This window comes from Trachurus trachurus, assembly GCF_905171665.1.
Source record: "Trachurus trachurus genome assembly, chromosome: 14".
NCBI classification, from domain to species: Eukaryota; Metazoa; Chordata; class Actinopteri; order Carangiformes; family Carangidae; genus Trachurus; species Trachurus trachurus.
Genome location: NC_139903.1, coordinates 28521617 through 28591249, shown reverse-complemented (window position 1 = coordinate 28591249; position 69633 = coordinate 28521617). Strand labels below are relative to the sequence as shown.

Below are 69633 nucleotides of genomic sequence, written 5' to 3'. Positions count from 1 at the left end.
GTCTCCGCACTCTTCAAATCTTGTGCTTCTTTCAGCCTCTATAGCTTCTGCATACTTTCAGCTACAGACTTCATTCAACTTTTAAACTGTTCACAAACTTTTAAACTATTCAGCTATATCTCAGCTTATTGATATCTTCAACAGTTACAGATATATATATAGTTTTAAAATCATTAAAATTTCTGACAAAATTCAAATTTAACATGGGAGTCAATGGCACGGAATGTTCAGGGTTTGAGTGGGTGACATCATCAGCTTGAGTGACAGAAGGTCTAAAAATCCTCTGACATTTTTCTCTCTAACCTGTCAGCACGGCCACAAATTACACTCTACACACATCATTTTCGCCACGTTTGTAGACAAGCTTATCCTCGCTCTCACCATGTGCTCAAAAAACCAGAGAGACTAACACAATTTGATCTCGGAGCCTCCGAGTGCATCCAGTTCCCTCTCTTCCTCTCATATACAGCGGGGAAAATAAGTATTGAACACGTCACCATTTTTCTCAGAAAACATATTTCTAATAGAGCTATTGACATGAAATTTTCACCAGATGTCGGCATCAACCCAAGTAATGCACACATACAAAGAAATCCGAACATTAATGTCCATAACTTAAGTTATGTGTAATAAAGTGAAATGACACAGGGAATAAGTATTGAACACATGAAGAAAAGGAGGGGCAAAAAGGTATGGAAAGCCAAGAAAGCAGCTGGAGTTTGTCAGTATTTAGAATGTAATCCTGTCTCCTATCAGTGCAAAGTAATATCTGCTGGTTTAGTCCTGATTGATGCCTTTTAAAAAGGTTTCTCACCACCAAGGTGTCAGACAATAAGTATTGCATGATGGGCAATGGCAAAGAGCTGTCTAAGAGCTGTCTAAAGACCTATGCAACCAAAGATTTCAGACAGAAGAGTCAAAACAATAATCAGAAGGGTTCCCTAACAGTCCAGGACACTGGTGGAGAGCTTCAGAAAGACCTGGGATCAGCAGGTACAGTTGTTTCATAGAAAACAATAAGTAATGCACTCAACCGCCATGGCCTCTATGCACACACACCATGCAAGACATGGAGGCCATGGCGGTTGAGTGCATTACTTATTGTTTTCTATGAAACAACTGTACCTGCTGATCCCAGGTCTTTCTGAAGCTCTCCACCAGTGTCCTGGACTGTTAGGGAACCCTTCTGATTATTGTTTTGACTCCTGTTTTGCAATAGTAAGGTTGTGTAGGTCTTTAGACAGCTCTTAGACAGCTCTTTGCCATTGCCCACCATGCAATACTTATTGTCTGACACCTTGGTGGTGAGAAACCTTTTTAAAAGGCATCAATCAGGACTAAACCAGCAGATATTACTTTGCACTGATAGGAGACAGGATTACATTCTAAATACTGACAAACTCCAGCTGCTTTCTTGGCTTTCCATACCTTTTTGCCCCTCCTTTTCTTCATGTGTTCAATACTTATTCCCTGTGTCATTTCACTTTATTACACATAACTTAATTCATGGACATTAATGTTCGGATTTCTTTGTATGTGTGCATTACTTGGGTTGATGCCGACATCTGGTGAAAATTTCATGTCAATAGCTCTATTAGAAATATATTTTCTGAGAAAAATGTTGACGTGTTCAATACTTATTTTCCCCGCTGTATATCAACATATACACAAATTTTTTCACTGTGCTTCTGTGAACACCAAACTGGTTAGCAACCAGTCGATATTCGCCACAACTGCCAAGTTTGTACAACACTATGGCCACTCGCATTGGTAACGGAACTGGTGCTCGGACTGCGGTTTCCTCCGGTCTCATGAACGGGTCAACGACACCACACAGTCGGTTGAAGGATGCCCTACTCATCCGAAAGTTTTCTCGCCATTCAGAATCAGAAAACTCTGTGAGGACGACCCTATCCCACCAATCGCGGCTACGCACTCTCACCCACAGCTCCCTTGTCCTACGCGATGGCAGTGACAGCCAGATACCTGTCAGAGGTGAGGACATGTTGAGTATTTGCTGTCGCTCTCTCCTCCCATTGCTGATAATGAGATGTATGAGCCACATCTGCAGCTGGATGTTGGCATTTAGTAATACTAAGGCCGCTATCTGCCAGAGAGGTCTCATTTTTAATTGGTTAGTAGCCTATAGCAACGCAACTAAGTAACGGTAGTGAAGCAACTTAGTAACAGTTACGGGAAGTGTAGTAACTGTGGAGACGGGAGTTGGACATGTAAATGAAACCGGACATGTAAATAAAACCACTCTGATGAACTGAAACTTGTTTTGAAGTCATTACAGCCGCATTTTCCTGTACATGCGCACGTAAGACGTAATCAGAAACCGGGATACTGTATTTATTATGTATACAGGGATACTGAATAACCGGGTTTCTCTAAGTCCATGTAAACACCATACCCCGAATTTGATCAATAATCGGGGTACTTAAAAAACCCGATTAAAACCGGGGTACTGAAGTGCATGTAAACGCAGTCATTGACTCCCATTCAAAAGTAGGCGCTGATTTTCTAAACGTCCCAAAGTTTCCAACCTGCGACACAATTAACAATTTTTACCCTAGAAACACCAAAGTGACATGGACGCGTTCAGCAAGGTCTTATGGTTCGGAAAATGTAAACCTTTTGCTTGTACTAAGTACAGATTTGTCTTATATTAGATCTGTTTGAGGGTGTCACAGAGCAGTTAAAGCCTATGGTTAAAGCCGCCACCATGCCATAAAGCCACCAGCCACCAGTTAAAGCCACCATGGTAACCTCGACATGGCAACGCACACACATTCTCTCTCTCTCTCTGTCTGTCCGTCCGTCTGTCCGTCCGTCTGTCTGTCCGTCTGTCTGTCCGTCCGTCCGCCCGTCCGTCCGTCCGTCTGTCTGTCTGTCTGTCTGTCTGTCTGTCGGTCACACATACACACAAATGGACACAAATACCCTCTCATGATTTTATACTTTTGATGTAAACATCTCCAACAATTTATCTTTTTCTCATGAATTTCAGTTTGTTCTCCTAATGGAGATGTCAGGATTTGGAGCTTCTTCATGACCTGACGTTTAGCCTTTCCACCTCTATAAATAGTACAGGTGGAGCCTAGGACATAGGACGCAGCTTTTAACATGTGTCAAGTCTGTCTGTCTGTCTGTCTCCCCCTCTCTATGTCTTTCTTTCGAACCATCTGTCTCTTTTTTCTCCCTTTTTCTTCTTTCTTTCTTTCTTTCTTTCTTTCTTTCTTTCTTCTACACCCTTTATCTGTATTTTAACTTCTTTCTTTCTTTCTTTCTTTCTTAACCTCTCTATCTTCCTGTTGTAGTTAATTGACTTCTTCTCTCCACTCCTCCACTCCAACTGATCAAAGCTCTGTGCTTGACTTACGTAATACCAGCTGCTTTTAGAAGCATTGTAGCATTGCTACAGACTCCTTCAGCAGATTTACAAGAACATAAGTTGCTGTTGCTGTTGTTCTTTAGCTATTTAAACTGAAAATACACATTTCCCCAATTTTGTTCATGTTGAACACATTGTTTTACACTTATCCTAAACTACTAAGGCTCTTCTCAACCATTTCACACCATTAAACCCCCTGTTTACTAATTTTACTCCTCAGCTAAATGCTCAATCTATATGCTTCAACAATGTTCTTCTGCTGTCAGTTTACAATGTATTTCAGTAGGTATTATTTAATTCAGGAATTCACCGGGCGGCATGGTGGTGCAGTGATTAGCACTGTCGCCTCACAGCAAGAGGGTTCTGGGTTCAAACCCGCCGGCCGGCTGGGGCCCTTCTGTGTGGAGTTTGCATGTTCTCCCCGTGCATGCATGGGTTCTCTCTGGGTACTCTGGCTTCCTCCCACAGTCCAATGACACGCAGGTTAGGTTAATTGGTGACTCTAAATTGCCCATAGGTGTGAATGAGTGTGAATGGTTGTCTGTCTATATGTTGGCCCTGCGATAGACTGGTGACCTGTCCAGGGTGAACCCCGCCTCTCGCCCAAAGTCAGCTGTGGCTCCAGCTCACCCATGACCCTAGTGCAGGATAAGCGGTATAGAAAAGGAATCAATGAATTCAGGAATTTTTCAAAATGTTCATGTCTTCATTATCCTCTTCAACAATTCAAGTAATTTCCAGCCATTTCATTCAAAATCTTACATGTTCTACTTTTTAATTTATTCTCAGCCATTGCTTCGGCTATGTTAGCGGTGGTTCATTAGTTTTCCTTCCTGTCAGGTTAGCTGCAGATTTCAACTATTTAACCATTACATTTAAACATGTTTTCTTCTCCCTTTAGCATTTCTACTGCTTTTTACCTTTAAAAAGGCATTCATCTCATACTACAAGTTAGATGTTTCAGCTTTAGCATTAGCCTTTTCAACATTGCTTTAGCAGTTTCTTCAACTAATTTAGCATTGATTCAACAATTTCTTCAGCTCATTCAGCATTGCTTCAGCAACAGCTTTCAGCTGCTTTCAGCATTCACATGCATTTTCTGCATTTTCTAGTTTGTATTTAGTCTTGGTCTTAGTTGTAGTTTTTATTTAGTCTTAGTTGTAGTTTTTATTTAGTCTTTCTCTTAATCGTAGTTGTTCAGGTTTTAGAAGAAAGCCTCGGTCAGACCTCTGAAAATGAACTTGTTCCCTTTTAGTTGCATCCATCCCATAATGTTCCCATCAGTCCTCATCAGGTTCCATTCACTCTTATCTACCTGTGGGTCGTACTCCAAGTCGTCCCATATTGAGCTGTGGCGTTTTCTTCCTGCAGCTTTAGACATCGACAAGAAAACTACAACTAAACTGATGTTATCTGACTCTACTTTACTTTACTGCAGTTTAGCATCAAACCTGGAGGTTGGAGTTAGTTCTCCTTTTTAGAGAAATTGTCATTTTTATTTTTATTTCAGTTTACTAGATTATTTTTTCACTGCTAGTTTTAGTTTTAGTGAACTGTGATAGCCTACAGTGACCCTGTTCTGCTCTTGTGAACAACTGCAGTCAATGTAAAAGTGGCATTTTTAAACATCAGTGTTTCTCTTATGGATCAAACACTTATCGAAAACAAATCACCAACATCTCCATGCTGTCGAAATGCAATATATGTATTATCAGACGTTTGTCTTGATAACAGAATTTTTGAGATTTTGACAATTTTTGAAATCTGCCTTGACAGCTGCTGTCACCATGGTGACCGGCTTAGTCCATTTGTGAAGCCACACCAGGTTGAGGGATGGTTGTTGGTGTCAGAAGTTGTGAGTTCAAACCTCAGCTGAGGCAGAATGGATGTTGTAAAGCTGATGTTCTTGTTGTCTTCCTATTTTGTCTCTTGTTGCTCAGAATTTCCTAAATTTGTCCAAAATGGCTCCGACCACTGCTGCAAAGCTGCTTCAATCTGATGATGTGATTTGTTTCTTGTTTGATGCTCCTCGGCTGTTTTATTTACTTGTATTTACTGACATCACACGTCTGACCTCAGACTTTGAAAAAACTTTGACTTTTCCTGTCTGATCCCTGAGTTTGAGTCAATCACCAGCTGCTTTATGACAGCAGGCTCCATGTGTAAAGACTATTCCAGCTCACTGCTCCTGTTTTTACTGTCACTTTATTGCGCTACTTTGACCCGAGTAACAAATTTCATTGTCTCCATGTGAGAGCATGTTTATGAATGTCAATAAATGAACCTTGAACCTCATAATTGGAAACAGGTGACGTGTCAGAGCTGATGTGGCTCAGAGAACAACTTGGTAATCCAGAGTGAAACGTCTTGACTTTGGAGACGGTCGTAGAGGAGAAATGGCGCAGCGAAAAATTCAGTTGGATGAGGACAAATTGAGCTGTTCGATCTGTCTGGATCTTCTAAAGGAGCCGGTGACTATTCCCTGTGGACACAGCTACTGTATGAGCTGTATTAAAAACTACTGGGGTGGGGCGGTGCGTGGCGCAGTGGGTAGAGCGGCCGTCCCATGTAGAGGCTACAGTCCTCGCCGCAGGCGTCCCCGGTTCGAATCCCGCGTCGGGCAGACCTTTCCTGCGTGTCATTCCCCCTCTCTCTGCCTCCCCATTTCCTGTCTATCTCTACTGTCATCACTATCAAATAAAAAAAAAGCAAAAAAAAAAAAATAAAAAAAAAACTACTGGGGTGAAGATGATCAGAAGAAAAGCTGCCCTCAGTGCAGACAGAGCTTCACACCAAGGCCAGCCCTGGTGAAAAACACCCTGGTAGCAGAGTTCGTGGAGGAACTGAAGAAGGTAGGACTGAAAGCTGCTTCAGCTGATCACTCCTACGCTGGACCTGGAGACGTGGCCTGTGACTTCTGCACTGGGAGGAAGCTGAAAGCCTTCAAGTCCTGTCTCATGTGTACGGCCTCTTACTGTGAGCAGCACCTTCAGCCTCACTATGACGTAGCTCCACTGAAGAAACACACGCTGGTCGAAGCCTCTACAAAACTTCTGGAGAACATCTGCCCTCGCCATAATGAGGTAATGAGGATTTTCTGCCGCACTGATCAGCAGTGTATCTGTTCTCTCTGCTCTGTGGAAGAACACAAAGGCCACGACACAGTCACAGCTGTAGCAGAAAGGGCTGAGAAACAGAAGGAGCTCGGGCTGAGTCGTCAAAAGATCCAACAGAGAATCCAGGACAGAGAGAAAGATGTGAAGGTGCTTCAACAGGAGGCGGAGGCCATCAACCTCTCTTCTGATGAAGCTGTTAGTAACAGTGAGAAGACCTTCACCCACTTGATCCAACTCATTGAGAAGAGAAGGTCTGAGGTGAAGCAGCAGATCAGATCTCAACAGGAAACTGAAGTGAGTCGAGTCAAAGAGCTGGAGGAGAAGCTGCAGCAGGAGATCACTGAGCTGAGGAGGAAAGACTCTGGTCTGGAGCAGCTGTCAATCACAGAGGACTACCTCCATTTCCTAAACAACTACCCCTCTCTGTCACCTCTGGGTGAGGAAACAGGTTTACTCAGCATCCCTCAACAACCTCTGACGTATTTTAAAGAAGTGACAGCAGCAGTGTCAGAGGCCAGAGACAAAGTGGAGGCTGTTCTCAATGAGGAGGGGTCAAAGGTCTCATGGTCAGTGACTCAAGTAGTTCTGCTACTGCACAGAGAACCTCAGACCAGAGATGAGTTCTTGAGATTTTCAAAACAAATAATTTGGGATTCAAACACAGCATACACACGTTTTTTACTGAGTGACAAGAACAGAAAAGTAACTCAGATGAGTGTGGACCAGCCATATCCAAGTCATCCAGACAGATTCACTGGATGTTGTCAGGTCCTGAGTACAGAGGGTCTGACAGGACGTTGTTACTGGGAGGTGAAGTGGAGTGGTAACGTTTTTATAGCAGTTGTCTACAAGAACATCAAGAGAACAGGGACAGGGTATGAATCTGGATTTGGATTCAATGACAAATCCTGGTCATTAAACTGCAACAGTGGTTACACATTCAGACATAACAGTAATGAGACCTCCGTCTCAGGCCCTCGGTCGTCCAGAATAGGAGTGTACCTGGATCACAGGGCAGGTACTCTGTCTTTCTACAGTGTCATGGAAACCATGACTCTCCTCCACAGAGTCCAGACCACCTTCACTCAGCCTCTACATCTTGGATTCTGGATTCCACTTTCTCCTGGAGGTTCAGCTGAGTTGTGTGTGCTCAAGTAAACACACACACACACACACACACACACACACACACACACACACACACACACACACACACACACACACACACACACACACACACACACACACACACACACACACACCGGTTATGTAAAAAAGTCATTGGAGTATTGGGCAGTGTCAATTTCTCTGTTTTAATATAACTGGGTTGACCTCTCCACCAATGCAGTGGATCTGGTGTGCTGCCCATGGGATCATCCCTATGTTCCCCACTTTGTATGGGACCGGGGAACATAGAACCCTTTTTCTAAAAAAAGGTTCTATGTTCCCCGCTTTCCCCCAAAAGGACCCGGGAAACATGCAATTTTTGTACCCATACCTGGAAGTGGAGTTGTGACTTTGCAGATTTTTGCCTATTTTTGAGTGAGAAGTGTAATTGTCCCATTGGTTGGGTTCAGGTAATGAAGAAAGGAGTTGGTTAAATTTAGTACAGTAGGTAGAGGCTAGACAGGCCAGATAGATAGAGAGAGTCCATCGACCAGCAATAGCGGGGAACATAGGGCCCTTATTTTTTTTAAAGTTCCCATGTTTCCCAGAAACAGTGGGGAACATAGGTCCCTTTTTCAGAAAAAGGGTCCTATGTTCCCCAGTATGTATTGTGACCGGGGAACATAGGATCCTTTTTGGTAAAAACGGGGAACATAGGTCCCTTTTTCAGAAAAAGGGTCCTATGTTCCCCAGTATGTATTGTGACTGGGGAACATAGGACCCTTTTTTTAAAAAAAAAAACGGGAACATCATAGGACCCTTTTTGGTAAAAACTGGGAACATAGATCATTTTTTGGTAAAAACGGGGAACATAGGACCCTCGGGGGTGTGGTCATGTGACTTTGGTTTCACCTGAAACCAAACATAGGACCACCCACTCTGGGTTTAAATACCTGGGTTACCTGGGTCCTTGCATTAGTCTCAGAACTGAAGAAGCCTCTTGGATGAGGGGTGAAACGTCTTCAATCAAGAGAAGAAGTCCAGTTGCTATTTTACTAAAACTCCACAAGAATAGATCCTTTTTGGTAAAAACGGGGAACATAGGACCCTTTTTGGGTAAAAACGGGGAACATAGGACCTGGGGAATACGCTCCCCTGCCCGCGATGGATGGAGAGCTCCATCCAAAGAGCAGGAAACAGAACACCTCCATCAGTGTCAGCTGTGACCCTCTTTTCCCCCTCGGCACACCTGCACACAGTTGTTGAGGAATTTGGCAGCTCTGGTGGTTCAGCATCTCGGACCAACTGCCAGCTCCTCTGTTTCTGCATGAGATCTCAGACTGACTCTTACAACTCTGCAGAACTTCACAAATAGCTTTCTCTCCATCTGTTGTCTCCCTCCCGTCTGCTGTCAGACTCTACAATCAGGTCTGTTCCAGGAGAGCAAACAACAGACGTGCAATACTTGTCTAGAAGCACAATTTATTTTTAAAAAAAAGAAACAGATTTTTCTATGTTGCATATTTGTATTTGCACCTTTTTCTTGTATGTACATTTTTACATTTATATATATTTTCTATACTGCAATGTTTTTGAAATCTCCATATTCTGGCATAAATAAAGGCATAATCTTATCTTATCTTATCTTTTTCACATGGAATCAGAGTGAGCCTGTTCACACTTCATAATGTGATGGCATCATCCAATAAGACACATGGATTACAAATTGTACTTGAACTGTAACTGCTTTATTAATGATGGATGAATCATTAGGTAATGCACTGTGCCATGCTTTGGGTTACCAGGTTAGGAAAGATCCCGTCGACTGGTGTTTATCTTTTCTCTCAGGGAACTATGCAGTTATATAAACATCCCAGAAAAGGAAGGAGATTTGTGTTTGGAAGAGAAGATTTGGCAAGTTTTTCATGGGTGCAACCCACATACTCAGCTCTGCTCATCCCACAAGCATAAATGTGGAAATTTAAAAGGGAAATAAACAGGCTTTCCAACTTTATAAGATTTACTTCCACGAAGCACTGTTACAACAAAGATATAATCTACCAAACATAAATGTCCTTACTTTTTGTGCGATGTTTATGCTGTTTATGAAGGAATGTTTAACAGTATTTGACTTTCTAATAAGCCACCAAGTTTATAAATGCAAACAAATCGTTGGTTAATAAGGTCTGAAGTTTGAATGAAGTGATAGAATAGATTAAAGGGATAGTTCAACATTTTGGCAAATTGCCATAATCCCTATGGTTTTGAGTAGGTTTGTTACCTTTAATTGTCGGTGCAAGCTGTTTTTAGAACGGCGGAGCAGAGCCGCGAGCTGCTCAGAGCTACGCTACGAAGGCTAATGGGATTTTTTGGTTTCCCTCATCAAACTCATCAAATACACAAACCAACAACTCCAAAACGCTCTCGTGGACAAGTTGTGACCTGCACATTCACCACGTTGTTCTGTCTCGTAACGTTATGAGATGGAGTTGTTTTCGAGGTAAATTCATGCAAAACCGCTGATGCACGTTCCTGTCGGGGCAGTTTTTCGTCAAGCAGTCTCTGCATTTACCTTGAAAACAACTCAGTCTTGTAACCTTCTGTTATTATCTCATAGCATGGTGAATGTGCAGGTCACAACTTGTCCACCAGAGCGTTCTGGAGTTGTTGGATTGTGTATTTGATGAAGAAATCCCATTAGCCTCCGTAGCGCAGCTCTGCTCCGCCGTTCTAAAAATAGCTTGCACCGACAATTTAAAGTAACAAACCTACTCCTAAAACTTTAGGGATTATGGCAATGGGCCAATTTGCCAAAAATGTTGAACTATCCCTTTAATAAATTGTTAGTGAATGATTTATCAAGCATTAATTAAGTCTAAGAAAGGGTTTATCAGTTAGACAGTGAATGAAATAGTGTTCATTCACTTTCTTGTGTTTAAATGTAACTAAATGAGAAAACAAATCAATGGATGGGATAAGCAGCTGTAGACTTGATAGACTTAATGTGGTTTTATGGTTTAATCCGATTGAAGGGAGGAATTTCACTGAAACCAGATCCCTATGTGTTATTACTGTCAAAGAAAGCAGGGGTCTTCTCTGTTGATTTGCATACTGGACATGTTCACCATTAGACTAAATGCACCAGAAGTGATTGCTGCTCAGTGTTTTTCAGACAATAACCCTGTCTTAAAAGAATGAATCCACTGAATTTTATTATGAAATCCGCTTTAATTATGTGGCACACCTAAAACAACCAGATCAACCAAAGTGCGGTGAACATTTTGGTGAAAGGCACATTAGCATGATTATACACCAGTATATCATCTCTAATCTCTCTAAAACAAATGTAAAATTTCTCATTCTTAACACTCAGCATAAAAAAATGTAAATCAAGTAAGTGCACTTAAATCAAACCAATAAGAACCGGTTTGACGCATCGTTTGTCTTCAGGTTTGATTACATGTAGTTTGGTTTGGTTTAGTTAGAGTGTGACAGCAGATGAGCCTGGATCCAGTCCAGGACTCAGGAGCTGGTTTTGACCGGTCTGACGGTCACCGAGCTGCCAGTGAAGCGTGTTTGCCAGAAGCCGTTCAGGAAGCTGTTCTTCACGCGGTGCAGGAAGTGGACGTATCTCACCCCGGGTCCGTAGCCAGAGAACACGTGCGCCACCTGCAGGCCGACACAGAGACATGCAGTCAGAGAGCTGGATGGAAGCAGTTCCACCACCGTAACCACCGTCACCTGTCAGTGGTGGACCGGCTCCCTCACCTCCTTCCAGTTGTGTGAGTAGGTGCTGAGGTCCTCGGTGGGGCTGGCTGAGTGCTCTGAGATGACTGTGCTCTTGTCTGCAGCCAGCAGCTTCACATGCAGCTGGTAGATGGACTCATGCAGCTGACTCTCCTCATACCTGAGTCACAGTCAGACGGAGTTCAGCAGTTTTATACAACCATGTTCATGAGTTGACAGATTGTTGACACTAATCCACTTAGGTTACTGGTTGACAGTTTAGTTTACAAGTGAGTAATTTCCTGTTAACTTCATTAATAACAGGCTGCAACTAGTCTGGGTTCTAACGAAGCTCAGGTTTATTGAGATAGAAAGATGGATCTCAGCCAGGTGACTGAAGAGGCTGTGCATCAGGTTTCTAAAAAGTATGAGCCACGTCGGTCAGAAGCTGGTGCTGTTATAAAGGCTCCAAAATGCACTGCTTGATTTGAAATCTGGCACACAACTCCAGCTTAAAGTGCTCTACAAAAAGACAACTGGATCATTATATTCTGCCTACAGTAAAACAATAGAACTTAATCATTTTTGAAAATAGCTAAACCAAATGTGGTAAACCCCTGCTGCTGAGAGCGCTACAAAAAACCCATTCATACCCAGCACAATACAACTGTACAATGACTGCCTCTGATTAATTTATACGCACTCTCCAGAAAATGTGCAAGGAGTTACAACAGACACACTTTCTTACATGGAATTTATAGTGTTTTTAAACACTACGTGTTTTATGTATTTTTTGTGTTTCTGTGATTTATTTTGTGCCATGCTTTCCCCTAAAAATCTATCTATCTATCTATCTATCTATCTATCTATCTATCTATCTATCTATCTATCTATCTATCTATCTATCTATCTATCTATCTATCTATCTATCTATCTATCTATCTATCTATCTATCTATGACTAAAATACAGATTCTAATTCCATTCAATCTAAGATTGGTTGAAAAGCAATCAGCGAAAATATCTTTGTTAAAGCAGATATCAGCTTCACGGCCGTTTCGGCTAATGCTGCGTTCAAGGCAGGCTTTTGAAACCGTAAGTTACAGCTTCAAGTCACAACTACGACTTGGTAGCGTTCCAGGTAACCCGTAGCTCGTGTTTTTACCATCCTGTTGTCTGTGAAAGTTCCCTATAACGGCCACTCGTAACTTCCGACCCGTGAACTCGTACCAGATCGAACTGGTATGACTTCACAGGAAGGAAAAACACAAAGTACGAGTTTCTTTGAACGCACCATGAGTTAGCAGCCCCCGCCCTTGTCAGGCATCAATTGGTCCTCGTGCTACGTCACCACATTCACGCGCATCCCTTGGCTGCACACACAGCCCTTCATGCCGTTCTCTCTCCTCATTGGATAACACTTGTATCCCACAAGGAAAATTTTCTCCTCGGGTTACAGCAGAGCAGAGTGACGGAGAGACTCGTGTTTAGGCTGAAATACTTCATGTAAGTGATTGCTGACGGAAAATAGGACTATTTAGGACTTATATTAACAAAAACATTCCACTGATATCTGCTTTAAGTCTGATCCATACAGGGGTCGCCACAAATACCAAAAAACGTCTACCTCAAAATCTAAAGGGCAAATTTTCACCAGCTTATATGATCTGAGTGCAAGTATCAACGTCTATATTGATAGATGAAAGTGGGTGTGGCCTATTCATCAATATCTACCAACTCTATTTGCAGAGATGTGGAATGAGCCAGAGACCCGAGAAATTGATGACATTTCTCCAAATAATGTGAAAAAGGCTTCACAAATATATGATCACATGGTAGTGCAATAATGAACTGACCAATCATATAAAAATATTGAATATTAGATGTCAATTTATTTGAAGTTCCTTTATGTTTTAGTTTCTTTGTGCTGTCAAAGAGGATTAGCACTTCGATGCTAAGCTAATACAGTTCCATTAGTCGAAGGCAGGTCAAATCATATCACCACTGTCTGGACATTATTGTTACACCCAGGCAACCTGAACACCACACGTCATCCATACAATCACTGACAAACCCACACTCCACCTACACAGACATACACTGTAAAACTTGTACTATATACAGTACAGTACGTATATGTGCACCAAACGAGCTGATAAGGCTGCAGTGATAACGAATCATGCATGGAGGTGGGAGGTGGGAGGCGCTAACCGACTCACCAGTCTTGAACAGCGATTTCAGGCTGAAACTGATCCAGCAGCTCCTCCCACAGTCCCTCTGCCTTCAGGTCCACCACCTGCTCCATGGAGAACCAGCTGAGGACAACAGGACACGTTCAGGACAGGTCCACCACACCACGCTCATCGTATGGGACAGACCCTTCATAATCTGTATATGTCTGTCCCTCAGCAGCAACTTACCTGAACTGAGGCAGACCACAGATCACAGCACCGGCTGGGACACCACTCGAGTCATACGGGAGGACTTCTACGCTGGTGGTCCAGCCGCTGAAGTCACCTGTGAATTCAGAGCTTAGCTTGATTGTAACTGTAGTATAAAGTTCACAAACCCGGTTGTCATTTCGATTTAAAGCAGTATAGCAGCTATTTCCCAGTAGCAGATAACCACCTTTTTTCTTCCATCTGGGTTCGACAATGCATTTCATTGTTGGTATAGAAATGGGTTGATGTTCTTCTGTGATTTGTAACCTGATAACGTTTTTATTTCATTTGAAACACTCGAGAATGACCACAATAAAGCCAGATCGCATTATTTTAGATTTCTTCAGAGAAAAGTTTCCCTCATTTCCCTTCCCACCACCTAAGAATCATTTAAAATACAATTCTAGGACTGGAGCCTTATAGGAAGAAACGTGTATCTGTGATCTACAGTATGATAGGAGACTTAATGTGTACACCATGGGGAGGGGGTACGTTTCTTTTCGTGTAAATTGTATGTTTGTTAATTAAAAACTGCAAAATAAAGTTAAAACAAAGACAAACAAACAAACAAACAAAAACCCAGGTTTGATTATGTCTCTCACCATCAGGCTGGGAACGTGGAGGTCCACGATCCGGCACCTCGGGCAGGTCGGCCTCGGGTGGGGGGGTGTCTTTACTCAGCCCTGTGGAAGAGGAAGACACAGTGGTGATTGTTAAACGGAGCCACACCTACTGAGTCACAAAGACAGAGAATCTGACAAATCGGGTGTGTCTCTGTGTGAAAAACACACATTTCAGTCAGTCAGCTTATTTCTCACCATTCTGCAGCTTGACACAGACATCAGCAGAGTAAACAGCAGGATTACTTCACAACAGTGTCACAGTCCAGTCATCATGTTTATAGAGCTCCTTGGCATTAGTGACATTAGTTTAGCTCTTAAAGTATGAATGAATGAATCTAGTTGTATCTTGTTCTATGGGACAAAAGTAGCCACATACTGTATATTGTCCTATGCAAATTGGAGAAAAGTTAATTTATTATGATGTCATACAGTGAATAAATCATCCAAAAGTAGAGTTTTTTCTATTGCAAATTGTTCAATTCTTCTTGTCTCACACTAAGCTATTGAGTTTCAATACCACGGTAACTTCTGCACATCAAGGCCTATGTTCTACGCAAAACAAAACTCCAACTGTTCTCTGATAAATATTACTAAATAACTAAATACTACTAGTATTATTGTAAGACAATGCACATTTTTAGGAATACTATGCTTATTGAGACAAAAATAAAAAGTTAATCAGTGAAATTGAATGTGTTTTTAATATGTTGCAACCAACCGTCCCTGATCTGTGATGCAACTGTCCCCAGGTTTGGGATCAGTTGCAACGCTGAATATTACTTTGGCCCATCCCATATGGGATTAAAAGACACATTTACTAAGAACATCAAAAACTAGACACACAAATGAAACATACATAAACAACTGAAGACTGACCTTCTTCTCATTGCCCAGGCCTTTTCGAGATACGAAGAAAATGTAAATATTGTTTATCAAACTGAAAAAGATGCTTTAGCTTCTCCACTCGTCTTCCAGCCACACTAATTCATTTTTTGTGTCGATACCTTACTAAACATTCTTTGTCTGACAGAGTAAAGTAATGATAATAATAATATTCGCTTTCACGTGCAAAATTATTATACAGAACATTGTCAGCAATGTCAATGTCAAAAGAAATAAAATGATATACAAAACTTGAAAATATAAGAACAGAAATTACTGACTTAAATACACATCAGAAGCCAGATTAAAAAGGTGAGTTTTTAGAAAGGATTTGCAGGTTTGGAGGTCTGTACAGTCTCTGATTAAAGTACTTTCCCTCTTCCTGTCATATGAAATAGGAATAAAGAGATATAAATAGGCTATAACAGACCTACAATGATCCTTCACCACTTTCTCATGACTGGTCAACACATCATCATCATCATCATCATTATTTATTTCCCATCTCACTTGTCACTATTGACCTTTTCACTCTTGGACAAATTAAAACTTTCAGATGCTTCTGATTTTCTGTCAGGAGTCAGAGTGGTGGAGATAAACACAGATGTGTAGTGTTCCAGAGGGTTTACAGCAGCATAATTACATAACTGACATGACAAACAGTGGAAGTCTGTTGTATATAGCTAGAGGTGAGTTAATGCTTCTCTGCATTAGAGACAAGAGACTGCATGAAGCCACAGGTGTGTGGACACACTGAACTTCCTGAGGATTCGGGTCTAAAGTCCGTGATTAGTCAGATTCTAGGTGTGTTCAGTTTACAGTCCAGATCCTCAGGATGAAACCGCTCCAGGATCAGTCCATTGCAGGTTCAACAGGAGACCGACTCACATCTGCTGCAGATGTGGATCCGTCCACCTGCAATCTAATCCCTCGTCTAAGACTACCGCCGTCCAGCTGTCACAACAGGAAAAACAACAACAGAAGTGTTACCGTGAGGCGCGGGGTTCTTCAGGAAGTTCCTCCGGAGCGGCTTGGCCTCGTAGACCTGCTTCCAGTCCAGACCGGCAGGCATGGGGGCGCCCTGCAGACCCCACTCCGCCTCACACTTAGCCCGAAACTCTGAGGCAGACATGGTGCTTTCTCACACTGATTCATCCCGGAAATTTAGGAAGACCTTTAATGCAGCACGTAGATGGAGCCACACCCCGGCGTTGCAACGCACGCGCCTCTCCGGCCTCTTAAAGCGACAGGAGCAGAGTGGTTTACAACAGGAGAGGCAGTGGAGTGGAGCTGAGGGATTTAGTACATGTAGCCTATGACAATCATCAATGTAGGGACATGTGTGAAGAAAGTCTCAAATGTCACTTTAATTTTAGGATTCTGACTTTGTGCTCAGTAATTTGTTGACTAATTTGTTGGTTTAATTTATCTTTTTTAATTATTTATTTTAGTAGAACATTTAGGCTACCTTTTCTGTATTATTATTATTTTCATTAAATTGTTGGTTGTTGTTGTTGTATGAATACAAAAACCAATAAAGATATGTTTAAAAAAAAAGAAAGAAAGAAAAGAATTCCGACTTTGTGCTCAAAAAACCTCCCCAGTCTTCTTCTCCATATCAATTTTGGATCATTGTCATACATTATATGTTTTGAAATAGATTTTCAGTTAGACAGGAAATTAAATTTGCAAGAGAACATTTAACATTTTTTTTCCTCTTCTTGTTTTTCTTCTTCCCCTTTTCCTTCTACTAGCCTACATTGTTATTCATCTAACCACATAAGGATAATACTGCTGGATAACGAGAGGTTAAAACAAAGAAAGACATTTTGACCTCTAATTAGTTGGTTTAAAAGTTTTCTCTGGTTCCAACTCAACTCAAATCAAAAAGTCATGTGTCACTCACTCACTCACTCACTCACTCACTCACTCACTCACTCACTCACTCACTCACTCACTCACTGGCACTATGTTTTCACTTTCTTCTAAATCATTGCTTCTGTTCAGTTTTGTTAACCACGTCAGTAGTTCAGTTCTACTGTATGCTACTGTAGCTCATTATCAATGTATTATTTATCTGTATTATCTACTTCAAAACGGAGGTTTCACTGTATATACAATGGACAATAAACGTCCTTGAATCCTTGACTGAATCCCTGAAGGAGCTTATAAATAGTCCAGTTAGTCAGACTCCACAGAGCAGCACACCCACACCCTGGCAGATAACTCACCTGTCTGTCAGCTCATGTTGTGTCTTTCTGAAGCTCTTTGCCTCTGTACTACAATATAGGAACAATAACGGCCTGACCTTTAGACTGTGTCGGTTCTTGTAGGTTTGAGTTGAGGCTTGTCGTCTGAAAAGCAGCTTTATGTCTGAACGTAAACATTTGAAATTTATAAAGAAAACCTTAGTACAGTACTTTTTCTGCAGGTTGCAATATCTTGAAGGTGGGTGGGTAGATAGATAGATAGATAGATAGATAGATAGATAGATAGACAGACAGACAGACAGACAGACAGACAGACAGACAGACAGACAGACAGACAGACAGACAGACGGAGCAGTCAGGACTATTGCACCTTTGTGATGTCAGAACGATGCAGTCATCCAGCACCACTCACCTGGATCCATCATGCAAAAGTCCAAAAAAACATGAAAACAAAAAAAAAACAATCTTTCTGTTGTTAAGTTAAGAAGACAGAAATATACTGAGGATGCTGCACCAATATTGGATGACATATCGCTGCATTGATTTCTTAGGGACAATTTACCTTCTTAGGGAATTTGATGTCTGTATGGTTCATTATCACCATGTGCATGTAGTGGTGTAGCCCTGACTCTGCATCACTTCCAAAACTGTCTGATTGGGCAAACAACACAAGATGCCCTGTGGTATAGAGCTCCAGAGAGAGGCCCGAGACAGCAGATATACATTAACTACACTGAGATGGGCACTGATCTTATTCTATTCCCTGTTTCATGGGAAATTTCTAAACTGTTAACAATCAATAATAATAAGGTCCAACATAGTGTTGCTATAGGTCTTGACATGTAGCTAAACCAGCCCTTTTGCAATAAAAATATGCAATAAAAAAGTAGTAGGCTATAGCTATTGCTCTTTTGGATAATCAATGATAAATTAAGTGAAACAATTCAACGTATGATCCATCAGTCCATCATGAGTATGATTGCTTTGGGAAGGAAGCTTTTGCACAATGTTGCTGTTCTGCTGCAAATGCTGCAAAACCTCCAGTCAGAATCCAGCAGGGAGACGAGTCCATGATGGAGATGGGCGGCTGCTCTTTATGTGTTGTGAGATCTTGTCAGGTCCTGGTGCTCTGCTTTCTGTGTGGTGGTGGTGGTGGAGGAGGTGTGTTCTCCTCATCCAGGAGACGTGCTGTGCATTCTTTACAGGTGATATGGTGTAAGGGGACCAGGTCAGTCTGTCTGTGATCTGCACCCACAGGAGCTCAGTGCTGCTGAGTGACTGCCTCACTGATGAGGAGCGCTGTGTGAAATGTCTCCACCTGGTGGAGGAAACCTGCGCTCACTAGGAAACACCTTCTTGCAGCAAACATACTGTACAGTACTAAGCCTGAAGCGACTGAGCACAGTAGATGCACGCTCTGTATCTTGTAAAAACCTTTGTTGCAGCAGTTGACTGATGACACATACAACAGAAATCGGTAACAAAAGGTTGTGAAAGCAATTAAGTTGCAAAATTAAGTTGCAGAACAGGGGAGTGCAACAGAAAGCTGCTTGTGCAATAGGACAAGGGGAGGGCAATAGTTCAAAAAGAGAGAATGTGGTTCATGTGTGTGGGGTTTGTGAGATGGATGCACTGTGGATATCTGGTGCTATGTTTCTATGTTGTTGTGTTTTATGTTGATATATATGGATATATGTTTTGTGCTATGTGTTACATGTGAACAGACATTTTCTCTCTTGTTTCCAGGACAAATTTCTCCAAAGAGAGACTAAAAGTAACTCAACTAAACTAAAATGTCAAAAAAAATTCATGGAAAGTCCCGGAAAAAATATTTACCTACAGATGTGCAGATGAATATTTACATAAATACAGTGACAGCTACAAACCTGCAATCATGTGTAATCTTTGTTCCTCATGTTGTTTCTACTGTAGCCTACCTGGGAGTGGTTTCTTTAAGGGAAGTCTACTGTAACCTGTCACACAGGTCAACGTGCCTACCAAGCTGAATACTGCATTAGTCAAACATGTTTTACAGCTTTCATAGCATACAGACTGTCACACACATTATGGGGTTTCATCAGCTCATGTTTATGTTTATGTTTATTAAGATCCCCATTAGCATCTGCTTAGAATTCCTGGGGTCAAAAATGTAAAAACTATTTTTTCAATAGTTACGGTATTGGACTGACATTGTAAAACCTCATCATCATCATTACTGGCTTTGGACCAGTTTGATGTTTTTACAAGCAAAACTGCACATTTGCTTTACAGGATCTTTAAATGCTTTGAAAGTGGAGGGTCTGTCACATGGGCCTATATGGGCATGGTCTTCAGTGTGTTCATCTGTTGGTCTGTGATAGACATTGTAGTGCCAGTGGTAAAGCATCCATCCAAGTAAGCCCTTTATTGCTCTCAGCCATTACAAAGGCACATTTTGCATTTAAGTAACTTTTATAGCTAATCTATGCCACAACTAGTTTTGAACTTGCATTCAATGCAATCCTAATGCAGTATTTATTATAAATATCACTTATTGTTGTGCTGAGCTTGCTGTGCCTGTTGCTGTGTAAACATGTGTGTTTATGTTGCCGCTGTCATGTGATGTGTTGCTGAAGTTGAAATTAAAATTATTATAATTCTTTTTTTATTTGAGGCTTTGCCAACCATGTTTTTGAAAAAAAAAAAAAGATTTATTCCTCCTACCATCAGACTTATACCAATTTGCTCACCTCATGCAGCACTGAATCTCTGGTTGACTCACATGTGATTCACTTCATTTCCAGATATAGAGATTGGTTTAAAGAGTCAACATTTATTGTATTTATCATGCAAAATACATATTGATAATATTAAATCATGAAAATTCACTACAACACTGTTAGTCTCAGTCTTTACTATCTATGGTACGAAGGGAATTCTTTCACATCATCAACATTGTTGTTTGCATTCCAATATGTGGAGCTTGTAGTCTGCACAATGACCTGACACCTGACTGGCTCCTCTCTGTCTCTGTACTGACTGTCACACCAGGGGAAAATAAAGACACTTGATCTGTTGAATGAAAATCTCAAGGAGACTTCCACTGCTTCACTTCCACCACCACTTGGCATATCAGATAATAATCCTTCAGCGTTTCTAAAAAACCCTGTGTACGGAGGCAGGCTGCATAAACCTGCTCATTCAGGAGCAGGAGCCCAGAGGCTAGAGAGTCTTTGAAGGACCAGGACCAGGCCTGATGAAATCACAAGTAAATTATGGCAGCAAGAACCAGACACATGAAGAAGATGAAAACCATCATGAGAAGCAGAGACAGATGATGACAAGACCGATGAGTTCAACCCATTCTACAACAGCTTTGCCTACCAGAAGCTTCCTCCTTCAGCTGTTGTTAACATTTCCATGTTTCCCACATTCTCTGTTGTAAACTGTTTTCTTGTCTGTAACAACATCTATTGCACGTCTGTCCGTCCTGGGTGAGGGATCCCTCCTCTGTTGCTCACCCTGAGGTTTCTCAGATTTTTCCCTGTTAAAAGGGTGTTTTTCCTCAGTGGATGTGAGGGTCTAAGGACAGAGGATGTTGTTATGATGCCATGTAAAGCCCTTTGAGACAAACTGTTTGTAAAAACGGGCTATACAAATAAAATTGCCTTGCCTTGCCATTGACACAATTTTACCTGTTCTCCCTCCCGCTGCTTCAGACGCAGCTTCTCCTATGGATCTCCTTCACAGCAGCGGCGCTGCAGCTGCAGCTGCAGCTCCAGCTCCAGCTCCCTCCACACTCCACTCACGTCGCTTGTCATTTACTGCAAACGACGTTGAGGGGCGGAGTTCAGGAGGCCGCGTCCCGGAAAAGCAACGACCCAGATAGTGTGTGTGTGTTCAAGACTGTGCTTCCCAGCTGGCTGAGAATCTCCATGAGGATCTTTAATAAAGTTTACAAACAGGGAGAGGTTTATAGGCATGTGATGCTCCGGTGACTCCCATCGACGCCAGAAACCAGTTGGAAGCGGCAGATATAGCTTGACCTGTATGACCTCTGAACTAGATTTATAAGTTCACCTGCTGCAGGCAGGCATATAAAGGACCTGAAGCCAGCAGGGTTCGTGATTGGCTGAGAGTGAGAGCAGCAACAGGGAGAGAGAGACACAGTGTCTGAAGACAGAGCTGCTGCTGCTGCTGCTGTGGTCAACTGGCAGACAAAGCTCTCCGAGGCCACGGGCCGTGCTGGAAATACTGTATAGGACAGCATAGTGTAAGATTACGTAACAGACATTCAGTAACATGATCACAACTGCCAATTGTTGGACATGTGCTTCTGTAAGGACAGGTGTTTAAAAAAAACCCCTCTGACCTGGACTCAGTGGGTGTGGCTATTTTGCATGGAGACTAACCATAGTGTTTATTGAAAGGGATAGTTCAACATTTTGGCAAATTGGCCCATTGCCATAATCGCTATAGTAATTTGTTACCTTTATTTGTCGGTGTAAGCTATTTTTCTCTTTTTCATCAAACTCATCAAATACACAATCCAACAACTCCAAAACACTTTCGTGGACAAGTTGTGACCTGCACATTCACCACGCTATGAGATATTAACGGAATGAGTTGTTTTAGAGGTAAATTCATGCAAAACCGCTGATGCACGTTGCCTTCAGGGACAGTTTTTCAGCAAGCAGACTCTGTATTTACCTCGAAAACGACTCTGTCTCGTACAGTCCCAAGAAGAAGTATGTGAACTCTTTGGAATTTCCTAGTTTTCTGCATTAATGCTTTGCTTTCCATTGCAGGCCTGAAGTTTGTACATTTTTTGATTTTTGATTTGATTTATTTCACATATGTGATTTATTTCACATATGGTGTAAAAATGGCTCTACAGAAGCATGTAAATATCATCCCAATGGTGAAGTATGGTGGAGTGAGCATCATTGTTTGGGGCTGCTTTGGTTCACATACTTTTTCTTGCCACTGTATATATATATATAACACGCATATGTTCTCTGTGTGTTCTTGGCTGTAGGCCAGGGGTGGATGGAACAGATGCATGTCAGGTGTAGACGCATGTCAAATGACACAGTACGGTGTGTCATTTCCAATCGCATCACATGTGCAATGAATTACGGTTACATAATGTTTGCAAAGCCCCTGGAACGTCGACCTTTTTCATTCAGATGCACTGATACTGATTTAATACGCTTAAATACACATTTTGCAACTAGAGCACACTGTTGTTGACGATGTGTTGAGTTGACCTGAATTCTTAGTCTGCAGCAAAGTTAAAAAAAAAAAAAAAAAAAAATCTGCATTCAATGTACAGGAGATAATAAATGACTATTATTTCATCAAAGGAGCAATTAACCATTTGAGATTTGAGGCAGCTGAAGAAATGTGGTGTTCACATCTGGATTTTTGTAATATTTCAGCAAAAGTAAACAGAAGATTTAGTGGAAGCTTGGAGAAACCTGGCCAAGTCTGAGATGGAAGGAGAACTGACTCGATGAAATTGAATAAGGGTCATGGGTGGGTGGGGGCTACTGTTTGACAGGGTGCAGCCTGGGATAATTATAGCCACCCCCAGACCACACTATGCACACGTGACCCATGTGGCTACGGTTTCAATGGAGGAAGACCGACCTCCGACACTTCAACACACACTCGCAACTACAAGTATCCACCTCAGGCCTGCAGGAGGTAGCCATTAGTTTTCCTCTGAGCACACTGTCAGGGTTGAAGAAGCAGTAAACTTCCTTTAAATCTAAGTGTTGCTCCTTATATCCAGTGTTGCGTGTGCATGATGTGTAGCAGGTTCTCAGTGAACAGGTGTAGAGTTTAATGTGCGAGAGAAGCCTGATAGCCTGTCATAAAGGAGCTATTTATAGAGGCTTACTACGTCATTGTGTTTGATTGACAAACAACTGATATTACCTTTTCCAATCAGGTTTCACTGACGATGATGGAGCCACCGACGGGTCTCCCTGCTCCTGGCACAGGAGCTGAAATGGGTAATTTCCACTATTCCTGACCGGCGTGACATAACTTGCTCAAACCCAGCACTCCACACAGCTGCAGCTTGACACTGTGCTATTCTAACACAGGTCAGTGCAGTTGGTATGGAGGGTCAAGCTGTATATGTTTCAATAAAATGTCCTGCAAGGCTTCACTTCCTTCAACAAACCAAGATACATAAGAGGGCAGAAAGTGTCCATGTACTCAGCTGTCTTCAGTTTCAGAAATGAAACGATATCCCGTGTTGGCATTGCCCAATACACTGATCACTGGATTGGTTCCACCTCCCCCAGTCTCTCTCCCCACCTTACCCCCCAGCTCTCACTACTATTCTGTCAATAAAAGGCCAACAAAAATATCAGTCATTCAACCATCTGCAAAATAATGTGCCACTAAAATGTCCATTTTGTGATGACAATGCAATTGAGCTGCCCTCATTCAACAAATGTCCAAGCTGTGACTGTGACGTGTGGATATTTATGTGGGGGCTTCAATTTCTTGTGCAGCACATGCATCAAAACACCACCCGGTTGCATAACTAATCCAGACTGTCACTATTTAATTGCTCTGGGTGAAAGATCAGTACAGTATTGCTTACTTACATATAAACCACAAGTGCAAGTAAGATTGTGAGTCTTGTGTAGCAAAATCTGGGTACTTACTCTGTGTGTGCTTCAATAACATACTTGCAATATAAAACAGGTGTTGCATGAGGAAAAGGGGATGATTTGCTAGTGGAACCATAGTGGAGACCTGCACAGAGACTATTTTGGTAACCACCCACTCAAGGGACTGGCATCAGACAGCTGTGTAACAGGAGCCGAGGTCTCAATTCATGCTAAGGGCACCGTGACCAGACAACACTCGCCTACACTTCTTGGCTTCGGCAGCACCGAGAGCAGAAGACGTGGAAAACAAACTAGAAGATGAGAGTGACAACCAAAGATTGTTTGCATTTAAGGCAGAGGGTTAGAAGTTGGCTAACGTGGGGCAGAGCTGAGTGGGGTTTCTCTGATGGGGGAGGGTGGGTGGGTGTTACGTGCTGGTTGACAGTGGGGGGTAATGATACGGAGGACTGGAAGAAGCAGGTGTGAGCCGGTCAGCTGCTTGTCAGAGTTCTCTGGGACCTCCCTCGGATTGGGCTTCTCATTAGGATGCCCCCCTTCTCCTCTTGGAACAGCACCGGTGATAATGTTCCTATGAATACCCATTTAAATGGCTGCTATTTCAGTTCAATGCAACTTTATTCATGTGTTTTAACAATGCCAATGGGTAATTTATTTATTATGAAAGACATTTCCTTTAAATCTTCAGAAGACTTCATTAAAACAATTAACAAAAGTTTTCATTGGTGAAATAGTGCAAGATATTTGAGAGAGCACCGCAGGGCTAATGAAGCTAATTACGCTAACGTCAAAGATGGCATCATCTTTCAACCTAAACATTCTGTCTAATTGACAGTCTGTCCTCATCCAAGATTCCATGTCTGATAATAAGCATATCAATTAGAGCTGGGCTAAGTGTTGGTTGGTAGGAGGTAGTTTCCATAACAGGTCAACTGAGGCAAACAAATTAACATTACCACCACCAAAAACTGCAAAAACTGTCCAATAAGCCTTCCAAAGAATAGCCTACATATTGGCTCTTTATATTCTGTACTTGTTGAGTATAACTACACCAATCAGCTTTATCAGTAAATACAGTTACCTGTTGGAAACAAAACAAAACAAAACAAAACACAAATATAGGCTACCAATTCTAATATTATGGATGATGGATGAGTGTTTAGGTCTGGCCATGCAAATGTATTTTATGAAGGCATGAGCAACAGGATGTGAAAGCACAGTGATTTGCGTGTGTACTTTCAGATTTGGGTTAGATAAGAAACTGGATAAGTACCAAGCTAACAATAGCATGCTAACATCTACAGGTACAACAAATAAAATGCTAATGTAGCATGAAATAATCATCATCATCTTATCTGAGCATGTTAGCATGCTAACGCTTGCAAATTTAAAAAGGTCAACGTTTTGATGGAAAAGACCTTCCAGTTACATTTTATTTACTGGTGTGCAAATATTCTTTCCTTTTTTTTTTTTTTTTTTTACCTTACTTGGCTTTTTGTTCTGCATCTGGACTCATACGCTGGATGTGCATGAACTAAATTAATACTTAACATAAATACTTAAGTACACACACAGCACAGCTGAGACTGATGGGATTTACAAATCTCCATTTAAATTTTGACCAGATGTTGGACCTTTTGAAACAATATTGGAACACAAAAATAACAACTAATCTGTGTACATTGTATAAACTAAACCTTATGGCTCTTGAGATGTTTCAGAATAAATCAATTGTCAACATAATGGCAGAGGAGGAACAGTCAGCAATCCCGTTGAGACCATTAGCACCCATCCAAAACATCACTGCTAATCCACATAGTTGCATAACCTTCATGCCTGACACAAACACCGATACGTTATTCAAAAGTGAAACTCAGCTTTTTGCAGTTTTTTCCAACTGCCCCCTACTTTGTGACCCCTCTCAGAGACCCTCTCCCACTTGTTCTATGTATGGGACAAGGCTGGGTGAGGGGCAGTCTTGGATGACTACCCGTCTTGGACAACTGAGATGTAAATGAGTATCAGTAAAGGGGCTCTGTCCAATGAGGGCCCAGCAGGCACTAAAATGGCCTGGCCAATGGTTGAGAGTTTGCCTGGTATATAAACAGGGAGCAGAGACCTCTAGACTCGGGTGACCCCTATTTTGGCTGTGGTGAACAGGATCTGATCCCAAGGACTGTTACCTCTGTTCTTGTCTGGTGTACAGGTAAACTATTATTACAGTAATTATTTTTTTGTGCATTTACAAAGGGGAATATGGAGACTGCTGTGGATTTGGAGAACCATCCAAATTATTAAGAAGAATAGTTTGGATAAATACACAACAATCCATGGACATCTGAGTCCACCTCTGATCAAACAGAGCTACTGAGTATCAGAGATCACTGAAATTTGTAAAATTATAATCAATTAAGAAAAAGCAGGGATGAGCATGTTTTACTGTAGTTTTAACTGCAGTGTTGTTGCACTGTTAACTTGCATTAGCATACTCTCTGCTTACAGTTGTGTCATGTGGACAGTTATTTATGTAGACAGGTGGTTCACAGTGTGACAAATGTGAGACAGGCTGTCTGAAGGCCCAGAGTGTTGGGTAATTGATTGTAGCCTGTAAAGAGTGAGATGCAGGTTTTAGCATTAAGCTAAGACTACAATTGTTCTTAGCAAACCAATTACTGCATCAAAAATGAAATTATTTATTTTGATGAACCAACAATGCTCGTTACCATGGATGGATCACGTTTCATGTCACAATTCTTCTGCGATCAGGTGATTAAGGCACGGAACAAATTCAGGAAGGTACCAAGCACATACTGTACCTGTAGATGATCATGAATGATAGAGTGGGGGGAGGGGTCCATCTGTAGCTTGTCTGTTAGGAGTTCAGCATAGTGACAACTGTAAGTGATCCACTAAGTGTTTGATGGTGTGAGTGGTGATTAAGAGAGTAGAACATGAGCAGCAGAGATTATTTGGTCATGTGAATTTATGTGTCAACATATTACATGTGTGTGCCAAGAGAGCTGTAGTGGTATGTGTACGTGCTCAGGACATTTTAAAGAAAGTCCAAACAGTCCAATGTGCTAATGCTAAAAATACCCACATGCTCTCCGCCCCCCTGCTCCATTTCATCTGGACATCTGAGCTGTTGAGAACTGAGCAACACTTGTTACCAGGATTCCTCTGCTGACACCACTTCAACCCTGCAGCTGTCTTGCACAATATCCCATTCCTCCGCACTCTGAGGAAATATTTTGGATGATGAATTTTCAAGTTTGCTCAACCTTGTGTTTCCCTAATCTTTGCAGTGTTAGAAAGCAATCATGCCTTTCGGAAACACCCACAACAACTTCAAACTCAACTACAAAGTTGAGGAGGAGTTCCCCGACCTGTCCAAGCACAACAACCATATGGCCAAGATCCTGACCAAGGACCTGTATGGCAAGATGAGGGACAAGCAGACACCCAGTGGCTACACCCTGGATGACGTCATCCAGACCGGTATCGACAACCCTGGTGAGGTTCAAAGAGACTCTTCGGTTTAGATGAAGACATATCTTTATTTAACGTTTAGTTGTAAATAAAATCACGTCATTGAATACCCTACTATCACTACACAGAAGCCATCATTCTCTAACTCCTTCTCCTTGTCTTCAGGTCACCCCTTCATCATGACTGTTGGCTGCGTCGCTGGTGATGAGGAGTCCTACGAGGTCTTCAAGGATCTGCTGGACCCCGTCATCTCCGACCGTCATGGTGGATACAAGCCCACTGACAAGCACAAGACCGACCTGAACTTCGAGAACCTGAAGGTGCGGTGCCCGAGTTCTCAACAAAGAGCTTCCATGCTGTAGCAAAGAATTGTGGGTAACTGGCCGATGATACTGAGTTCCCTCCGTTGACCTTCTATCTTTTTATCTATCGTTTTCAGGGTGGTGATGACCTGGACCCCAACTATGTTCTGTCCAGCCGTGTCCGTACTGGCCGTAGCATCAAGGGATTCACCCTGCCCCCCCACAACAGCCGTGGCGAGCGCAGACACATTGAGAAGCTGTCCGTTGAGGGTGAGCAATAAATATCATGAATAGATGTTAAGATAATAGCAAAGTATAGGTCTGATACAACACAATACACTAGAAATGAAAACGGTGTGAATGGCTTCCTGACTCCTGTTGAGGTCTCTTGACACCATGTCTGTATCTGCAGCTCTGACCAGCCTGGATGGTGAGTTCAAGGGCAAGTACTACCCCCTGAAGTCCATGACTGATGCCGAGCAGGAGCAGCTGATCGCTGATCACTTCTTGTTTGACAAGCCCGTCTCTCCCCTGCTGACCTGCGCCGGTATGGCCCGTGACTGGCCCGACGGCAGAGGCATCATGTGAGTATGATCCTTAAATGTCCACAGATGAGCTGTGAAAACACCTTTCATTGTCTGTCTTTGTGTGTTTCCTGCGTTGTATGCTGATGCTGTTCATCTTCATCCAGGCACAACGACAACAAGACCTTCCTGGTCTGGGTGAACGAGGAGGATCATCTGCGTGTCATCTCCATGCAGAAGGGTGGCAACATGAGGGAGGTCTTCAAGCGTTTCTGCGTTGGCCTGCAGAAGGTTAATAGTTTGACACATTGATAACAAGTCAAGTGTGAAAACTCTGTGAAAACTGTGGATTGTTGCTGGGCCTTCCTTTGACTTTCCCTTTTTCTTTTCTGCCAGATTGAGGCCATCTTCAAGAAGCACAACCACGGTTTCATGTGGAACGAGCATCTCGGCTACATCCTGACCTGCCCCTCCAACCTGGGAACCGGTCTGCGTGGTGGTGTCCACGTCAAGCTGCCCAAGCTGAGCACACACGCCAAGTTCGAGGAGATCCTCACCAGGCTGCGTCTGCAGAAGCGTGGCACAGGTATGAACACACACCACACTCTCCATACACACCAATGGATCAGCCTGGCTGGTAGCTCATCCAGGAAGCTCCCCTCTAGACCAGTGGTTCTCAAACTGTTTTACACCAAGGATCAAGGAATTGACACAAATTAGACCCCCATTGGACAAAATTGTGAAGCAAACACCAGAAATACACAAATATTTGTTCTGAGACTGAAGAACGTTACTTTTTTAGTCAGTGTATACATTCAAATTAGGGCCAATGGTGCGAATTTGTGGAAATCTTGTCGAGAAATTTCTGGAAAAAAGGAGTACAATTTCTCCAAAAATGTTTGAACATTTCTAGAAAAAAGTGGTAAAAATTCTCAAAAAAGTTTAAAGTAAAAAAAAATAAAAAATAAAAAAGTGGTAAAAAAAAAAAAGAAGTAAAAATATAATAATAAAAAAAGTGGTAAGAATTTCTCAAAAAACAAAAAGTTTAAAAATTCTAGAAAAAGTCGGGGACCCCCTTGAATCCTCTCAAGGACCCCTGGGGGTCCCCGGACCCCACTTTGAGAACCATTGCTCTAGAGCCTCAACAGGAGTCTGAGCTCTCGTGTGTAACCTGCGATCTGGATCTTCTCTAGGTGGTGTGGACACTGCCTCCGTGGGTGGTGTGTTCGACATCTCCAACGCTGACCGTCTGGGCTCCTCCGAGGTGGATCAGGTCCAGCTGGTGGTTGATGGCGTCAAGCTGATGGTTGAGATGGAGAAGAAGCTGGAGAAGGGAGAGGCCATCGACAGCATGATCCCTGCCCAGAAGTAAAAAGGGACAATCTCATGTTTTTCTCATGACCATTCATGTGCAATCGAGCCAGCTGATGGGCATGCAGACAAAACAGCTGCTCACCAAGAGACTCTAAGCTCTGCTCACCTCATTTTCCTCCTTCCAGCTTTTTTCCCCCCTTCTCCATCTTTCATCCTTTTTTTTCACGTTTTTCTGAGTCGGTTAGTAACATCCTGGGATCAGCCTCCACTGAGCTGGGTTCACCTAGCAACGTGGTATCACCTGCTTTTCATTATGAAAAGTTAACAGTTATTGAAGTCGTTTTTACTGCTCAATAAAAAAAAAGTGCCCCATGAAACAACATTGGTCTTTTTCTGTTTCTGCAACCTGAGAAACTGCAAAAAAAAAATCACAAAAGATCAAAACATGTGTTGACAACAATGAAAACAAGACACCAGAATGAGGAAAAATGCCAACATCAGTGAATTTTATTAATCTTCAGCTCCGTGTTTTCCATATATACCAGAATCACACAATCTCAGTTTACAGTTTGTTTCTGAGGGGAGGAATTCAACAGTAGAGCAGTGTAAAATTACTCATACAGGTCAAACTGTGTCATTCTGTCTCTTTTGCATATAACATCAACTGTCAGTCAGTTTTTTGAGATGACAGTGTGTGTTAACTAAAGAGCCTCCTGGGGTCATAATACTGTACCATCCACCATCTGAACCAGACCTGTCTCTGAGCAGGAACACAAGCTTTTTTACTCAAACACTCAAAAACAACCTCATTTTCACAGTAGTTTCCACCATAAGACAAAGTTCATCCTTCTTATGTGAGGACTAAGTTGTTTTACACTAAGCTATTTGCTCTGTAGCCTGTTTCATGTCGATATTTTCCACTGAAATGCTTTGCAAACACCCTGATTCATATTTGTGATCAGGAGACAGTGACGTAACGTTTCTATGGCTTGAATGCAACCCAGGTGCTCTGCAACACGTCACGGACTCTTGTGACTTCAAGCTAAAATAGAGCCGGAAATAACAATTGCACAATTATTTATTCCCAATGTCCTCGCTGGATCTAAAACAACGTTTTTTTCCCTTGCGCACCGTATGTCATGGCACATTTCATGGCGTATCAACTTCTAAGAACTCAGAAGCCCTCATGAATGTACAGAACCTATCCTCTAGTGAAGTCGCTGTGCTTCACCCGAACCGTCCCGTTTGTTTTAGTGAAGGGGGGAAGGACCCAGTGCCGCGTCTTGCACCTTTTTCTTTGTCTAAAAACTGACCGTGTCTGCGTTTCACTAAGTGTCAGATCCTAGGTGTGCATCATGTTTCATTTTTTACCCTAAAACCCAAACTCTGAAGTCATGCAGGATTGCAGGTTGGTTTTGTTCCCCATTGTCACTGACAGAAACTGCTTTAAACTAGAATTACTTCCCTTGCTCTAGCTATAAATAAACCTTGAGCTCTAAGATATATACTATATTCATATATTTTATATACAGCCATCAACTGACTGATATAAATCCTGTTTTTTTTTAATGATATTATTCTAAAAAATAAATAAAGTACCTGTGCAAATATCCACAAATTGAAGTGTTTCACATTTAAGACATTGGCGCCCTCCAGTGGCTAGTTCTGGGTATTACCTATACAGGTACACTGGAAGGAGCTGATTCAAGTCAAAGCAAAGTGCATTGAGGTCTATATTACCTAATGCTAATATACACCACAATGAGTAATGTCCGGGGAAAGGACAAGGACAGACTCCTGGTGGCCATGTTGGTTTCTGCTTCTCACCCCTGAGGGGGGGGAGAGGACGGATCGACACCAGCCTCCCCTCCTCCGAGCCTGGCGGAACAGCACGCACCAAACAGGACTGAGAGGATGCCGTAACATGGGTCTATGACGTGAAGAGTGTGAATGATGGCGGAGTATTTTTCCTGCGAAAACAGGGACTCAAACAATGAGCCGAGGAAAGCCAACACTCGTCGTGACGATAGAAAAACGTTGGTGTATATATGTACATGGACAGCTAAGGATGGCGTCCCTGGTTAGGGAGCTGGGTGGCGTAGTAGGGGGAAATGGCGAAAGGGTGATGGGGGTGTTTTTGGGGGCCACTGTGAGCAAAAGCCACAACTGAGAGATTGTATTAACAGTAAATTAGCAGCCAAACAACATGATCTCTGTAGCCTACGTAAATACCACAGTATGTTATTCACTAAAAACAGGGAGGGAGAATAGAAAGCTCTCAGTGTCTTCTCTCTCTTTCTTTTTTTTTTTTTGTTACATTAAATATGTACTGTATGAAGGCGCTGGGGGTTGTTCACTTTAAAGGCAATGGACTAAACAGAAGAAAATACCATCCACATTGCCTTCATCGTGACTTCTCCAGATCCAGAACACTGCCTGCCCCCTGACCCCCCCCCCCCCCAGTCATCAACAGCTGAGAGACCAGTTTATATACTGTACTGTACCACGAGAAGAAGAAGAGATCCATGTGTGTGTGTCTGTGTGTGTGTGTGTGTGTATTGAGTGTAATCTGAGAGGTTTCGCTGCTTGGTTGATCCACTTTAGGTGTTTCCCATCGACATAATTACTGACGTTACGACTGAGGTGAGATCACATGGCACGAAATAGAAAAAACACAACGACTGCATTGCACTGAAAAGACAACAGGCTCGTCTCTTATCTTATTCTGCGATGGGATGTCTGGATGGTGTCTGGAGCTCAGCCTCGCATTAGTCGCCTCCACAGATTTCAAGTTTCTCAGGTGTGTGTGTGTCGTGTGTGTGTGTGTGTGTGTGTTGTGTTGCTGCTGTTGTGCCTTCAGTGCGACGCTTCCGAAGAAAGTGTAAAGGGACGGAATGAAGGGACAGAATGGAAAACTGGAACAAGTCTTAACAGCCGTTGACCAGCAGTGACAGGAAGTGAATCCAGCCAATCAGAGGGAAGCATGTACTGTAATGTGCAGATATCTTAAAGTCCATCTCATCTTTTTAAAGAGCCACTATGGACAACTTTATTTATTAAAATGATCTTATTATCATTATTATCAAAAAAGCTGATACCTAATTTCAATACTGATGGACTTCTATTCTTTATTTATTGTATCTACATTTTCACAGATGCAGAAAAGCTGATGTTGATCGAGAGGCGACAGCTCCACTCGAGTTCAAGCGGTCACTGGCTCAACGGTGTCAGAGTCGGCCTCTTGATTGTTTTTGTGCTCCATGCCGGCCTCTGATTGGCTGTTTCAAAAGGCCCGTCGACAATGCTCTAACTGACCTTAATCCAGTGCGGCCGTCACTGCTGTATGTACACAAGTCACAGCGACGCAATCCTCTGTCTTATCACTGAATCTGACCCGTCTCCGCATTTGTGCATGTTGCTGTCCGACAAATGACGAGAAGTCAGCGAGGTAACCGTCCTCGGGAGGATTTAAAAAAAAAAAAAGAAAAAAAAGAAAAGAAAGAAAGACCAGTGTAGGCCTACGCGTGTGGGACCGGCCTGTCAGTGACATCCAGTGCACGAGAGATGATGTGATTCTGTGTTAGTGAGAGCGACAGTGTGGTAAAAACAATGATCAGAGCAATAAATAACAAAATAAAGAGTCATTATGGCTAGAGAGTAGCGATAAAAAATATTCAACTAGGTTCCATCCAGGTCCAGTGGGTGCAGGAGCTCAGCGAAGACGTCGTCGTCTGAGCCGGGTGGGGTGATTGGGTGGAGAGGGGGAGGGCGGGTTGGGGAGGGGGGGGGGTGCCTCAGTCTCTGGGTCAGATCTGTGTGTGTGTGCATCTGTGTGTGTGTGTGTCTATGTATGTATGTTTGTGCAAGGTGGCCGGGAGGTGGTGGGGGGGGGGGGGTCGTCATGAAAGAGACAAAAGGAGAAAAGTCTTTTCTCTCGGGTCCAGCCCCTCCATTTCTTTTTTTTGTTTGTTTAATTTAATGATTTCCACCCCGCTCTCCTCCTTTTAGTTTTTTGCACACACACACACACACATCGACGCTCACTCACACGCAAAAACACACACTTGTACGCAAACACACACACACACACACACACACACACCCTCTTCTGTTTCAAAGTTCAAGGTCCTTGGAGATTTGGGTGGCAACGTCCCGAAAAGCTAGCGGCGCCCCCCAGAGTCGCGTGTAGCGCACCCCGTTAGAAGTCTCGGAGTTGCCCGTGGAAAGGTGGCACACCTCGGCCTCGAACGCCACGCGGCCTCCCGCCACGCCGTGCGTACAGGACAGCAGAAAGGGGCCGGCGTGGTGGACCTGGCAGCCGCATCCCAGCGCCGCCTCCCGCAGAGCCAGCACCACCTCCGCAGGGTCCCGCCGCCCGCCGCCTCTCAGATCCCAGCCACGTCCGACGGCCCTGGGCTCGGACGCTTTTTGATACCCAGGTAAATGGCAACTGGTGGGGGGGAAAGCAAGAGATGTTCAAGCACTGAACAGCTGTGAACACCGGCCTCTTTATCAAATGTTTAAATGGATAGTTCAACATTTTGGCAAATTGGCCCATTGCCATAATCCCTATAGTCATAGCAGTAGGTTTGTTACCTTTAATTGTTGGTGTAAGCTGTTTTTAGAACGGCGGAGCAGAGTCGTGAGCTCCAAAACACTCTTGTGGACAAGTTGTGACCTGCACATTCACCACGATATGAGATAATAACGGAACGTTACGAGACAGAGTTGTTTTTGAGGCAAAGACTGGGACTGCTTGCTGAAAAACTGTCCCTGAAGGCGACGCACATCAACGGTTTTGCATGAATTTATCTCTAAAACAACTCTGTCTGGTAACATTCTGTTATTATCTCATAGCGTGGTGAATGTGCAGGTCACAACTTGTCCACCAGAGCGTTTTGGAGTTGTTGGATTGCGTATTTGATGAGTTTGATGAGGTAAACCAAGAAATCCCATTAGCCTCTGTAGCGTAGCTCTGAGCAGCTCACGGCTCTGCTCCGCCGTTCTAAAATTAGCTTACACCAACAAATAAAGGTAACAAACCTACTGCTATGACTATAGGGATTATGGCAATGGGCCAATTTGCCAAAATGTTGAACTATCCCTTTAAGGTAAGACACTATAGGCAAAACACTGTTTTTTGGTGTACTGATCAACTTTGAGATTTTGGGCTATTTTGCTTCCTGAACATGTCTTCTTTCAGAAAAGTGGAAAGAAATGGTAGAAAATCCACATTTAGGTGGTTATTTTACTTCATTTTGTCTTCTTTTGTCAGTAGATTTCTCCAACTCTAATGTGACAACAAGAATTTTGAATGTAGCTTTATCCATTGTTCAGATTTCTGTTCTGGAAATATATGCAAATTAGCGCATATTTAATTAGATATTTAAAATATGACAAAACTTGTAATACAAAAAATAATTGTCTTAATATAAGTGATAAACTTGGGAAGTTCCACGGTCAAACGGAGATCAAAGGAGAATTCCGGTCATTTTCTAAGTAACGCTCTACAGCTCTAGGTCCCTAAGTGCAACCATAGGAAAAAATCTGAGAAAAATATGTTGACGTATGTATGACGGAAACAGTCCTGAGCTCGACAGTCGACTAGTAAGGTCTACCTAGGAAGCTAGAGTAAACAGAGGTACGTGATAAAAACACTTGTTAACACTGCTCTCTCATATTAACAGAGTTATGCACACTCAGTGTTGTGTAGTAAGGAACTGGTGGATGTTGCAAAGCATTTGTAGTGATATTTTGAGCATTATATAGAGGCCAAAGTCATGGTTAGAAGAACTGCCCCCATTACTTCACTGTTTAACTGCTGTGTAGCGCAGCTAGCAGGAGGAGAGCTAGGTCCGGTCTGCACAGATTTTTCTCAGATTTTTTCCCATGGTCGCACTCGGGGACCTAGAGCTGTAGAGCGTTACTTAGAAAATGACCAGAATTCTCCTTTAAAACTCAAATGTTAAAACTTAAATTTCACAACTCTGGAACTCCTCATACAGGACTATAACGCTTTTATCCTCATACAAAATGTTTAAAAGGTCTGGTTTGGTGAGGTATCTTCTGTCCAGGCATAAGAATACTTATGTCTAGTATAATTTAGATGAATTTGTAATTTTAATGATATTTGTCCTTGTTGTTGTCTTGTTTTTTCGTTTCTTCCTTTTTTACAAACTCTGTTTGTTGTGTTTTTTCCTTGTCTCTTTCTCTTTTCTGCTTCTTTTCCTCTTGTCTTTTTCTAATGGTTGATCTGTTTTAGTGATTTTGTATTGGAGGAGAGGCTTTTATTTAAGCCCTTTGGGCTTCTTTTCCTCTCCTGCACAATGATTTGCCTTTGTATCATTAAATATATTTTTTGTTTTTCATTGTGCATATGAATAAAATAAAATATAAAATAAACCACACACGCACTGACCTTGTGACCGCAAATCTCCTGATTCCCTCAGATTCATTTGTGACCCTGTGAGAGAGACGGTGAGTGAGAAACCTTATGACCGACCCAGAACTCTCACATAGGATGGCATTCAGCGGTGAAAATTATACAGCAGGACCAAGCAAGCATCAACAACAAGAAGCATGTGATGTTTAAAACAGTGTGCAACCCCCCCCTTACAGGAATGCAATATCACAAGCATGCAGATATAATCCATCCCTTCACTTCTGATGGTCTGTGTGTGTGGTACTACAGATTCCCATCTGTTGTTCCAACAACATGTGGGATAGATTCAATGAGTTGTATCCCATCAACCACAATACAAAACAACACATTTGCTAAGGGAAAGTTCAGGATGATAAAAAAACAAAAAACAAAAACAAAACGTGTTACAGTTCAATTCTTCAGACAATGAGAATGATCCTGAAAATAAAAGTCGGATGAATTTTCCTTGATTGCAACCATGCTTGAAACCAAGTGTGTGAGACATCGACAGCATGAAGATGATTAAAAAGTCATGCAGACAAGCAATAATTGATAGATAGAGAGAAATGAAAAGTCAGGCAGGCGTTCATGGACCAGAGCAGATTCCTGTGTGACCAGGCAGAGAGATGGTGGCGGGACAGGTAGACAAAAAAAGAAGCCAGACATGGGAACTTACTAACTGTTTTTGATCCTTGTGGAAGAGTACAACCCGAGACTGATTTGTTTGAGCCCTGGCGCTTGGACGGGTCAAGGTTGACCCTGATACCACCACAGAGAGAAGCAGAAAGAGATAAAGATGGAGAAAAAAGAGGGAATACGGGGTCAGAGCAGGGAAGGAGGGGGGGTTGGGGAGGGGGGCAAGAGAGAAGATGATTGAATCACAGGAGCGCAAGTGGTGAAAAAGAGCGCAGCGCAGGAGCTGATTGGCAAGGATAAAGCTGAGGTTTGATAAGATTAGACATGTGTGATTATGACGACTGGGAGGGAGAGGGGAGCAGAGGATAATCCAGGGCCACAGAAGGGCTTGCCAAAAGGCCTGGGTGAATAAAATGTTCTGATAAGCATGGAGTCACACTCAGGCTGCGGCCAGGCTGGACGCAGGAACTTCCCCACAACGCTACGTCATGATTTCAGATTTGATTTAACAGAATCTTATACTCACCTCGAGGGCAACACAAATCTCAAATGTTAAATCATAATAAAAACATCAGGGTCATGGTCTCACTAAGACCAATCATGGGAACAAAAATTTAAAGTAATCCTAGAGTAGAGTTAGAAACTGTGTAGCTAGGGGGTCAAACATATTGAAAAATATAAATATAAATTAAAGCAATGACTTTCGGCTACTAGGCTACTGAAAAGGATATGAGTGTGTCAACATATATACGTATATATACTGTATATACCATATATATTATAGATCTTGTCTCGATGAATAAACTAAAAATAACTTAATTCCCCACGAATTCATAATGCTGAAGTAGTTAACCAGCAAAAGGAGAATGGTAGTTTAGCATAGCAGCTAACAGCTAGCCTAGCTCTGCTAAAAAATGAGTCAACCAATCTCCTTGAATACACAGAACACATTTACTAAACTAAAATAGGCATACCACAGCTAGTTGTGCTTATATTTTCTTATATTTGTTACATTTGTTTTTTTCTCCTGCACTTTTTTCGACATTTTATGTGTAGGCTACAGTAGGCTATGTTGTCAACCCTGGAATTTGTGGGATAAATAAAGGCATCTTATTTTATCTTATCTTATGTATTATTTCTAAGAAATCGCTCAGCACATAACAATCCTTGTCCTTTTATGAGTTTCTCTATGCATTAACAAAACCCAGGTCACACGTTGATTATTGTGATTTAAAGGTGCCTAGCTGATATCCCAGCTCCAGCTTCACCTATAATGAGCTGTTTGTGTGGTGTCAGTCTTCTCGTCTACCTCTTGTTAAACATTTTCTTCAGTTTTCCTGCTCATCTTTTAAAGAGCACAGTGGAGACAGTTGGGCTAAAATCTTTCAGAGGGAGTATTCCTTCATCTTTGGTCTGTCACACCTCATTAAGAATCATCCTGCATGAAACCCCGGCCTGTCTCCGGTCTTCAGAGGCCGGGGTCCGTTTGCTGTTCTCAGACCTGGCTCATGATGATGATGATGATGATGTGTAGTGTGCATCTACCTGCGAGTGAGTTTCGAGGTCAGCTTGGTGAAGAGGTTGGAGGTTGCCCTGGTGCGGGCGTGGGGCAGGGGGCTCGTCTCGTGATGGGACAGGGTGGGTGATGTGGGCGGGGCCGAGTAGACCGGGGGCCCGCGGTCCCTCAGCTGCCCCCCGTGGAAGGTGCTGCGAATCGTGGAGCCTCGGGTCAGGCGGCAACGGTCCGAGGAGGAAGAGGAGGAGGCGGCGCCGGCCCCGGAAATACTGAGAGTGGAGGGAGAAGCTGCAGGCAGGCGGTGGCCCAGGGAGCTGCAGGGAGGGAGAGAGGAGAGGAGAGCAACCAATCAGCATCAGCCGGCTCTGAAAACCTGAACTGCTCAGACCGCTAACACTTCAACACACTGTTGCCGTACCTGTTGTCTTTGCCATTCTGCAGGAGAGAGTGTCTGTCGGCGCCGGAGCGGTCCGTGCACACGTATGTGTTCCTGCGTGTCATGGCACTTCCAGGGATGTTATTCTGCAGAGAGAAGGATCAGGTGAAGTATTAGATATTAGAACTGTAACGTCACATTATTACAGTGTTGCAGTCACATTACTCCATCTGGTAATCCTTTAATTTTTGGCCGTAATTACGTGATAATGTCAAGAAATAGCCAAGAAATAATAATGTCTAGAAATAGCCAAGAAATAACAATTAATTGCGTCCTAATGTCTAGAAAGAGCCTATAAATAACAGTCAATTTCATTGAGTAATTTTGAGAAATATAGCCAAGAAACAATGATTGATTGCGTAGAAATATCACAGATCAATTGCAAGGACTTGGTGGAGAAAAATTCTGGCCTTTCCCAAAAGATTTAAAGCATGAAAACCATGTGTAATCTTTTGCCTTTATGAAAAACATGACATTAGTATGAAATTGACCGTTATTTCTAGGCTATTTATTGACATTACTACACGAATAATTGTTATTTCTTGACATTGTCACGTAATTAACGGCCTGTAAATTAAAGGGTTACCCTGCATCTCTGTGTCTCTAAATATTTTAATAGACAAAATAGCAGTGTTAATTTGTTTCTGGTCATTTGTTTGTTTTTATAAAAATGGACAGTTATTATGAAATGGTTTGAATTATCAGTGGTAAATGTTAAGTGAGCCATTAGCTCATTTTTTGGTCCAGGTTACATGTTTGATAAAGCATATGACAAACCTGAAAAGCTTGCTTGGTCATTTCAGTGCAATCCCTGACTTCAGCTTGTCAAGAGTGTGTCTACTAATCCGTATGTCAGACAATATCTGATTATTAGGTAAAACTAACACGGCATCTGCCACTTTGATCCTGCACTGCACAAAACATCTGGTGAAAATTCCAGATGTCTGGACACAAAACTATCTACACCTGTGTGTGTGTGTTTTGCTTTGAATTCTGGTAAAAAAAGAAAAAAAAAGAGAAAAGTGGCCTGGAGGACATCATTTGACATAATTCAGTCTCTGCAGGGAGTGTGCCTTACTGTAGTGGCAGTCATGTCTTTGCGGCGGTCTGGGATCTCAGACTTGTTGGGGTTGTTGGCACTGCTGACCATGGGGCTGGAGGGGGGGAGGCTGTGACTCCCCATCACGCTGCAGCTGGCCTTACGCGAAGGCATCCGCCCCTCCCGCAGCTCCCGCTCGCCCGTGCTGGTCGGGCTCCGTTTGGGGTGCATGACGGGCATGGAAGGCCCACCTTTATTGTGGAGGACAGCAGAGCACAGACACACAGAGACTCATATAAGGTGTATTCTGCAAAAACATAGTTGGTGCAAAGAGATGGTCCTACATTAAATAGAAAACCCTGGTTATTAATGACACTGGAGGCTGTTAAGGGAACTGCAGTTTGTTGTTTCTTGCACTTGCACTGGCATTGACCAAGGATCCTGGGTATCTGCAATAAGGACTAGGATTACGTGGGAAAACACCTACAGCTCTTTCACCTACAGCTTGACTATACATCCTAGGACTGATGTAATGACGATATATCCCACCAGGATTTGTCCAAAACCTCCAGTCTGTCTACATTAGATTGAATATGATTGCCCACCATTATCCTAACGCATGAGGTAGCTAAAGTTGCATACAACATCAGTCAGAACATCCGAACATAGAAACCAGTCAGTAGGTTGTTAGAGGCACAGAGGAAGTCAAGGAAGGTCTCAGTTTTAAGTAACATTGTAATCTGTTCACACAACAATAAAAAGAAGGAATTAATACCTATTTCCTTTAAATATATTACTTCAAAATGTTTCACTTCAAATCATTTAAGCTAATTAAATCAAATATTATTAGGAACACATTCAGCTGATTGAATTGCAGAGATTAGTTGCCTGTTTCACAAGAAAACACCAGAGAAGAGACTCACAGAAGTCGCTGTGTCGTCGCTGCCTGTGGTAGGTGGAGGCACTGCGCTGGGTCTTGCTATGTGAGGAGGAGGTGGAGGAGGAAGAGGAGCCGGTGGCTGAGGAGTGCTTGTTGGTCCCGTTGGTGATGGGGCTGGGTCGTACCCTTGCCAGGGACAGGCTGCTAGCTGTGCGAGTCTCACTGCCTTCCTGTAACGTCACAGTCCCAGTGGACAGAAAGGTGTGAGTGGATCCCACGCATGATGGAGCTCAGTATCAGCGAGGAGAGGGTGAATTTAAGATTCTGGTAGGTGGGGCTAGGAATTGAAACTTAGTACTTTCTGAGAACTGACAATGTTATTTTGAATGTTGGGTCACATTGCTGCGGCTTGCGACTGAATGGCCCTCGCCACATAATCAATTTATCTGCAAGTGCACCATATTGCATTACATTACACTTATAGATCTGAAGAGACCATTGAAGTTCCATCAAGCTTTTGTCTGTACAGCTATCCAGCAAGCCATAGTTTCCTCTGAGACATAGGCAAGTTAGAATGATCATTTAAAGGGATATTTCAACATTTTGGCAATTTTGCCTATTGCCATAATCCCTATAGTTTTAGGGGTAGGTTCATTACCTTTAATTATCAGTGCCAGTTTTTTTTAGATCGGCGGGGCAGAGACGTGAGCTCCGAATGGTGCACAGTATTACTGGACTTTCCCTCATCAAACTCATCAAATACACAACCTAACAACTCCAAAACATTCTCATGGACAAGTTGTGACCTGCACATTCACCACACTATGAAATAATAATGGAACGTTACGAGACAGAGTTGTTTTTGAGGCAAATGCGTAACAGGAACTACATTCCCAGACAAGGCAGCACGGCAGACTGACTTCAAAAGTGAAAGTAGTACCGAGTATTTCCTCTGGAGCTATCTATCTATCTATCTATCTATCTATCTATCTATCTATCTATCTATCTATCTATCTATCTATCTATCTATCTATCTATCTATCTATCTATCTATCTATCTATCTGCTTCATCTATCGTAATGTTACGTTATTATTTCATAGCGTTAGCGTGGTGAATGTACAGGTCACAACTTGTCCACGAATGTGTTTTGGAGTTGTTAGATTGTGTATTTATTTTGATGAGGGAAACGTGGAAATACCATGAGCCGTTGCGTTAGCTGAGCAGCTTGCGTCTCTGCCCCGCCGATCTAAAAACAGCTTGCACCGACAGTTAAAGGTAACCTACTGCTATGACTATAGGGATTATGGCAATGGGCGAATTTGCCAAAATGTTGAAATGTCCCTTTAATAACATCACTTAATCAGTTAATGAGCTATTGACCAAACATCATAAAGATATTTAGAAAGAAGGAATGGAGATACAGTACAGTAGCAGTGAGACTTAATAATTTAAACATGATTATATACTTAACATACGATTTATACTTTATTTTTTACCGTCTTTTAATGTGTTTGTTTTTAAAGCGCCACAAAGTATAAAGGTAGATGTCATGTGTTCTGTGATTAGGTCTAGGTTCTATATTTATACTGTGGAAGCATCAAAGCCTCAGTCTACAGAGAAATGCACACAGCCTGAGGCTTTAAAACCAGCCGTCACTCCCTGACCTCATCCATGGCCCAGGCCCCGCCCACCTGGACCCACCGTCCAATCTTGCAGGATTTCGCTGCTCTACATGTTCAACTGAAATCTGCTTTATATTCTTACTGGATCACCCAGAAAACAGTCGACCAATCAGAACAGAGATCAGAGAACGTTCTCTTGTCTGATTGGCTGACCAATCTGTTGTTACTAGAGCTCCACAGAGGGGAGATGTAAAAATACACTGAGATGGTTCTTGGTTATTAAAACTGTAATGGGCCCTTTAATTACATTTAATAAGTTTGATTTTTTTCTTTTTTTTTAATATTCAAATAAATCTCCAGAAAAAGTCAAAATATATAATTTTTCATGTGCATCATGGTGTGACATTCAGCAGATGCATGAACACTGGTAGATCTGTGTAACTCACGTCTCCTTTGCGACCCAGCAGCAAGTAAGTGGCGGTGACCTCATTGTATTTCTGATTGAGCAGAGAGTCCTTGATTTCCTCTGTAGTGAAGCCCTTCCCGACCATCACCTCTGCACAATGCAAACAAGCACAAACAGCCACATAGTAAGAAAAACTGTGTCTTTTGTAAATGGCAGAGACTTTGCTACCATTCTGTCTGAAGCAGCTGACTCACCTATGCGAACTCGATCGCCGTAGTCTTCCACAGGTTCTATATGGGGCTTCAGATCCTCCCCGTCATACCCTGAATTGATCCACTTGTCCTTCATGATTTGCTGTAGAAACAGAAACAAGGAAACGGTTAAGTGAATATCACACTAGGTGAATCAAACCTTGGATGGGTTTTTGGACGTGTTTACCTCCAGGGTGCAGCGCTTGGAAGGGTTGAGCACCAGGAATCGACGCAGGATCCCCTCACAGTCTGTGGACATGTAGAACGGCACGCGGTACTTTCCCCTCAGCACGCGCTCCCTCAGCTCCTGTTGGCCACATCAGTCGCGTGTCACACATACGATATACATCACAGACACAAGTCAAACCAGAACCACACGAGTCAACACTTTTTTCCGACCCATGAACACGTAACCAGTTCGATCTGGTACGAGTTCAGTTCACAGGTAGGAAGTTACGGGTTTGACTGCCATTCTAGTGCATTTTCAGGTCGGAAAAACATAAGGAATGCTACAAAGTCGTAAGTCGTGACTTGAAGTCGTGACTTAAGGGTTCAAAAGCCTGCCTGGAATGTGACGTTAGATAGTAACAAATACTTAAAGGCCCCATGACATGAAAAATGTGATTTTGGTTATTTTTTCATGCTTGGGGAGGTCTCTGGGCCACGTACTGTATATACTGCCCCATGCATCAAACTGGTCATAAACAGAGAAATGCACCCCGAGCATTTGTAGGAACTGTCTCTTTAAGACGAGCAGATAGCACTTCCTCCTTTGTGTGATGTCACAGACAAGGTAACTCTGCCAACCGCGACCAGTTTTTTTTTTTTTTTTTTAATTTTTATGAATGCAGTTTAGGTTTCAGTTACTTGCCTGTGATTGGCCCGACCACACGCCACTCAAAAACAGTCAGCCAATCAGAGGAGAGGTTCTCATTCTCTCTTCTGATTGGCCAAATGACCTGTGCCTGCTACTGCTGTCACTGTGTGGAAATCTCACTAAAGACACATGGAAGTATTTCACGTTTGTCTTAAAATCTCTGATGAGACCAGTCAGTGTGATACATAAGGAAGTAAACACCAGACCCATCCCTACAGGCAGTTTGCTAGGATGCAGTCATTTATAAGAGGGGTTAAATACACATTTGTCTTCACCCTCTGGTTGAGCTCTGGGGGGAATTATTTGCCATCTGCTGAATTTTGGATACAGGTTTGTTTTTACCTGCAGCTTTTTTTCTAGCTGCAGGTCCATCCCCATGGTCCAATCACATTACAGAAATCAAACAAAGAGATGAAGGGAGACAATTATTAATACTTCTGACGTTAAAGGTTCATTTCTTTTCACTATGTACATGTGATGTCTGACAGATTCTAAATCACAGCTTATTCTGTGTCCATAACAATGAGCAGCCACAGAGAAGACTAGAGGTGCTGAAAATAATTGTTTCAAAGATGAATTGAGATTCCTAATTGGACGATTCTGAATTGATGCAGTTGTCACATAACCGATTTTTAAATTCAAATAATTCATTCAAGTTTGATGATGTTCACATGCAGAGACAGCAATTTATTCTATTTTAAAGCACAATGGCATGGTTTTTCCTGCATAGTGAATTTGGTGGCAGCCGCCACCACTAAATGTCTTATACCACAGTCAGTTTTTTCCAGGCTTTTTATGCATTTATTTTGAAAGGACAGCTGGAGAGAGACGGGGAGGGGGAGAGAGCGTGAGAGGGGGGAATAATTGAATCGAACCGAATCGTAGGCAAGTGAATCGTAATGGAATCAAATCTTGAGGCCAGTGAAGATGCACACCACTAGAGAAGACTGAGAACAGTAACCTTGACTGAATGGTTGAATGAACCACAGATGCCATTAACTTCTACGTGGACAATGTACCAACAAGGATGACTGCTTTCCAGACAACAAACCCTGGATCACCCAAAACAGAGGAGGATCTTCAATTTAAGTCTACAAACAGGGACAGTCTCAGTCCTGTGGAAACATCAGGACTTCTTCCAGTACTGAAAGTAGGACAACCAGCTGAGATAAATGGCTATACTGTAGACTGGTGGTCCCCATGTAACACATCATGAAGACCCTACTTCTCCGCCTTCTGAGACCACAGATAGTCTAATCCTCTGAAGTTAGTAGTCTGCAACCAGGAGTGGATGATACCATCCTTCATCTGCTCCACCAGGCCCAGTCTGACTCTGTTGCTGTTCACTCTGTATACAGGAGACTTCAAATACAACTCTGTCTTGTCACATCAAGAAACACTCAAATGACACAGCCATTGTGGTGTTAACCAGGAACAGGCAGGAAGAGGAGCTGACAATGGCCTTCAATGAATAAAGAAACAAGAGCTACCTCCTTCTGAACACCTCCAAGACCAAGGAGATGCTCGTTTTAACAAGCCCCAGTCTTATAACATTCAACAGGCAGGACACTGAGGTAATCCACTTATAGGTGTCCACCTGGACAGTGATCTGGACTGGTCCCTGAACACAGATGTCCTCTACCAGAAGGAACAGAGCCGACTATTTTTCCCTCAGGAGGCTCAGGTCCTTTGACGTCTGCAGTGAAATGCTGCTCATGTTGTGACTGGCAGAAGTCTGGACTCACTCAGGGCTGTTGTTGAGTGACATGTGCAGTATAAGATGCAAGACGTCTTAGACAACACCACTCACCATCTCTACAACAGTCTGGCAGGTCAGGGACACGGCTACGGCAGCAGCCAGCGTCTCATCTCGCTGCACGGCAGGACCGAGAGGTTCAGGAGATCCTTTGTCTCCGCTGCCATCAGACTGTACAACACCTCAGCCAGAGGAAGTGGCTCATGAATGGACTCACTGACTGGACTCATTCTAGGGGATAAGGTCAGCCAGTCCGTCAAAGGGTGTAACGTCTGCCAGCAGGCAGTCACAGAAAGGCATGAAAAGCACGAGATCCACATCAATAGTGGCCTCTTGTCTCATGTCATCATGGTCTGGCTCTTGGGTCATGAGAAACAGAGGGGAATGCTGATAAATGTCCTTGAATTAAAGAAGGAATCACATTTATTTCCATAATTTAAAGCTGAATACCTGAATACCTTGACTTCATATATGGAATAAGCAGTCAGCAGATCAGTAGTGTGGGCAGTAGAACAGGAAGCATACTTCACATACTTTAACTTCACAGTGTTGCACACATTACACAGACAAGTTACAGTCACACAAACCTTTATACAAGAGAGTATATTTAATATATAACAGCAGATATGTATCACTAGAATCACTATTAGTGATTCTAGTGATACATATCTGCTGTTAACTTAGTGGTTGGTGTTTTGAGTTCATTTTAGTTCATTAATTTTAGAATGCAGCTATCTATATGTTCTTTTGATTTATAATGTGGCCCTCGTCATGTCTGTCACTTGACTGTCCCTCTCTCTCTCTGTGCTTGAAATTCAAGGTATACAGTGTCTCGTGCTCATCAGCCAATCAGAAACTGTAATCAACCTTCACTGTCTGCAGTCAGGTTGGTGAAGGTTTATTGGGGTGTCTGTATGTTGTTATCAAGTTACATACACTATCATTTAAGAAAACCCACACCTATATACAGTATATGGTTAATATGATCAATATTTTCACGGATCATATGACCGTGTGAAATGGGTTTCGCAAAGAAATCTTACAACCCTCAACTGTACAGCATATCAGCACATTAGCAACTAGCTGTAAGCCTAGTGGAGCAAATAGCAAATATGCTTAGGCTTTGGAATCGCTTGTCTTCTATGCCAGAGGATAGAATAGCCAAAAAAGTATTTGACTGGGATAAAACACATAACTATCCTTGGTATCGTGACATGAAAGCTATTTTTAGCGAGGTTGATCAACAACATATTGTCACTAATGATTTGCGTTGTAATGTTAATTTTGTGAAACATAAGTTATTTCTTGAGTATAAAGAAAAATGGGCTAAGGATATCTGGTTTAAACCAAAGCTCAGAACCTATTGCCAATTGAAAAATGTATATTGTTCAGAACCCTATGTGACTTTGCCATTGGATAGATCCAAGAGATCTTTATGTGCCCAGTTGAGGGCTGGGATTCTCCCTCTGGCAATAGAAGTTGGTCGGTTTAACTCAGTACCTGAGGATGAAAGATTATGCACATTATGTAATTTAAATGTAATTGAGGATGAACTGCATTTTGTGTTTCATTGTCCGTTATATGACAAAGCCAGGCAGTTTTTGTTTCAGAAAATGCAGAATGTGAAACCTGAGTTGTTTTGGGTTGATGATGAGGTAAAGTTGGAATGGTTCTTCAGAAAAGAAGTCTTTACTATAGCTACTTTTATAAAAAGTGCCTGGTCAAAAAGAAAAAGTGAATTATTTATGTGAATGCCATGTGGTTTCTGTTTTTGTTTGGTTTTGTCTGTGCTCTGATTATTTTGTTTGGTGTCTAAATATGATGATAATGTGTCTTGTAAGCCCTTATAGGCTGGGCGCCTTAATTGGTGCACGACACGTAAATAAATATAAATTAATTCATTAATTCATTAATTAATTCATTCATTCATTCAATTCATTCATTCATTCAGCAGCTAAGAAGCAGATATTTCCAGCAGAAGCTGGTGGAGACCAAACACAGAGCTAAAAGTACAAATACGACATGCTAACTGAATGCTCATGAAGCCACCTGTGTGCTGGAAATGTGACATTTGCAAACACATTTACATGTTCAACATGTCAACTTTATAAGATATGATGTGGCAGGCCAACAAATGGGTGAGAAGTGGTTAAAGGGATAGTTCAACATTTTGGCAAATCCCTATAGTAGGTTTGTTACCTTTAATTGTCGGTGCAAGCTATTTTTAGAACGGCAGAGCAGAGCTGTGAGCTGCTCAGAGCTACGCTACGGAGGCTAATGGAATTTCTTGTTTTCCCTCATCAAACTCATCAAATACACAATCCAACAACTCCACAACTCTCTGGTGGACAAGTTGTGACCTGCACATTCACCACGCTATGAGATAATAACAGAACGTTACGAGGCAAATGCAGAGACTGCTTGCCGAAAAACTGCCCCTGATGGGAACGCACATCAGCGGTTTTGCACAAATTTACCATGAAAACAACGAAACTAAACAAAACACAACTCCGCCCACACCAGTACATCTTTCCCAGGATGAGGGAAGAAATTAGCTCCATAAAATGCTTCTTCATAAAAGAAAAGATAACAAACCTACTCCTAAAACTATAGGGATTATGGCAATGGGCCAATGTGCCAAAATGTTGAACTATCCCTTTAAAGTCAGTTATACAAAACAATTCAATTCGATTATTTTTCAATAAACATGAGTAGCAGATAGAGATGTCTTTAAATCTCAGCCTTGATGGGGTCATGGTCTGTGGCAACACCTGGCTTAAGGAGCTGTGAGGTTTTGTAGGATGTGGTGCAAGTGATGCCTGAGGGGTGGATACTGCAGCAGCAGCAGCAGCAGTAGAAGTTATAGTAGAAGCACTGGCAGGAGGTGAGTGATTCCAACCATCACTCACCACCCTCTCTCTCTTTCTCTACTCCTCCCTCACTCCTGCTCTGTACCTGACCGTCAGCACGTGGCGTTCCCCTGCGCGCCCTCACCTTTAAAGGACAATTCCAGGCGAATTCAACTCGGGGGTGTATTTTCCTAACATTTTAGGTCTAAAAGAAGGAATCTGAAGATTTTCAGTTTAATCGCTCCTGTTTTGCGGTAGTTGTGTCTGTCCCCGCATCGCCACGGCAGCAATGAATGGGAGCGGATGCAAGTTCCGCTGCTTAGGCTGTTTACATCCCTCAAAGCTGCAATTTTTTTCCACAGACAGCGTCAGATGGCTACTCAAACATGCACCGAGAAGTTTTTTTTACTTGAAGCAAGTGCTTGAAGTAAATAAACTTCTCGGTGCATGTTTGAGTAGCCATCTGACGCTGTCTGTGGAAAAAAATGTACACTTGAAGTAAGTCAAGAGTTTATATTCCTGTGTTTATGACACATACGGTAGCCGACTGCACCTGAATGCACCAAGCACGGCAACTTGGGTCTCGCGCGAGACTCTGGGAGACTTTGAATCAGATCTAGTTTTACAAACATGTCGGCTTGCTTGAAGTAAATAAACTTCTGGGTGCATGTTTGAGTAGCCATCTGACTCTGTCTGTGGAAAAATTGCAGCTTTGAGGGATGTAAACAGCCTAAGCATCGGAACTTGCATCCACTCCCATTCATGGCTGCCGTGGCGATGCGGGGACAGACACAACCACCGCAAAACAGGAGCGATTAAACTGAAAATCTTCAGATTCCTTCTTTTAGACCTAAAATGTTAGGAAAATATAGCCCCGAGTTGAATTTGCCCGGAATTGTCCTTTAACCGCATGAGCCTTGCTGTCATCACGTGATTGGTTATATGGTCAGAAACACAACATCACAACATTCAGTCACAGTCAGCAAGGAGTGCCTGCTTGTGGTGCAGAGAATATCATCTTATTATTCTGCCTTGTATTAATTTACAAAAAAAAGGGCAGAAGGCTTCCACCGCTCGGCTCATCACTGATACATCACTACACAGTACACAAGGCGATCTACATGATCCATGAGGATGAGACACTAAGGTGCTGGACCACATTCAGAATCAAAATGCTACAGCTACACATCACACTGAGTCACCAGGAAGCTACTACATCCCTGGATCTGATCCAGGCTTTATTTAAAGGCCTGTTTATCTGCACTTTGGGGCCAGCAGGACACAAACAGAATGCACCACATAAAAAACATTTATTATTATTAGCTACAGAACAACACCCCAAGCAAAGAAAATCAAAATGTTGCCTGAAACATTGCTGGAGTTCATGATCACTTGTCCAACAATAAGCTCTATGAGCGACTCCATTCTGGTTCTCGTCCCATCCACAACAAGGACACAAACTTGGAAAAAAAACTTACTAATGACCTCCTTATAGCTCCTCCTCCTTGATCTGAGAGTGGCCCTTATAACATCCTCTTTGACAGACTGGCCTCTATTGGAATGACTGACACAATCCTGGATTGGTTGTAATGTCTCTTGCTGCAGTCAAAACATTCAAATCTAAGCCGTTTCCACTCACTACTGGAGTTCCCCTTGGTTCCATCCTGGGACCACTTCTGTCCTTTTTTCTGCCATCATTCCAAGCTCACATCAATAATTTCACTCAGTCTGCATTTCACCTACCTAACATCTTTACTGAGAACATCTGCACTGTGCTGTAACTGAGTGTTGGTGTGTTGGTATGTGACCTATGACTAAGGGAACCTTGTAATAGACCTGCTCCACCACCATGAGCAGGTCTGATCCTTAGTGATATCACTTAAGTTTCACTCCGTTAACTCACTCTCCATGTGTCCCATCTCATTTTCAAATTTTGGCCTCCAACAAAAACCACTGGACATCATCAGTTCTGCTCCGGGTACCAGACGGGGTCAGGAGAACAGATTTTATATTTGTTATTTCAAATTAAAAGTTCTCTTGTAAATTCACCAGCTCTCTTTCTGGTTGAGACGTTGGTCTGTGGTGTGTTGTCACAGTTTCTACTGCACCTCTCTTTCTCACTCCCAACAAGTCAAAGGGCAGGGCATGCGGCACACACACATACACATTTTAATGTATATGACAGTAAACTAAAGTAAAACTAAACTATACATTGGATTCAGACATATTGACAGAGATCCCACCCCAGCAGCGCACCCACCTGTGGCATTTTCAAAATTTCTGCAAGAAAAATATTCTATTTTCTTCTCTCTATTACTATTATTATTATTATTATTAGAGAAGCTTCTGGTAAACCCTCAGGTGCCTGCTATTCTTCACCTATATGTGTCCAGTTTCCCAGCTAACAAGATTCAGACTTCTCATCTTATTCCTCCTCCATATAATGAAAATTCTGATATTGCTATTTGTACCATTATTTCACTGTAGAGCTGTGTGCAGTGCATTGATTCACTCAGCCCCTCTTTGCCCCTCTGAGTGGACTGATCTGCTGCATGCCTGGACCGGTCCCATTGGTCAGTCACAATATTAATGAACTGACCACAAATAGAATCTAATTCTGTGTGAAACATTATGCCATTATAATAGCAATATGCCAAGGTGCAGTGTGTCTGGCTTTTAAAGTGGATGGGAAATGTTACTGTGGTTGCTTTATCGGTTGTCATGCCTAAAGCGCTCCTGATGCTTGATTAAGATAAAGTGTAACCCTTTGGAACCAAGTGCTTGGTGCAGGACTGTTTATTCCAGCATTAGAATAGCAAAAGTGACACGGAGGGACAACTACAGACACACAGACAGACACGCACAGACCCCTCCTCACTGCAAAAACTCTTACCAAGAATATTTGTCTTATTTCTAGTTAAAATGTAATTTCTAGTCAAAACAAACCTCATTATACTAAAAATAAGACTCGGCACATTAAAAAGTAGCTTGTTTTCAGACACTTTTTACTTTTTTCAAGCAGATTTTCACTTGAAATAAGTAGAAAAATCTGACAGTGGAGCAAGTTTTTCTTTCTTATTACAAGCACAAAAAACCTGCTTTCACTGGCAGATTTTTTGACTTATTTCAATTGAAAATTTGTTTGAAACAAGTGAAAATGATCTAAAACCAAGTTAATTTTTAGGTGACGAGTCTTATTTTAAGTGGAAAGGGATTAGTTTTGATGAAAATTGAGACATTTTGACAAGAAATAAGACAAATATTCTTGGAAAGATTTTGAGTTTTTACAGTGCTCATGTCCACTTGCCTTCAGGTTCTGCCCATCAAAGGGCAGCGAGCCGCTGACCAGTGTGTAGAGGATAACTCCCAGACTCCAGACGTCCACCTCAGGACCGTCGTACTTCTTGCCCTGGAAAAGCTCCGGAGCGGCGTAGGGCGGCGAGCCACAGAACGTGTCCAGCTTGTTGCCCAGCGTGAACTCGTTGCTGAAGCCGAAGTCGGCGATCTTTATGTTGGAATCGGCATCGAGCAGAAGGTTCTCCGCCTGAGTCATACATACATTGATGCGGAGTAGGAAGAGGCAGAGGGAGGGGAGGGGAGAGGAGAGGAGGGAAGGAAGGAAGGAGGGAGGGAGGGTGGGAGAGGAATGTATGCAGAGAACAGATTGGGCAGAAGAAAGGGAGGGCGGAAGAGTGGGGGGGGGCAGTTGGATGGAGGAGGAGAAAGAGAAACGTGAAAGAAGGTATAGACACAAGAAAAAAGGAATAAGAGAGTTGTGATGGAGAAAAATAAGAAGAGCCCAGTTGTCAGTTGAGAGACAGATGGGGAGGAAGGGAGGTGCTGCATGTTGTCCAACAACATAGATACTGGATGTCATACTGTACTGTATATATGTCAGTGTGTGTTGAGGAATGGTATAATCTACTACAACCAGAGCCAAACTCTGACTGCCTCAAAGCAACAAAAAAAAAAAAAAAAAATCAGCCTCTCCGCTCTTCAGTGCTTTACTCTGCAATTAAGATGCTAAAGGGCCCTTTTCACAGACACAGATTAGGACTAGTCCCAGATTATAACTTTCAGTTTAGTGTAATCTGTCAGGAAAAAAGAAATGTCCTAGTCTTGGACTAGCCTTAATCCCTCATGACCAAAACATGTTCTGATCTTTCTCACCTTCAAATCTCTGTGGACAATGTTCTTCGTGTGGCAGTAGTGGACGGCGGAAACAATCTGCGGACACGGGGGACACAGACAAAAACCTGAAGTGCTGACAATTCAATGTGAGGACCGGCGCAACGTGAGCATCAAGGAGGTGGGATCTTCTTACCTGTCGGAATTTGGCTCTGGCTTCCACCTCCTTCATTCTCCCATGAGACACGAGGTAGTCAAACACTTCACCTGTGAGTGAGCGCAGCACAACCTGATCAGTCAGGTAATAAAGCCAGAAGCATTACAGCCATGATGTTATTGATCGGTTGTTACTGATACACGCAATCAGCTTCAGTCACAATTAATATTTATAGGCCGTAAGTGCAGTCAAGGTGTCAATTTCAACTTTATTCTCCTCAAGAGGGATTTTGTCTCTACACTCTAATATTCTTAATCGTTTTGTTGTCAAGTGTTATTATTGGAGGATCACTCAGTATCTACAGTATCTAGCATGTTAAATATTAGTGTGATGTTATGTTTCACAGGTTTGACTCATCAGTAACACTATTTATAAATTAGAGTTTAATTATAGGCTGATGTTTTTGGAGTCATGTCTGACTAAATTTGGAAATGTAAAATGTTTGGGTTTTTTGTGGTACTTATCTATAATTTTATATCTATCTGAGTTTGTGCAAAAGAATTTCGGAGGAAGGTGGCCTCTTCATTGACACTTCCTATCATGGGACAATGCTTTTGCAGGTCTGCACAAGCATTATATGCTCTATTAAAGGTATGGTTCAACATTTTGGCAAATTGGCCTATAGCCATAATCCATATAGTCATAGGAGTAGGTTAATTTCCTTTAATTGTCGGTGCAAGCTGTTTTTAGATCGGCGGAGCAGAGACGCCAGCTGCTCACAAATCGGTTCTTTTGGCCAATGTGCAATCCAACTACGCCAAAATGCTCTTGTGAAGAAGTTATGACCTGCATATTCACTACACTGTGAAATAATAACGTATATATGAAGCAAATACTCAGAACTACTTGCGTTTTTGAAATCACCGTGTCTGGAATGTAGTTTTTCGGCAACGCATTTTCCTCAAAAACAACTCCGTCTCGTAATTTTATATCATTATTTCATAGCGTGGTGAATTTGCAGGTTACAACTTGTCCACAAGAGCGTTTTGGAGTTGTTGGATTGTGTATTTGATGAGAGAGAGGGGAAAGTACGGAGCGACTCCGTACCGTTAGCTGAGCAGCTCGCATCTCTGCCCCGCTGATCTAAAAAACAGCTTGCAAACTACAGGGATTAGGGCAATTTGCCAAAATGTTGAACTATCGCTTTAACAATATTCTTAGGGGTGAAATAGCTTATCATTATTTTGAAATTCTGATATTTTATTGACTGACAGGTGAAATGGGCTTCCATAGATTAACAGCAAACTACTGTACTGTGTGCTGCATGTTTTACTGTGAAGTCTCAGTATTTTAGAAATCCCAAAACAGATTAGACTAGAGTAGAACAGTGCAAAGAAAGAAGGTTTGTTAATGTGGACCGTGATGTCATCCAAATAAAATGAAGACTGTTAGCTTAGCATAAAGCGGGGGAGCAGGGTTAGCCTGGCTTTGTCTGAAGGTAACAAATGTTTACAAATCAGCACCTTTAAACCTTTTCACTGAAAAAAATGATATGTCATCTGAGTATTTATTGGCAGCGTACAGTACACGCAACACCTCTGTTCAGTCCAGTAAATTGTAAACCTGTTGTATGTACAGTTGATATGTTGTGTATATCTATCATTTTGTTTAGATTACACTGCCACCAGCCCTTTTGCTAAACTAAGATTATCTGGTTCTACTTTGATATTTTGTATACAGGTATTAGTTATATTAAAAAAACTGAAGGCAAGAAATAAAGCTTATTTCCCAATGAAAAAAACCCTCAAATGCACCACTGTCTTGTAATTTTACCCTTCACCCCTGAGTATCACCATGCATCCAAATGCTGACTAAATGACATCATCAGCTGCAGTTCTGTATCATCACAGCGTGCACATGACGGCCGATGTACCCACCTCCACTAGCGTACTCCATGATTAGGTAAAGGGTCTTATCCGTCTCAATCACCTCAAACAGCTGCACTGTGGCCACAAACACAATCAGATTAAAATCAAATACACATAAACAAATCCTGCTCATGTTAGAAATAATAGCACAGCCGTCTGCCCGTCTGTCTTAATACCCGGGAAACCCGCCGTTACTGCTGGGGGTTTTTCATACATATGACATTTCAGCTTTAAAAATATATATATATATATCCCGGCTCGTGCCCTCTGTAGCAAATCTCTCTCACACACACACATGCACGGACAGATGCACACTCATAAACACAAATGTAAAGTCCATCCAGATGAATGTATGTGGCTTACCTATGTTAGGGTGATTTAAGCCTTTCATTATTCGTACCTCCCGAAAGAGCTGGGAAGAGAAGAGAGAATATTAATATCATCACGATAATATGGGTCATAAATAAAATCCAATCACTGCCTCTGAGTGTTGAGCACTGTTGGTCCACACTGGAAAAAAGTCTGTGCTTTTAATTATAGCAATAAGGACAATGTTTAGATCATATTCATAGAAATAGAATGAAAATACTAAAAGACTTCCCATCAGCTGAAATAAGAACTGCCAAAGAGTTGTGATTATTGCTATTAATCAATTTCTGAAAGTTACATTTGCTGCAAACAAACAATTTTATTTCACATCTACATTTTAAGGGTGTTATGTCTTATTGTTCTCTGCTAGGAGCAGATGGTTCTGGAGGTGATAATGGTTGTTTGACAAGAGCTTCAGTCAGAGTCGAGGGAATAATATGTCCTTTGACCAGCAATCATTGTTCAGGAGGCTACACATCGGGGTTCATGCTAGCAGGGCTCTGTGCCGCTTCCCAAACCCAATTTTGAACCAGCTGGTGTGTTCAGACCGAAAAAATAACAGGTTCAGAACCTGAAAAGTCGGTTCTCAAGGAAACCAAAAAACACTTGGTTCTTCCCTACAAACTGTGACATCATCAGTGGGCGTGTTGTATTCTAGCCTGTGAAGACGAGCAGGAAGGAGGAGAGAGCAGCGACTGACAACCTGGAGAAAGTAGTGTTCTATTAAAGAAACAAGCCGGCCTCAGTGCGATTACTGACGCCGGCGCAAATCTCGCGAGATTTTGACGGACCAGGGAGAGGAGCTTCCGCTGCAAACAAGCTTGAAATATAGACTTATTAATTTTTTTTCCCAACAATTTCACATTTCGGGGCTTCAATACAAGAGGGACATTACGTACGAGCAGCATGGAGGTATTTGGATGTTTTTTGGTGTGTCTTTTTGTCACGAAGAAAAGTGGTATCCATTTGCATATGGACATGCAGTGCTACACGGAGCCCCGCTGTAACTCAGAGAAGCCACGGAGGACTCTGAAACTTCTCCCAGCCCTTAGTCGACATGAGGGTGAGTAGATTTTGAGTGAACTATCCCTTTAACAAAGTGAAGTGATTCTTATCTTTGAACTCTGGGAAGAGATGGCCAAGGCTGGGTTCACTCCAACACCAGACCAAATAATTAATAGACTTAAAAAAACACTGAAGAATGATACAGAGACAGCAAAAAAGCAAAAATCTGAGTAATGCAGAATAACATTCGCCCACTTTGATTCCACTTAAACGCTGGTTCACCACAAAGCACCAAGGTTGTGAGACTCCAGAACGGAAGCAAAACTCCCACATGTGTTTGAAGACCAACCTGGCCAGTAGACTGGAGTGAAACACAACACAACAACTTGTCAAATCTACAGGAGAGGAGTTCCTGCAGCAGACTCTGTCCTTCATGCTGCTCCTCACCGCCGTGTCACACCTGAGGTGGATTTCATAACCCTAACCCTAATCCAACTTCTACTGAGTCACTTCCACACTTGTCCTGAGTAATCTTGTGGAGTTCAATAGGAAGGAAGATTAACATGGTGAGTGTTCAGGAGTAGGGCCAGTACTCCATGTGTGAAAAAAACATTGAGTCAGGATCTTCAGGCTACATTAGCTGTACATTCTGATCAAAGCTGCACACTGGGAAAATCAAGTTTTGGTACCTTCAAATTGGAGTGCAGATATACTGTATATCAGTGAAGACTCCTTTCATTGTTAAGTGAAGATAATCTATGTTAGAGTACATTTCTCTGTCTGTTCATCTATTTATAATATAGACATGTCTTTTCATCATTGCATTAAAGTGCAATCCCTTAAACGCCTCATAAAATGAAAAATGTATTTTCCCAGGTTTAATCTACCATCCCCGCGTTAATTGCTCATTTATCTCTTTATATGCCATATTTTTTACAATCAATGTGTTTTACAAAAGGTTTTGATGACTCATGCTGTAGTCAAGGACAAATTCTAATTTTATTCTATAAATCCTGTCAGACCTCAACATGTACGGTTCACTCCAAAATGTTTTCACCATTTTCACCACCTTTAACTCATCGTTGAGGACGGCAGGGGTGGGAGAAGGTGGTGGACGAGGGAAGGCGGTGCGGTGCTTGATATACATTCAACGCTATTGGCTACTGTAGACAGCGATCTATACCCAGGACAGGTCCCTCACTGGCTTTGTGTTTTTTACAGGAAACACATGATCATGTGGTAGTGTTGTAGCACTCGAGACCAGTCTTGGTCTCATATTTTCAAGGTCTTCGTCTTGTCTCGGTCTCGGTCAAGCTGGACTCGGGATTTTTGCTCCAGGCCACAGCTGCAGTGACTTTTTTTTTTTTAAGTATATTTTGGGGGGCTTTTAATGCCTTTAATTGATAGCACAGTCAAGAGAGAGAGACAGGAAACGGGAGGCAGAGAGGGGGGGCTGCAGTGAGGACTATAGCCTCAACGTGGGGTGGCAGCTCTACCAAGTGAGCTAAACGCCGCCCCAGCATCTGTTTTTTTAGAAGGCAAAGGCAAATGTCACTCATTTTGGTTTATGTGATGTAATTAAATAACTTTAAAGGTACATTGTGTAAGAATTACTCCCATCTAGCTTTGCAGTTGTAGATCGCAAGCAACTCAGTCGTATTTTTCATGCTACATTCACGTGAAATTGGTTAGTTGGCCGACGGAAATAACGGCATAAACAAGCCGCTATGTAAACAAGTGGTCCGTCAGCACGAGGCAAAACAATACACGTGACAATATGTTGTCATGGCGATGTCGTATTGTTGACCTGACCCACGTTTTACCGGCTTTCTCTGGACTTCTGGGACTAAAGTGACGCCTGGTTTGTTACTGACGGCCGTTTTTCCGACGGCACTTGAATGCAGCATTCACGTGCCATCCTCACAGTCCTCACTGCGTTACCGCGGTGACTTTTCACAGACGCCACCTCCACCTGAGCCGACAGCTCCGGTGTCTCCGCTGAGTTTCCGTGGTTTCCTACCGTCACGCTGCCACTGAACGTATAAACATGGAGACACCACATGGCCAGCACCGAGCTTACCCGCTCCATGTAGATATGAATGATATGAACGGCTCATTCAGAGCTGAAAGGAACACTTCAGTTTGTTGATGGGGGGGATTACTGATTAATGAAAAATGTACTTTTGAACGAAATAATCGATTTTCGTGAATAGATAACAGGAGAACTTACACAATGTCCCTTTAAGATAATTAAATTGTTCTACAACAGTATCTGTAACCATCAGCAGGTTCTGTGTTATTCTGTTCAATCCAAACTTAAATATTATATACATTTTATATCAAATTATCTTTTATTTTTAGCTGAGGAATAATGTAAATATCAAGTCACATGATTATTATAAGCACTGGCACTGGTCTTGGTATCGACTCGGTCTTAACCCCCTCAAAGTCTTGGTCTTGACTCGGTCTCAGGTTACAGGTGGTCTTGACCACAACACTATCATGCGGAACTGAAGGCACTCTGACTCTGATGAAAACATGCAGATGAATCAATAAACATAATAAAATTGTTCACTTTATGTATTATATTTTATAAGTCTTATTTTACAACATGGCTCACAAACAATCTAAAGAATGAAGGGAGCGACTCCTCTCTGCATGTGACTGAGTGTCTGTTTACACAGCAGAGGATTCAGTTTGATCCGGTCCTCCTGGTTTCCTGTAGGCCTGCTGTATGGAACAGCGGAGTCCCTCAGTAAAAGGCCATCACCGAAGCCTGCTCTCCTCCGTGTAGACGACTCCCGCCCAAGAAAGAAAAAAAGATGGTGTGATAAGCCTTTCTATCCTCTTTTCTCAATCCTCCCCCTCTCCTCGTCTCTGACATGTCTCCCTCCATTCTCTCCTCCTTCATTCAACTCCTTTCACGGTCTTCTCTTCCAGCTGTGCCCCGACGTCACTGTTGCCATAGCGACCCAGGTATTAAGACCGGGCTCTTTCCCTGCTTCTCCAGCTGTGCTAGAGGGGGAATCTTGGGATACGTAGTGCCGAAACCGCTCATCATCCCGGCGTCCCCATTAATTCCCTGTTTGTCTCTGTACGGGGCTGAGCAGCCAGATCCGTCAAAACAAGGAACAGTCCCCGAGGCAACATGTTTGACCCAGGTCACAGTTAACGACAGCGAATGAATAGAAAACCTATGAAAAAACATGCATGCGCGCTGCTCATGTTCTTTTTTTTTCTCCGACAAGTACTCACTGTTATTTAAAACAAATCTGGGTACATCAACCTGTTGATATAATGATGTATGGATGGGTCTCTGGGATGGGTGTTGGGTTATACAGAAAAATGAAAATGTGATTCTCTTTGGATGTATTGTTTACTGGAACTCTGAATCAATTAAAAAAATATTAAAAGATACATTTAAAAAATGAAATATAAATCTAAAGAAATGTCCCTTTGGGGATTAATAGGGTTCTTCTTATTCTAAAAGATGAACCACAATAGAGCTGACATGATTAGTCGATTGATTTCAGTTAAATACAAAAAGTCCTGCTTTAAACTTTGTGTTTACACAATCTAGAAATCCATTTGGAGGAACACATGTATGTGTTGAAAGGCTGATTAAATGACAAAAACAGAAAAAGGAAAAAAATATGCACTGTGACCACTATGGGAGTAGCTATGTTTTCTGGTTTAAATAGAAAATCTGTTTGTAATATAAGGTAAATGAGAATATATCAATAAACATAACTCTGACACAGTTTTTTTTTTACATGTCCTCCAATGAGAACGTCTCCTCTTGTAATCTGCCTCTGTAATCTCTCCTCTCATAAAAATCCTTCTTCACGGATGTTGAGGCTTGATTTTCCCATCTGTGATTTCACTTCCCTCTCCTCCTCCCCGTCTTATATCCTATACCCTATACATCTTCTCTTTCCTTCTCCCCTCTACATACATCACCCTCTAGATTATGCTAATATTGGCTCTTTCATGTCTTCAGTACTGAGGATTTTCTCTAGCCCACGGGTATGTAGAGAAGCCTGCTATTATTACCAGCCAATAGTGAAGTATTCTCTCCATTCAGCGGCCAATCCTTTGCCCCCCCCCCTCTCTCTCTCTCTCTCCCTCTCTCCCTATAGCCTCCTGTCCTTAATGTTGCGCCATTGTCTCTCACAGCAGCCGGTCACACCAGGTATGAACATACAAGTAGGATTTACAGCATCTACTGTTCTAGCCAGCTGCGGTAAAGAGGATCCATGTTCTGTCATGATACAAGCACCGACAATATGATGAGTTCAAGTAGGAGGATTACAGGAGGAGGCTATCAAAAGGGCAGCGGAGAAGCAAACGATGAAAACTCATATTTACAGACTAAAAAAACCTTGATAATTCCACAAGTCAAGGTCACTGCTGTCGCTGCACCGTCGATACAGAGGCTGAGGAGAAGATTACTTACGAAAAATAAATATAACCAGAAGGATTGTTTTCATTAATCAACATTTATCCTGGACAAATCTTTTTAGATAAATCTTTCTGGATTTCAACCAAGAAAGGAGAAATAGTAACCGTTCTACTGGTAAATAAAAGCAAGGGTGGGGGGGGGCTGAGTAATGTTCTTCTATGGGGCCCAGAAAATGTTAGGCGCGCCCCTGTTATTTGTATTCTACATTTCAACTCGTGTGCTTTTACCATATGCAGCAGGATGTAGACATCTTTCTGTCAAACAGAATCACACACACACTACACACAAATAAAGCACAATTACTTCATCCCTGATTTGATCCTTCTGGTCTGTTCACTTCTTGCCCGCGGGCACAGAGGAGGCTGAGGGAGATCAGAGGGAGTGACAGACTTACGGCTGAAGGAGGAGGACACTCTTTGGCCTATATGTGCATAGAAGGAGCATTAAGGGATAACACAACACGGGCTGACCGAGCGGAGATCTGCACACACGACAGGACGGGAAAGTTTGTCATGTTGTGTCAGGAGGAGAGCAACGTCTCCCCCCCGTCCAGATGTGTGCAACTCCAGCTGCTGCTGAGTCTGAGGTGGACGGCCGCCGAGGCCAAAGTAGCCGCCGCTCTGCTCGTCCCTGGCCGTCAGAGATGGACAGAGTACTCGACCCCAGTACTTGAGTAAGAGTACAAATACTACTGGTCAAAATGTACTCCGTTACAAGTAAAAGTAGCTCAGTCGACATGTTACTCCAGTAAGAGTAAAAAAGTACTTGCTTTTAAAGGTAGCCTACTTAAAGGTCATAGCTACAACTTTTTCATCAAAAGGATACATTTTTCAAAAATAATGCATCCACAGAATGTCTAGAGGGGTGCAGAATAAAAGTATTCATTTTACTGAATTAAAAAAAAAATAGTATATAAATAATTGTTTTGGCGGGTCCGAAATATATAAATATTTACATCTGGTTACATTGGAAACGTCGGCATGGAATGATCTCTGTGGCAACAGCATTAGAACTTTAGCTACTGCTGTAACTGGCAACCAGTAAAACGGAAGGTTGGAGCGAGAGCAGGCAGTGTGAGTGGAACACATACTGGCCAGGAGGAATTAAACTTGTAGCTATCACCTTTAAGTATCCAAAAGTACATGCTTTTTACTTTAAAGCAGAAGTGAGTGATATATTTGTGTTAATATAAGTCTTAAATAGTTATATCTTCCGACAGCAATCACTTACATAGAGTGTTTGGACTGAAACACGGGTCTCTCAGTCCCTCTGCTCTGCTCTGAGCCGAAGAGAAAACATTTATCGTATCCTACAGTTTTTATCCAATGAGGAGAGAGAACGGCATGCAGGGCTGTGTGTGCAGCCAAGGAACGCCGTGAATGTGGTGACGTAGCGACGAGGACTGTTATGGTGCGTTCAAGGAAACTCGTATTTTTCCGACCGTGAAGTGGTACCAGTTCGATCTGGTACGAGTTCACCGGTCGGAAGTTACGAGTGGCCGTTATAGTGACTTTCACCGGTAAAACAGGTCGGAAAAACACGAGTGGGTTGCCTGGAACGCTACAAAGTCGTAAGTTGTGACTTGAAGCTGTAATTTACGATTTCAAAAGCCTGCCTGGAACGCAGCATTAGCGAAAACGACCGGATCACTCACTTCTGCTTTAAGTAAAAGTAAGAGTAAGAGTAAATTTCTTATTTTTCACATCAATGAATTACTATAATTTTTTCTAAATTCATTTAAGGACATTTTAACTCTTGTTTCTGAGAATTAACTCTTTGAAACCTGCACTGATGTGCTGCTTTTAGGGGTTAGGGTTTCCTTCTTTGACAAACAGCTTGTGTCCAATAGTATTTTAGAAAAAAAAAGAGCAGACCTGAAAGTAACGAGTACTTTTCAGCCTTCCTAGAAATTAACTTGAGTACAAGTAAAAATATTTGTCTTGGAAATGTATTCAAGTAAGAGTAATAAGTACCAAAGAAATCTAATACTCAAGTAAAGTACAAATCCTCTGGATATGTACTTAAGTAAAGTACTCAAGTAAATTTACTCCGTTACTGTCCACCACTGCTGGCCGTCATGCACAACAAACCTCAAGTGTCCACCATTCAGGCTCCATCCAACATGCTGACCAGCAGGAAAAACTAACAAAAACAAAAAAGCAGCCAGTCCATCAAAAGCTCCTCCTCCTCCTCCTGACAAACTGTGCATACGCTTAAACAGGGACACTTCTCGCCCAAACCCCGAAGCACTGAAGAAAATACAAAAGGGTGTGTGTGTGAACGAGGAACATAAACACATAAAAATAAAGGAGAGGTTGGATGACTGTGGCTTCCAGCGTGCGTCACCTCCCCTCTCATGGCAGCGATTAGCCCAGAGAGCGATGGGAGATGACCTCTGGAGCACAGGTCTCCTCTCACTCCCATCCTGTCCCTAGCACCTGCCAAACAGCATCCCGTCCCGCCGGCGCTCTCGCTCTCTCCATCAGCGGCTCTCTCCTTCTTCCTGCCCCCTCCGAGGCAGGATAGACCCAAACCGCCCCGAGTCACAGTATTTTTTTGTTGAATTACACCAATGTGAGCGAGGGTAGAAGGCAAAACTGAAGAGGAGATAGAAAAAGAAGGAACTCACCTTTTGTAGGCTGGTTGGGTTCAACTGAGTTTTGTCAATGATTTTTATTGCAACCTGTAAGAGACACCAACATGGTACCATCAGTGTTGGGCACGATACTTAAAAAAAAGTAATTAGTTATAGTTACTAGTTACTTTCCCCAATAAGTAACTGAGACTGCATTACATTAAAAGTAACTAATTACCAGGAAAAGTAAATATTGCGTTACTTTTTTATAAAATGCTAAAATATGTCAAATTACTTGAACTTGCCCCTCCTAAACCCATTCAAGGTTCAAGGTTCGTTTTTATTTTACAAATCATTTTAAGATACAAAATACAAATTCAATTCACAATATACAGTAGACATGATCTTGTAAAAAGGGTATAAAATAATAAATAATAAATAAATAAAATAAACGAACCTTGAACCTCAAATTACTTGAACTTGCCCCTCCTAAACCCTCGTAACCATAACATAACCTCCTGTTTATCTGGAACTAACCAACTCACTCAGTATTCCTCCACACAATCATGCTCCGCAATGGGTATCACGGAGCCTGCCTTGGCGGAGGAATACTGAGTGAGTTGGTTACTGCTTTTTTCCAAGTAGTTGATGGACTGAAATAAATGTGTAGGCTATATAACGTACACTTTAACAGGTGTATTATTTTGTGACAGGGCTTTTTGAGTCAAGTAACTGTAGATTATATTGTCAGTAACGGTGACGGCATTCTAACGGGGAAACTTTTTTGATTATTTGTTACTGAAAAAAGTAGCGCTGTTACTTTACAACACTGTTTTTCCCATCACTGGTTACCATTAGACTCACTCTACATGATGCTCAGGCTATTTCTTTACACATCCAAAAACATGCATCTAAATACAACACACTGTGGGCTGAGGATAGTGTGAACAGCTCCTTCAACAAGCTGTAGTAAAAAGTCAGTTTGAGTGGTTTTAATCCCTGGTGAGTTGCATTGGCAAGACTAACCCACGCTATAATGATGGTTTGCTGCCAATTTCAGACAAGTAAACACAAAAACACTGGATTCAAAGTGTTGTTGGCTTCAGAAGGACGTGGCCTTAGGTTTCTGAAACTAATCATCACTACTATCTATCTTAATTTAGAATACTGCACACCCACAGCAAAATGATACATAGATCACGTTTTCTTTTGTTTGTTGTCTCATGATCCATCCATCCATCCATCCATCCATCCATCCATCCATCCATCCATCCATCCATCCATCCATCCATCCATCCATCCATCCATCTATCTATCTATCTATCTATCCATCTATCTATCTATCTATCTATCTATCTATCTATCTATCAGTCCCCTACCCCCCCTCCCTGGACCACCAGTGTCCCACGTCTCACCTCCCTGCCCGTCAGGATGTGGCGGGCCAGCTTGACCTTGGCAAAGTTTCCCTTGCCGATGGTCTTGAGCAGGCGGTAGTTGCCGATGTGCGGCTGCTCGTCGGAGCAGGAGGCGATGGAGTTCCTGCATCGGGCGCCCAGGGAGCGGCTGGACTGGCTGGTGGCCTTGTCTGAGCGGCTGGCCCCCAGGGACACATGCTGGGGAAAAAATGAGGGGTTAAAAGAGAGCTGGTATAAGGAAACCTGCAGGACTGTCGGCCTGCGCCTCTGTAGCTCCTCCTGTCTCTATCGAGTCCTTATAAACTCTGCACACGCAAAACGCTGGAGATCAGAAGCCTAAAGTCTAACTGAAGACTTTTAAGGCACAGCTTGACTCCCCCCCCCCCCCCCCCCCCCCCCCCCCATCATGATGTGTCATCTGCTGCATCTATGGAGTCACTGAGCACCACTGGTTTCACACATGACTGTGTAGACTCTGACACAGCTAAATCTGGTTTTATTAAGCAGCCTGGCTTCTAATCTATCGTTATACTGAGGAGGTAACATGACAAACACCGAGAGGGACCGGGGAGCTGAGCTCAGTGAAGACATGTCCTTCACTTTTGGGTTAAAGGGATAGTTCACCCAAAATTCAAATTTCACTCATTATCTACTCACCCTCATGTCAACTAAGAACTGTGAGAATTTTCAGAGTCCTCCGTGCCTTCTCTGAGTTACGGGGGGGTCCGCCCAGCAGTATTTGTCCATATAATGGTTGTGAATGGATGCCAACTTTCTTCGTCCAAAAAGACACACCAAAAAACATCCAAATACCTCCATGCTGCTCGTCAGTGCAAATCTCTCGTGACCGGCGGAACAATTTCTCATGTCGGGGCTTCAATACAAGAGGGACATTACAGACGAGCAGTATGGAGGTATTTGGATGTTTTATGGTGTGTCTTTTTGGACAAAGAAAGTTGGTATCCATTGACAACCATTATATGGACAGATACTGCTGCACGGACCCCCCCCCCCCCGTAACTCAGAGAAGGAACGGAGGACTCTGAAAATTCTCACAGCTCTTAGTCGACATGAGGGTGAATAGATAATGAGTGAAATTTGAATTTTGGGTGAACTATTCCTTTAACAGCTCATGATGAACGCTTGAAACATAGTGTTTCCATTTTGAGTTGTGCATCATTGTCTTCAGAGCTCTGCCTCTTGACTGCTCAAAGATGTCTTCATGCAATATGACAGACTGTAAATTTAATATGTTCAGTGCGATGTGAGGTAGCCCTGAAGCTCTGGCCGCCCTGTAAACAGTTAGCTGCTGCTGCTGCTGCTGCTGCTGCTCCACATCACCGCCTGATGCTGCTGCTGCTGCTGCTGCTGCTGCTGCTGCTGGATTCTGGAGCCCAGCGCTTCAGAGTACTGTTGTGCAGCGATGACAGAGTCCAACGCTTGAGTCACAGATAATTTTCAGCCAGTAAACAGAGCAGAAGAGAAAAGGCAAGGACAACAATGTGCATTTTACAACAAGGCTGGGTGTATTACAGTACACGGAGCGGATTCTTGTCGTGTGACGAAACAAGGGAAGATGCAAGAGGAGGCATGACAAGAGGGGAGATGGTGGAGGAGGAGGAGGGGGAAAGAGAGAGAGAGAAAAAAAAAACACAGGCCACAGCGAGTCACAGGGAAAAACAGAACGAGTGATGGAGAACTAGTGGAGAGAGGGATGTAGGAGGAGAGGAGGAAAGGGAGCAGATGCCGGCACAGTGGTCCCTGGCCAGTACCACTCCCTGAGGCATCACACTTCCATCCCCCCTGCATGTCATTTCGCTCGCAGCTTCTCACACACACACACACACACACAAATCCAAACAGCCACGTAGCCCTAAGCCCCACCTTCAGACACTCCTATCTTCTCCTGCTTCTTACGCCCCACCTATGGAGCTGGTTTGGACTCTTTCTACACAACCAATCCCAACTCAGAGCACTGAAAGGCTCTGGCAGTGTGCAGCACTGTGCATCAATCCCCCCCCCCCCCCCTACCCCCCGTATGACACACAACACACACACATCCAGCCACGGCTCACCTGTGCCACTGTGGCAACACCGTGTTTCAACTCCTCTGTCATCAGCGTCCTCAATTGTAGAGTGATGACAGGCAGCAGATCTACATCTTTTCTATAACGGAGGCAACGGATCTGCATCCATAATCAATCATGCACGTTGTAAACTTACACACAGGCACATCAAGTTACACACACACACACATACGCATCTACTGGCTTAAGCATCCGTCTGTGCTGAAAGCTCTGCTAACAAACAGATGGCGGGGTGGGGGGAAATGACATAATGCAACGTCAATCAGTCATGTCACCATTTTGATGTAGATAGATAGATAGATAGATAGATAGATAGATAGATAGATAGATAGATAGATAGATAGATAGATAGATAGATAGATAGATAGATAGATAGATAGATAGATAGATGTTCTGTCTGTCTCAAGATGAATAAACCCCCTTGGCTCTTTCTGTTCTGCAGGCCGCTCTGCTCTGCTCTGCTCTGTTCTGCTCTGTTCTGTTCTGTTCTGTGAATGCATGGCGCTGTCTGACACCCACTGGCTCTGGGGTTGGGCGCTTTGTAGGCTGCGCAGCAATGGACTGCACATCATTTTACGCAGTAATCCCCTTGCTTCACGCGAACAACCCAGATTTCCCCTATGCACATTTTTTTTATTTTGGCCTTCTGTGCTCCTGTCCCACCCGTTCAAAAAAAAAAAAAAAGGGGGGGAAGAAAATCTGTGGAATACATGCACGCACGCACACACGCACACGTACGGACGCCTCATAGACACAGAGAGAGGAGGCAGCAGCAGCAGCAGCAGCAGCAAGGAGTATAATGTGACATCACTCTCTCCACAGCCTTATAATAAGAGGTGACGGCTGGTTTTTCAGGCTTTCTGCGCATATCCGCTGAGTGTAGCCGTATGCGGATGGACTCATTCCGGGCTGCGCAGACACACTCAAGGTTAGCCCGTTTTAAAAAGAGAATGTTCCGCTCAAAAGATCCATCCAATAATCATACCCAAAGTCCTTTCACCCAATAACGACCAACAGCACCATCTGTGACCCCCCCTTCCTCCCCTCCCCTCCCTCCTCCTCCTCCCCTCCACCGGTCTGCAAAGCCAGTGAACGCCAACAGGCCACAGATATGAGGAGATCTCCATTCCAGGGGGGGGTGGGGAGGGGAAGATGAGAGGGGGGGTGCACGATTTATCGTTTGCATGCACACAAATACAGGCTATAGGCTGTAATTGCACTTACATGGTCTCCAGTACTCCTGTCGTTCCCAGACGGTAATGCAGACCGAGAAGACATGTTGTTTTCTTTCTCCTTTTTTGTTGTTGTTTTTTTGTGTTTTTCCCTGAGTATAGAATCACGGTGTGTTCGCGCGGCTGATGCACAGGCTCCACAGACAGAATAACATCCGCAGATGCGACCCACCACCGTCCCAAATCAATCTGCCTCTTCTCCAACCGGCAGAGCCGCGGTTAAGAGGAGACCTCTGCCTATCATGGCAGCAATGGATATCTGGAGGGGGGTGTCCTCAAACGAGCTGCATTTCCACCATGCACTTTGCAAAAAAAAAAAAAAAAAAACACACACACACAGCCGATCAGCGACGCAGCGAATGCAATGCAATGCAATGCAAATCCCTGGCATCGAATAATAAGCAACTAAAATGCGGTGATGTTTGGCCGGAGCCCAGCGTCTCTGTGGCGACTCTCCACCCCCTGCCTCATTTCGCCGTACAAAACAAACACTGCTCCTTCTGGACGTGTGTCATCTCCGTTTGTCATAATACTGACCGACCGACGGAGGGGCCGGAACGTCTCACCACCCCACAGTCACAGTCACAGCCCCGCGACGCCGATGCAAAGCCGCTCCGCTCTGCAGCAGCAGCAGCAGCAGCAGCGGCGGAGGCTCCGGAGAGAAAAACACGGCTCACGGTGCAGCGGGGGGAAAAAAGGCCGAGATGTTCAGAAATCGGTGCTCCCGGTCGGTGAGGTGCGCACCACCGTCAAGTCCAGACAGATGCGCGCACACGGCTCTTCCGGTCGTCGGTTCTGAGGCCTTAATGATAATGGCATGTTATTATAAACTTTATGAAACAGAAATTCGGTAAAAAAAACAATCCACTCAATTGTTTCACACCTTTGTTCTATTCCGTATTTATTTATTTTTATCTTTTTAAAAAAAATATATTTATGGAATTATAGTGACCTGATTTTTAATTGTTTTCTAGTTCTAAAATGTTTTTAATATTTATTTATTCATTTATTTATTATTATAATTCGTTTTTATTGCGTTTTAAACAATCATAGTTACAAAAAATTGCAAAGAAAAAAACTGAAATAGAGAATGAGAAACAGAATGAGAATGAGAGAACAGTCTTCTGATGTGAATATGGCCTGTGAAATGTTGAAATAATAATATTTCTAAAAGGACTATCAAATGCAAATACGATTAATGTCCCTCAGCAATTTCAGTGCTCAAATCACACTGCTCTTCTTTATATGACTCCATAGTGTACCATTAATTATTATTGCATACTGACACTTCTCACTTGCCACTGGTAGCTATACTCCCACTCAGAGGCCTTCCACCCACTGAAAGCCTGTAACCACTTATGGCCAAGGATAGTAGTAGTTCTTTGGAAAAAAAACACGTCAAGAGATCTGACAGTGAACTCAATAAACATATCAAGATGTCCATCGGAGTGGTTACATGTCAGGATGCTGTGCTATGTTCTATGCTGCTTAGTCCAATACCAAACTGCAGGCTATCCAGGCTGGTATCATATCACTGATACTGATGATAGCATTACTATGAACAAAAATGTGTTCAGATAAGGGAAATAATTATTAGACAGTACATTTCAAATAAGACACTAAAATATTTTCTAATGTGTGCCTTTTCTATTTTCATGATAATAAAAGACACATTTGCTCCAAATTAGTGAGAGACAGTATCAATATTTTCATGTAAGAATCAATCCATGAAAAGAAACGTTTGAAATTGTAGGCCTATTGATATTTCAGTATCAACCTGCAGACCACTAGTAAGTTACAGCAACTTGTTAACTATTGAATATCAA

The 69633-nt window shown here is 42.6% G+C and overlaps 4 protein-coding genes across 6 annotated transcripts; 2 read left to right on the top strand and 2 right to left on the bottom strand.

Annotated features, from left to right (window-relative positions):
- Positions 1-5793: 5793 nt before the first annotated feature.
- Positions 5794-7671, top strand: LOC310996568 (tripartite motif-containing protein 29-like; the record flags this gene model as incomplete). Its single annotated transcript, XM_083985990.1, has 3 exons — positions 5794-5931; positions 6154-7079; positions 7443-7671. 3 exons carry the CDS (start codon positions 5794-5796, stop codon positions 7669-7671), a joined length of 1293 nt encoding a protein of 430 aa, XP_083842116.1.
- A 3175-nt stretch (positions 7672-10846) lies between these two features.
- On the bottom strand, positions 10847-16447 carry nccrp1 (P1, F-box associated domain containing). Its single transcript, XM_083986561.1, has 6 exons — positions 16282-16447; positions 14389-14469; positions 13766-13862; positions 13565-13660; positions 11389-11527; positions 10847-11289 (listed from the first exon to the last, which is right to left on the bottom strand). The coding sequence occupies exons 1-6, from the start codon at positions 16421-16423 to the stop codon at positions 11143-11145; spliced, it is 702 nt and encodes a 233-aa protein (XP_083842687.1). The 5' UTR covers positions 16424-16447; the 3' UTR covers positions 10847-11142.
- A 9673-nt stretch (positions 16448-26120) lies between these two features.
- Positions 26121-30139, top strand: ckma (creatine kinase, muscle a). Its single transcript, XM_083987164.1, has 8 exons — positions 26121-26336; positions 27436-27643; positions 27785-27939; positions 28059-28191; positions 28334-28505; positions 28613-28736; positions 28842-29031; positions 29639-30139. The coding sequence occupies exons 2-8, from the start codon at positions 27451-27453 to the stop codon at positions 29815-29817; spliced, it is 1146 nt and encodes a 381-aa protein (XP_083843290.1). The 5' UTR covers positions 26121-26336; positions 27436-27450; the 3' UTR covers positions 29818-30139.
- A 3733-nt stretch (positions 30140-33872) lies between these two features.
- On the bottom strand, positions 33873-67853 carry mark4a (MAP/microtubule affinity-regulating kinase 4a; the record flags this gene model as incomplete). Of its 3 annotated transcripts, none has more annotated exons than XM_083987146.1 (18): positions 33873-34209; positions 36178-36222; positions 36853-36939; positions 38362-38646; positions 38751-38854; positions 39847-40058; positions 40731-40917; positions 42757-42866; positions 42971-43070; positions 43155-43274; positions 51757-51993; positions 52620-52676; positions 52774-52844; positions 54672-54737; positions 55026-55074; positions 63128-63181; positions 64489-64686; positions 67800-67853. In XM_083987146.1, the coding sequence occupies 18 exons, from the start codon at positions 67851-67853 to the stop codon at positions 33873-33875; spliced, it is 2373 nt and encodes a 790-aa protein (XP_083843272.1). The 3 variants fall into 3 exon arrangements, with proteins under 3 accessions (XP_083843272.1, XP_083843273.1, XP_083843274.1); XM_083987148.1 differs by having other exon boundaries at positions 34145-34209; positions 36166-36222; positions 36857-36939; XM_083987147.1 differs by lacking the exon at positions 36853-36939.
- Between the last annotated feature and the right edge of the window lie 1780 nt (positions 67854-69633).

Excerpts from the sequence above, each read along its gene's own strand:
- ckma (XM_083987164.1), top strand. The coding sequence starts at position 27,451 with ATGCCTTTCGGAAACACCCACAACAACTTCAAACTCAACTACAAAGTT. Across the intron at positions 27,644-27,784 it reads GACCGGTATCGACAACCCTG|GTCACCCCTTCATCATGACT; the intron begins GTGAGGTTCAAA and ends CCTTGTCTTCAG. Across the intron at positions 28,506-28,612 it reads CCCGACGGCAGAGGCATCAT|GCACAACGACAACAAGACCT; the intron begins GTGAGTATGATC and ends ATCTTCATCCAG.
- nccrp1 (XM_083986561.1), bottom strand. The coding sequence starts at position 16,423 with ATGTCTGCCTCAGAGTTTCGGGCTAAGTGTGAGGCGGAGTGGGGTCTG. Across the intron at positions 14,470-16,281 it reads GAAGAACCCCGCGCCTCACG|GGCTGAGTAAAGACACCCCC; the intron begins GTAACACTTCTG and ends CCTCTTCCACAG. Across the intron at positions 11,528-13,564 it reads GAAATCGCTGTTCAAGACTG|GTATGAGGAGAGTCAGCTGC; the intron begins GTGAGTCGGTTA and ends ACTGTGACTCAG.